This window comes from Dendrobium catenatum, unplaced genomic scaffold (genome assembly GCF_001605985.2).
Source record: "Dendrobium catenatum unplaced genomic scaffold, ASM160598v2 fragScaff_scaffold_1066, whole genome shotgun sequence".
In the NCBI taxonomy this organism is placed as follows: domain Eukaryota; kingdom Viridiplantae; phylum Streptophyta; class Magnoliopsida; order Asparagales; family Orchidaceae; genus Dendrobium; species Dendrobium catenatum.
Genome location: NW_021319528.1, coordinates 567637 through 639725, shown reverse-complemented (window position 1 = coordinate 639725; position 72089 = coordinate 567637). Strand labels below are relative to the sequence as shown.

The 72089-nt window shown below is 35.1% G+C and overlaps 3 protein-coding genes across 3 annotated transcripts in view; all 3 read right to left on the bottom strand.

The window, feature by feature from the left end:
• Positions 1–5099, bottom strand: part of LOC110096635 (aldehyde dehydrogenase family 7 member B4) — a 22751-nt gene extending 17652 nt beyond the window's left edge. Inside the window, exons 1-4 of the mRNA XM_020822674.2 lie at positions 4790–5099; positions 4573–4659; positions 3466–3597; positions 52–124 (exon numbers count right to left, since the gene is read on the bottom strand). Coding sequence (XP_020678333.2) covers positions 52–124; positions 3466–3597; positions 4573–4659; positions 4790–4924 — 427 coding nt within the window. The 5' untranslated portion in view covers positions 4925–5099. The remainder of the gene's footprint in view (positions 1–51; positions 125–3465; positions 3598–4572; positions 4660–4789) is intronic.
• A 10684-nt stretch (positions 5100–15783) lies between these two features.
• On the bottom strand, positions 15784–22382 carry LOC110096634 (C2 domain-containing protein At1g53590). The gene is made up of 13 exons (XM_020822672.2): positions 22335–22382; positions 22085–22259; positions 21784–21858; positions 21506–21649; positions 21030–21125; positions 20813–20944; positions 19059–19211; positions 18923–18964; positions 18640–18688; positions 17425–17517; positions 17045–17228; positions 16839–16956; positions 15784–16480 (listed from the first exon to the last, which is right to left on the bottom strand). The coding sequence occupies exons 2-13, from the start codon at positions 22208–22210 to the stop codon at positions 15878–15880; spliced, it is 1815 nt and encodes a 604-aa protein (XP_020678331.1). The 5' UTR covers positions 22211–22259; positions 22335–22382; the 3' UTR covers positions 15784–15877.
• Positions 22383–36562: 14180 nt separating this feature from the next.
• LOC110096632 (ferredoxin-thioredoxin reductase catalytic chain, chloroplastic) lies at positions 36563–68770 on the bottom strand. Its single transcript, XM_020822668.2, has 7 exons — positions 68532–68770; positions 63984–64096; positions 62496–62545; positions 62336–62407; positions 50492–50646; positions 50361–50421; positions 36563–37008 (listed from the first exon to the last, which is right to left on the bottom strand). The coding sequence occupies exons 1-7, from the start codon at positions 68623–68625 to the stop codon at positions 37002–37004; spliced, it is 552 nt and encodes a 183-aa protein (XP_020678327.1). The 5' UTR covers positions 68626–68770; the 3' UTR covers positions 36563–37001.
• Between the last annotated feature and the right edge of the window lie 3319 nt (positions 68771–72089).

The window sequence follows — 72089 nt, the reverse complement described above, 5'->3', positions numbered from 1 at the left end:
AATTAAGAATTGTGATACAAAGAACATGAGAAATTATGGGGATGATCTCACGTTCTGAAGGTATCACCGATCCATTTAGTTGCCGACTCAACCCAACTGCAAAATCACACATATCAATAATTTCCTGCATAAAATGATTACAAAAGAGTTAACATAGTGCTTGTATAGTTGAGAGAAAAATAGACAAGTTCATGGCTTTTGAAATTCCTCTTTTTTTTTTCGGTCTACATCAAAAATTCATTAACACCAATTATAGTTCCACAATCTACAATCCTAAAAAGAGGTCGATGTTTATGCACAAAGAAGTGGTTCTACGACAAGTCACCAAATGCACCAAAAACCTCTTTGTCATCAAAAAGATCACAATTCAGGTTTCCAAGTGAAGTACAAAAACCTATGTTTTTTGGGTATATATCCCATGTGTAGCATCACACATGTCTGCATATTCTATAACCCAAAATAAAAAATGATGACCAGTGGCCAAAAAATTCATTGTCCACGTATTAGTCCACATCACCCAGTAATTCTACAATTTCTAGGAAGTCGGTGGTTAACTAACTGAAGAGGGATGGGGCAAAATGCCTTTTAGAACTTACAAACTATCCTGAGGAAGGTGAAGTGGTGCTAAAAAAATGTGATTTACACCTAGTTGAATCATCCATTATATTGAGTTAGCGCACTATATTCTCACATATTCCTATTGATACTATTAACCAAAATCTTGCGAGAGTATTCATTTGGCTTCCATATAAAGCAAGGGTCAACAAGTCCACCAATCCACGCCTTTAGGGACGAGTAGTGGTGAGGTCCTCTTATATTAATTCTATTAATTTTTATTTGCAACTAAAATCTAACGAGATCCATGCAATAGGGGTATGAATATTAGATTTCACATGACAACCCAACTAGAACCCAACACAAAAAGTTATAGTTTCAAGTCAACCCATATAGAATTTGGGTCGGGGTCATCCTTGTAGGACTCAAAAAAATTAGATCATATTCAGGCCAACTAGAAACACAAACTAAACCAATTGACATGTGAATTTTTCTTTTTTTCAACTACAACAAAACTCATAAAAAGTATTTTTTTAGTTTTTATATACAAAATGAACCATTTTGTAAAGTTCATGTTGTGTTGCTAACACTAATACTACATGACTACTCCTGTCAAGGCAACTCAAGTTTGGCTTAACAAGTCATATTTAAGTTACAATTATCAACTTGCTTAATTAACATTTTATATTCAGGCTGACTTTGTTCATGTTGGTCATTTTCAGGTTGAACCCAAACTTAACCTATAAACCTAAATTGACACTCTTATTATACACACCTTTGGGAGCATGGTAGAAATCCTCCCAAAGGCTCACACATGCCTTTCGTGCCATAGTGGATAGCCTCTCCACATTTTATTATTGTTATATTGTTTTTAACTATCCACTACAATAGATTCCCAAAGTTCGATAGGCACATTTGGGTGGTGATGAGGTTTCGTTCTATCGAACAACTTCATGCACCAACTAGCCAAGCTTTTAATACGGCTGGAGCCTCCTTTTCAATCTTAACATTTTATGCACCACACAATATACAATTTTAGAGTCATGTTGGATTGGCCCAATACTCTTCTAGCACCCTCTTCTCAAGTGAGGCACAAAAAAAATTTCCTAAATTTTTGGTTACTTCCATGATAGAATAAATAGCTATCCCCACGCCATAAAGGCATTACATAAACTATTATGGACAATAAAATTCACTTGAGTCCAACCTTAAGACTCTCAATTGACCTAAGCTTTTGAGGTTTTTCATGCATACTCTTAAATTAAAAGGTCAATCCAAATTTTTAAGGCATGTAAGATATGCTTGAATGCTTAAGTCCAGCCCTAAGTTTCTAAACTATCCTAAACTTTTATGACATTAAAACCATGCCCAATCATTGTAAGGTCGATACAAGCTTTTAAGGTGCATAACTTATGCTTGAATACTTAATTCTAACCCTAAATCTCCGAACCAACCTATGCTTTTGAGGCCTTTTGGTAATGCTTGATCATTATAAGGCTGATCCAAGTGTTTAAAGCATGTTGGTCATGCGTGAATGCCAAGACTCTAAACTTTTTTTTTCAAGACTGTAAACTAATTTGACCTTTTCAGGCATTTCAACTATGCTCAATCTTTTAAGGTTGATCCAAACTTTCAAGACAGATAAATTTTTCTTGCATGATATGGTCGTAAGATTATAAATCGACCTGAGTTTTAAGGACATAAAGCATGCTTGGTCATTATGAGATCAATTCGATATTTTAAGGCATGCAAGCTATACTTGGGCACCTAAGTCTGGCTCAAGCTTTGTGACTTACCGACTTCGCTCATCTAATGTTTCTTTGTGGATCAATTAGGGGGCAAAAGTAAATGCTCTTAACTTAATCACTAAAAAAGATAAATAATTATTTATCAAATTAATCTCAATCAAGTGATATGAAACAAAAATCCAATGGTAATGTATTCAAAAAATTTAAACGTTATAGAGTTAATAAATGAGTCTTTCTTTTATCAAAAAAATAATGATGACTATGTGGTGACTCAATTTAAATAAAAATTTGCATCAATTTAGACCAGGCATCGATGGTCTATTCCAAGTTTCCAACTCTAACCTTGCATGATTCTTCTTTCTCATCGTTCATCATTGGCAACAGCATTGCACCAATCAGGTTAGTGTTTCAGATGAAGAGTATAGAAAATGTTTTAGGATAAGTAAAATTTAGATTAACAACAACTTTGGGAAACACACGAGAAAGAGGTGTTATTAATCTTGAGCGTGCATCATCACCCCTTTAAAACCTTGAACCAAGAATATGAAGTCTTCGAATAAAGGCAATATCTCTTAGTAGTTCTTTCCCTCTACTTTATCTAACACCCAAAAATATACTGCTTCGATTTGCAAAAAATTGGAGTTACGACCCCATATAACTCTTTTCCATTAAGATAACTAAATTGAAGGATAGAGTGACAACTTTGGGAAAAAAAACTACAAAAATATGATGGGATTTCACATAAATGTGAGAAAGTTTGCATACTGATATAATTACTGCAATGCTTTCAGTGATAAGATGATGTACCATTATATTCTTATGCAAGGAAAACTGATGCGAGACTCTTTATTTAGTAGATGCTAGTACATAGTTTGGCATTTATTTGCATTAAGCAGAATGGACAAATATGAGTCACTTTAAAGGAATCTCTTAGAACATATAATAAAAGTATATGCATAAATGGCTGCTTCAAACATTGTAATAACATTTAACTCACCAAAGGTTGGACCTTGGTGCATATTCAATCATAAAGTCCCTAATTTAGGCTTATGATAATATTAAAAAGCAAAAAAGAAAATAGCAAGACAAGACGGTACTACTCATAACATAACATACAGAAATTCTCAATAAATGAGATCACTAAGGGCATGATGATTCTCACTTGAACTTCACCAATCCCTTCAGGTAATATTTTTCCCATCTCAAGTGAGACAAGCCTACCAAGGTGCTGGAGTCTAGCTCTCAATGCATCTCCAATCTGCCTAACAATGTCGCCCCTCTTTGGAGCTGGTAACTGATGAAAACAATAGAGCTGATTAGCAATCAAACCACTAGACTATTCTAATGAATTCAGCATTTGCATTAAGTACATGTAATATATTTTCTTCCAGAAAAGTGCACGATCTTGCAAAAGCCCACACAAAGCTAAAAAGTTTAGCAAGGTGACAAACTCAAAAATGAGTCAAGGATAGAGCTATACAGCGAATTCTCTCTAGTATATCTTAACTGCCATATTGAAGTTCATGCCATACCAAAAAGTGAATAGATCAAAAGGAATAGAAGATTATAAAAATCTGTAATTTAAGTTGTACAATATGGCTGTGAACAAGTAACTAGATACAGATTTATGCCTTCATTATAGTCGCTACATAAAGATTGGTCACTGATGCCTTGTATGATCTCTAATAAGCATGCTAAAAATTGCAGAATGGATAATCAGTGCCAACTTTTCACAGGAGAACCTCAAATAGAACACATATCTGATTTCAAAATGATTTCAAAAAAGCTCACGACTACAAATTAGGGAGTGGTCATTGTGTGAAACGTGAACAATTTTTCGCCAGACCGACCATACCATATGAGAAGCTAACGGTACTTGCCGAGCAATCTTTAGCAATGGTCAGCAACCAATGAGTTCTCGGATGGGATCTCTAAACAGGGAAGCATAAGACCAAACAAAGTTCTCCTATGCATGTGAAAATAAATCGAAATTAACGATATCAATAAATGCATAATTTGGCATTCCAGGAAAAGATCAAACCCACCGCAGAATCTGCTTTATCGAAGCCTACATAAACCTAGGACAAGTATCAGGAGAATTATTCTCATGGCACTAGTAACAATAACAAAACAACACATTTACATTACTTCCAATCCCCAGTCTTTAATAAATGACCAAGAAAACTTGCTACAAAAACCTCCACTAGACAAAAAACCAGCATATCAGGTAGAAATAGAATGGTTCACCCGTGAAAGCAAACAGTGGTACCTGCATCCATATCTTAGAAGCATCAAAACAGGCCTTCATCCCTTCCTCGTAGTCATCCATTGAGGCCTCCATCACTTCGGCAATAACCTAAACAAAGCGTGCAGAGCCAAAACTCGTCAAGAATAATCGAAAATCAAGAGACATCACAAACCCAATCACCAAATACTACACTAATCATGAAATTACAAAACGACGAGAAAGAGCTTCGAGATCACGCCTCGTTATTAGCGGGATTCAACGAGGCGACCAAGGGTCCGCTCCCTCTCCATGAGCCGTTCAGATAGCAGCCGGGATTCCGTGGGCCGAGGCCAATCTCCGAGAGGAACTGGTACTCCTTCCTCAGAAACCCCATCCCTAACACTCTTTCGATGGTGCAAACAATGGCTGGAAGGGGAGGTTGGAGAAATCACAGGACTGCGCGCACTACTGAGGAGGAGAATATTAAAACGTAAGCGTGGAAATGATGAATGGATAGACGACAGTGAATGATTTGGTCGTGAGTCAGGTGGGGCCGGCCTGGTCGCAGCGCTTCAGGCCGCGGCCGCCCGATAACGTAAAGAACAGAGTTTTATCTTCTGATATTCATAATATTTAGTATTATCATCCTGATTTTAGTGATGAGTCAATGAGTGTAAAGGATAATTTGATGTAGAATAATTAGAATTTAGTAATTATATTATATATTTTGGTGTTTTTATCGATAAATATTATTTGCACTACCAGTATTATATTTTGTTTAAGGATTTCTAATCATGTTAAATTTTTTACCATTTATATGAAATAAAAATATATATTTTTGGCATATTAAATATAGATTATTTGTACATATATTTAACTTTTTATAATAATATAGAGAAATTTGATTTCCCTTTTTTTATTTTGTTTAATAGTTGGAATTTTTATGCTTATGTTCAAGTATTCTTGTGAAATATGTACTATAATATTTTTGTGGGTAAAAGCATTTTGGTACTTATTAGATTTTTTTGTGTTCTATGTTTAAAAAGTAGGTTATTTTTTGTCACTTTTTTCCCGGTTGGTCTTTATCCTAAAAGTTAGTCAAAAAATCATAAATGAAACTGATTTCAATCATTTGGTCACAATTTTTTTTTTAGCACTTGAGAGCATCGAACAAGGAACATGCAGGGCGAAACTTTTTCATCAACCAACGAGAAAAAAACCATCACTTATAATATAAGAAAAAGCCACTCTTACTATTAATCATCCTTTATTGCTAACCACAATGTTTATTGCTAATCCATCATAATCTTAATTTCTAATAATGCAAATATCAAGATTTTGTTTGAGAGAATTTTCTTATTGCTTCCTAAAGTTACTTTTACCACAAAATTTTTTAGTTATGTAATTTTTGTATTATAAAGTTGCTTTAGTTATATTTGAGCTATTAATAAAATTTCAATATTATTAATGAAGAATATATTTTATGAGTGGAACATATAAACCACAGAACTATTAAAGCCCCAATTATTTACTTATTTTTCAAGTAGGTGGCCCATAACTTTAAGAAACTCAGGCCTCGTTTGATTCCTATCCACCTTTTTCATAAGGAGGTCGTCAAGCAGTTACTAAAGAAACGACGTTCTAAAAAAATGTATTTCCTAAACGTGATATCAGTTTGGTTACATTTTTCTTAATGCTGCCTCAATAATAAAACCTCTACTACTCTAACCACAAAAGACAAATTTGCCCTCTAATTACCCAGACCATCGTCCATTCTTTAATGGCGATCACTTTGACAATGAAATTTATAGTTTTTCAAATAACATATTTTATTTTAGAATAAATATTTTATCAGAGAATTAAATTCTAAAATCAACAATCCAGTGTCCATGTTAACATCTTAACATCAACTTATGTTTCCACAAATTAAATTACTTTTTTTTTAAGCCAAAATATATGAACGTTACTTAGAACGCATTAATATGTTATAAATTATGATTCTTGAGCAGCATAGATTCTTTAAATTATATATTCAAGTAAACCATAATAAACCACTACTCCTAAATAGTTATTAACATATAAATTTGAATAAATTATATGTAAATTGTCTTCATTATCTTCATATATACAAAGTAAACATAGCATAGAAGCATGCTCATAAGAATGAATCAATATCCGCTTTACTAATTTCTCCTTTAACCTTCTTCTTCTTCTTCTTCCTCGCTATTATTCTTTTTATGTTTCATTTCTACTGTCTGTTTCTGCTTGAAAACAGCTCAACCAAATTAAAAAAAAAAACTTATGAAGAAAGCCCTTATTTCCTTCTCCTTATTATTCTTACATTAACAGAAAATTTTTGTCTCAAAATGTCTTCATAGTGTGTCCGAGTTGGAGTACAATTGCTCAAACAATATGACATAGTGTTGAAAGAAGATGAAATTTGATTAAACTACAATCATAAGTTTAATATTACCAAACACCATCTACTAATTCATTAACACAAACATAACTTCTTTATTCAACTAAATTTATTTCAATGACAAGAATATAAACAAAAAAAAATATAACAATCAATTGACATCTGCATATTCATTCATTCTCTACATTCTCAGCATCACATCTCATATGCACACCTGAAATATAAAAATATAAATTAAGACTCATTACCTACTTCATCAATAATAACATAAACAAACATAAAACATGATTCCTCCATAATATTTAAAAATAACTAACATTTATTAGACAATTGTAATACCTACTAAAGTTGTACAACTGTATTACAATATTATCTCGAAGTTCAGTCATTTCAGTTGCACCTTCACCATCAAACGAACACACATCATTATCAACATAGATTTCTTTCAACTTGTTCTGCATCTCCATTTGGAGTAGAATGACAATAATCAAAATTATCATCCATTTCATACTCATCAAAATCTGAATCGATCCTTGACTTATGTCTTCTTATAAAATTATACAATGCCGTTGTAGCTACAACTATGAGACGTTGTTTCTTAAATGAATAATCTGGCATATCATTTAGAATTCTCCATTTCTTTTTCCACACACCAAATGCACGCTCAATAATACTTCATAATGATGATTGTCTTTTATTAAAAACTTCCTTGTGATCCCTTACATGTTGACTTCCTTTAATAAAATATGCTAAATGATATCTTTTTTTTTTTTTAATCTGCTAAATGATATATTGTTTCTAGGTAAGGCTTTAAATAGCCTCTTTGTAAAGGATAAGCTGCATCAACTAAATAATATTTACATGTTCACACATGTAAAAAAAATTAATTGATACAACATAATATATTAAAACAATATGGTACATAATTATTTTGTTTTTAAAACTTACATGTTGGTGGTGTAGGAAAATTAAATATAGGATCTTTCATAGCATGTTTAAAAATACGAGCATCATGTGCTGAACCTTTTCAGCCATTACACTTATTGCATCGAACATATATTATTTTGCCTCCTCATTACCATGTGCTTCTGTGCTAATTTGATATGCAAATCAATAAATATAATTTTTAAATATCATGTTACTAAATCTCTCATGTGATTGGCATGCATTCTTTCCTATACATGTTATTTTCTATCCAGCATATAGATCTCTATGAGCTCTGGCTGACTATCTTGGCAGAAAATATTTTTCATGAATATTAACAATATATATATATATGCCTCAGAACTCTCATGCAATGAGAATATAATAAACTCATCATCTTAAACTTCGCACAGTTGCATCGTATGGTTCCTTGGGAAGAATTAAATTGAACAATCCACTCTTATAACTCAAAAGAGTTGTTTATATTCTTCACGGAAAACATCGATGAGTCCGAGGAAAAATGATCGATGCACAGTCCACCTACATCATGTAAGAACTCATCTTCAAAAAATGAGCACAACTCTAAAAAAAAAGGGCAGCTTGCTTTAATATTGAGCTACTTTTAATATAAAATTGTATCTCTGTTTGACTACATCTAAAATTTTCATATTGTTCATTCATACGCCAAGTTTTCATCACATTTTCCAACCCCATGAAACAATCAGTGATAGAATTGGTTGGCTTCGAAATGCCATGACATGTATGATTGGTGGACTCACTATGTTATGTATATAAAATGCTAAGGTTAAAATAATTTTTGTTGAATGTTGTTGACCACTTTTGCCTAATTTTATATAGATCTTTCAACCATTGATGGCTATGGAGGTTCCCTTCTATGATCATTTCATTTCATGTTCTCTCAAACTCATCCTTAGAATCACACTTGATGAAACAAGTATAAAATATGTCTTTCACTTTATTCTTACTATTAAAGTACCATACTTTGGAAGGAATCTTCTTGTAGATATGCCATTGGCATAATCTATGTCGTGTATTAGGTAATGCAGTCTCTATTGCCCTAATTATTGCATAATCCTGATCGATAAAAAAAGTTATAGAATATTTATTATTCATAATTCTTAAAAATATTATAAATAATCAGGAACGAATTTAATCGTACGAATTGAATTTAAAATTGACATCAATTTTAAATGTCGAGTCTAATTTAAATCAATTCGGATCAATTCGAGTTGGAATTTGGCTCGATGAGGTCTAATTGAATCAATCGAAGGTCGTCGAGCATATTCGAGCCAAAATTGAGGTCAACATCAGCCATATGTTGGAATACTCACAACCTACCCTTGATCTTCTCTATATTTACTAGTCATACCACTCCATAAAATAATAAATAGTCCCTCATTCTTCACATGAGAGTAAGAGTAGAAAATGAGAGAACTTGAGAGCTCTCTTGCTCCCTCCATCTATCATGACCATCGTTGGAGTTCTTGTCAAATACGGTCCCTCTGACCACCGTCGCCCACCAATTATGGTCCATCCAATTAACGCTGTATGCCGACTATGATCCTTTCGACTAATATCGCCCATCGATTACGGTCCCTCCGACCACTATCGCCTTCCAACTACAATACATCCGATCGCTCTTGCCTGCTGACTACGATCCCTCTGACAACCATAGCCTGCCAACTTTATATCTCTATACTATTGCGAATATTCCATGATGCAACATGAATGATTTTTTTTTTTCAAGATAAACTAAATTAGCACACACTCAATTAAATATTAACATTATGATCCACTCTTTATTTATGTTTATGAGAGTAAATGAACCAAGTTTAGGGTTAAGCCTAACTCATATTGTACTCATAAAACATATTTAATGAGCTCACAAATAAACTTCAAGTCATAAATGTCATTAACTATGAGTTGAGCAGTTCTCTGGTGCTGCTCTATGAATTTTTTGCGAAACCTTGTCGCCACTAGTCCTCCCTTGGGGAGGACTCCTCCTAGGATGTCATCTTCACTATTTCTTCCCTTTTCTTCCTCCTTCAACTCCCCTTCCTCCTCCAGTGAGTCTCCTTTGAACTGGAAGCATCTCCTTGCTTCTTAGTCTATAGTATCTAACAACTTTATGTCTTCCCTCTCTCATGTCCCGACCGAAAATGCCACTGCACACTTCACTAGGGCGCAGTTTGATGATGGTTCTCCGGAGTGGTCGTTATCTTTGGTTGGTTACTCCATAGGTCGCAGACCCTTCTACGAAGCTCTCCTTTCCACCATCACAAATTCTCGTGTGATGGATTCTTCCTTCTTAAATTCACAGCAGCAGAGGACTATAAAATGGTGTGGACTGGCGGACTATGATTTTTCTTTGGCAAACCTTTCATCCTGCAGAAGTGGACTATAGACTACGTTTCCTAGCGCGAAGAATTCCCCTTCATTCCTTTATGGATTAAGATAAAAAACCTACCCATTTCATGTTGGACGCCTGAAGGGATATCTAAAATTGCCAGCTGCGTCGGGGTTCCTCTTGCTGTGGATGCCCTAACTGTGGGAAAAACCAAACTTACATTTACGAGAGTTTGTGTCCAGGTGAGCAGCTCCTCTCCTTTACCTGATGAAATCTACATATATGTTGATGGGGAGATTTCCCTTCTTGATATCCTCTACGATTGGAAACCTAACCCCTGTACTCACTACGACTCTATTTTCCACCCCCCCAACTAGCTGTCCTAAAAACCCCACCCGTCCCTCTATGCTCCTAGCGCGTCCACGAGGTAGAAGTACCAGTTACAAACCCCGCAACAACCCATCACCCGGTCTTATTATCCCTAAACCTCCCTACCTCCAACATCACAACCTGCTATAACCTAAATATCCTCTTCCCAAATCCCAAGCTCCTCCACCCCATCCTCTAATCCAACTTGCATCTCAAACCTCAACTCCCCCCAACCTCCTCTGAGCCCAACCCTGGCACCAATTTTTTCCTTGATTGTCTCCCCCCCCCCATCAGTCCCCCTTTCTTACCACCAATAAAAAAATATCTACTCTCTCTGAGCAGCAGGAAATTCATACCCCCTCTTGCTCCAATTACCCTGACCCAAGTGCAAATCAAAACAGGGATTCTGGCGCACCAACCGAACAAGCAATGCCACCACAGAACACCAAACCCAAATCAGCACTGTCATGATACTATTACGACCTCACAATCAAAATCAGAATCGCTTGGCACCAAGCCCATAAGAACCAAAATGCCAAAAAAAGCATCCACCCCCACCTCCAAATCTCAATGTCCCTTCCCCTAATGGGCGGATGGAACGTTCATGGGTTTAATAGCCCGGACAAGGTTATGTGTTGCAAGCAATTAGTTAATAGATATAATTTGGATCTTCTTTTTATTTTGGAAGCTAAAATCTCAGGTCAATCTGCCTCTGACCACTGGTTCATCTCCTCTAATATCATCTTTAGTAAGAAAGGTTCCTATGACAATTTTACCTTTTCCAGCCATGGCAGAATTTGGATTCAATGTAATGCTCTCAATGTTAATTCTAGGCCTTATTTCACTTCCAGGCAATTAATTCATGGTATTATTTATAATGGTCCCGCTGCATCTTGTTGTGTTTTGGTGGTTCATGCTGCCAATTCTATTAAGGACATGCCAATACTTTGGAAAGATATTTCAGCACTAGCCGATAATATCACCATGCCCTAAATTATTTTGGGCGACTTCAACTGTTATAGGTTTCCCCACGAAAAGTCTGGTGGCTTGACACTTTCTAACAGCAGCTTGCTGATTTCAACAATCTTATCTTCAACATTGGTCCTCTATTGGGCACTACTTCACATGGTTCAACCATAGAACTGACTGTCTTATTCACATCAAACTTGATTATGTTCTGGTTAATGATGCTTGGCTTGAAAATATCCCAACTCTTACTATAATGTTGGTGAACCATAAATATCTGATCATACTCCCATTAACATCATCTCAGAAGTCCCTCCCCTCAAAAACTTTATATTCCCTTACAAAAAAATTTTGGCCAAAATTCCTGAATTTTGGGATTGTCTCATAGACACCTCTCAGAATCGTCACAGTAGCCCAATTTACTCTTTCTGCCATAAGTTAAAAATTAGATGCATCAAATCAAAACTCTGGGCCAACTCTAACCTGCTCAAACATGATATGGAGGATCTCTCTAGCTCTCAAAACTATTATTTGGTCCAAATCCAAAGTAAGCCTACATACCATGTTTTAAATGATACTTTAAAAACCATCAATCTCATGCTCTTTGATTGCAACTCTGCTTGGTCTAGTTGGATTTCTCAAAGAGCCAAAGCCAAATGGATGTCTTATAGAGAGGATGATTTAAAGTTTATATACTCTAGAATCAATGCCAGACACAAGTCTAACTTGATTAAAGCTATATCTACTTTTGATGGGGTTTTTACTCAACCTTAAGACATTAGTAATGCCATTGTTTAGCACTTCAGGAATATTTTTAATACCCCCATGTAGCGTTCATCTAATAGTATTCCCCTCCCCACTGATTTAGTTGCTCCAATTACTGTGGATGAGATAAAAGAAATTATTTTTTCCTCCCCATCTTCTTCTGTCCTTGGTTTCGATGGTTACACTTTTGATTTCTATGAGGCCACTTAGAACATTATTGGCAAATAGCTTCGTAATGATGTGCTATCGTATTTCTCCTCTAGCATTCTTCCAAAACAAGCTAAGGAAACTGTCATTTCCTTAATCCCAAAAAGACCTCATTCTACGAACATCTCTGATTATAAACCTATTTCTCTTTGTAACACCTTCTATAAGATTATTGCTATGATCCTTGCTAATAGGATGAAAGGGGTCATGCCATTCATCATCCATCCTAGCCAAACAGGGTTTATTAAAAACAAGATTATATCGGAAAACATTCTATTGGAAGCTGAACTTCTAAGGGACGTTAACTTGAAGGCTAGCAACAATTATTTCTTTGTAAAATTCGATATCCATAAACCCTTCGATACGATGTATAGGGATTTTCTTCTAGACCGTATGCTTGCCAAAAATTTTCCCACATCATCCCTTACTTGGATTAAAGGATGTATTATTGATGTGCATTTTTCAATTGCAATTAATGGAGCTCTAAATGGCTTCTTCTATTCTTCTTCTGATCTCAGACAAGGTTTCCCCCTCTCAACTTATCTCTTTAGCATTGCTATGGACAAAATTTCCTACTGCTTTGAGGGGGCCACTTCTAACTGTTTATTTCAGGGTCTTAACATAGGTAACTCTTATGTTTCCCATCTCCTTTATGCTGGCGAGTTGCTTGTGTTTGGTAAGGCAACTCTTCAAAATGCCAATGCCCTTAAAGATTTGCTTTTTCAGATTGGTGCACCTTCTGGACTCCATGTTAATGGTGAGAAAAGCAACATTATCTTTTAAAATAATGTGGCTAAAGGCTCCTACTTCAATAGCATTCTTAACATTCTCATCTCTCACTCACCCATCAAGTATCTTGGCCTTTCCATCTTCACTAGGAGGCTATGCATCTCTGATTTTCATCCTTTGATGCGGAAAATTTACTTTTACTTGGACGATTGAAAAGCCAAAACTTTATTTTTTACGGGGAGAATTCAATACCTTAAATTCACTATATGCAACACTTTGGCTTACTAGATTATGGGGGCTATCATACCTAAAGGGTGTTGTAAAGCTATTAACAAAATTTGCTCTATGTTTCTATTTTTTGGTGATATTGGTAAGAAGAAACTTCACATGATTGCCTGGAAGGAAACATGCAAGCCAAAAAAATTTTGGGGGTGCATTGGCATCCCTAACATTGACTCCCTCTATCACGCCTTTGGTTTCTCCTTGATATGGAGTTTTTCAATGCTGACAATATTTTATTACAATGGTGGAGGGCTAAATATATTTCCCTATGGAATAACAACAACACATACTTCTATTTACTGGAATTTTCTATGTGGTGTGACAAAGAAAATTCAGCATTGTTTAAGCTTCAAGGTCACTAGCAACTACATTTTTTCTTTGCTTTCTTGAATGATGTATATTTGGAGATTTCCCATCTTAATGTCTCTAATTTACAGGTTAAATCTTTAATCATCAATGATAGCTGGAATCTCCCTCCTCTCCCACTGCCACTTGCTGTTGCTATTACTTATGTGCCGATTTATGAGGCGAGCAATGTCTGTCTGTGGCTCAACTCTGATAACCCAACTCTTGACAATTTCAAATTGCACTTTTATTCTGACTCATCTATTGTCAGCAGCTCTAAATTTATTTGGCATAAATGCTATGCTTTGTGCTTCTCTGCTTTTGTCTGGCTTGCTTTCAAACACAAGTTAAAAGCTGTGGATGCTCTTATTCTGAGAGGTGTATCAACTAATCCGAACTGCATTCTTTGTTTTTCTGCTAGAGAAAATCATTCTCACCTTTTTCTTTGAGTGCGACTTCACTTTTGGCATCATTAAGAAATTAATTCCCCTATTGGACCTCTAACTTTTACGTCCCAATTTATACCAAACTTTCTGGATTATTGAAGAAGTGGATTGCAAACACACGAGAAGCTTTTACTACCTATTGACGTGTGCAATCATATATTTCATCTGGAGAGCTCGTAATGATAGACTATTTGGTAAATCTTTTGAATGCCACACTACGATTTGTAGCAAGAATCAGGAGGACAATTATTTACAAAACCACAAAATGGAAGAGCTTTCACTTATTTCAACACTTGCTCCACTAATCTACCAATTCTTCTGTGATGGGCTTTTGAGTTCTTTTCTCTTTGTTTGTTCTTTCTCTGACTATAGCTCTTTGGCGATGTCTTTGGTTCCTGGGCATTATTTTTTTGAGGTCTTTTGGAAGGTCTATTCTAGCAACCAAGGCCTACACGCTGATCTGCCTTGTCGATGATTTTTTTTTGGGTGGACAATGATGAATGTTGGTGTTGACCAACTGCCCTTAGGACGGTCACTCTTGGCAACCAGGGGATTATTGAGCTGAATCTCCTTGCTGGATGCTGAATTTTGGTTTTGGCATTCTAAGTCTTTGATTGTTTGCTCTAGCTGTTTTTAGCTTTTTATTTTTCTATTTTATTTCTTCCCACTGCTGACTATTTTGTGTTCAGCTTTCTGGGTTTTATTTTAGCTTCATTTTCTTTACTTGTATTTTTACTCTTTCATGAATAAAATGGGCTTCGGCACCAAAAAAAAAAAAGTCATAAATGCATGTCAAATGATGCTATAAAGTATCTCCTGCTCACATTTCAGGGCTTATCAAGCTATTTGTTGGTGAGCTTAAGTGGGAGTTTGAACTGACGAAACCAAATAATTAAAATGAGATGCATAAGCTTATTGAATACTGAGACATTGAATTTTTGTAAATTGGTGTGGGTTGCATGTTAGATCGACCGGGGTTTACACTGGCCTAAGAACAGTGCTTCCTCGTAAAAGAAAAAAAGAGACATTGAACTTTTGTCCATTTTCACACTGAAAAGAAGCCATACCTTTTGTCTGATTGCTAAGACAGCATGTGGCAGTTGGCCCTATCCTTTTATGAATTAGCAGATGGTAGGCTACAGTTTACAGCTTTATCGTGCAATATCGCAGAAAATGCAGACAAATTGGGTCACGATATTCTTGCTAAATAATTCTCCATATGTTTCAAATTTTTTTAATTTTTAGAAGATTAATATTATATATAAATCATCAATTAGTTTTTATGTTACATTCATTTTTAAATAATTTTAATTTTTTTAATTAATCCCAATCAACTTCATCACCTGACCAATTTTTTTTTTAAAAAATTTGAATTATTAACTGCATGGTCGAATGCTCCATAGCTATGATTATGAGAAATAAAGAACAGAAAATGATTATGAAGAATTTTTTTTATAGCAAGCAATCTGACTACTATTCTATTATACCAAATTTAAAAATCGAAATCAACTCTGCAATTAGTAAGGCTCATGAGTGAATATGTTCATCCTTAACACTACCTTTGATAGGGTCTATAGATGAATTGGATCTCAATGAAACATCAGACCAGTTGCTTTCTGATTCATCTTCTTCTCTCAATTTCTTATGAAGCTTTCTTTTAAGCGCATTCTTCAACTTATGCGCAGACATCCCTGCATGCTTCATTATATCTATAGTTTTCTCCTTAATATGAACTTTCATGGAGTTTTCTTCTTCTCGAGAGTCATTATTAGGACCCTTATGGCGAGGGTGAATCTCTATTCCAACCTTGTGAAAGCCTCTATGGATCTTCCCATGAGTATGACCTTTTGTTTTATCAGGAGTTTCAATGGTGATTGTGGCCTCATTGTAAGATGATTCTGATGATTTGGGGCTTTTATTTTCCCATGATACAGGAGCTTCATCGCCAGGATGATGAAGCCAAAATTCAATATCTTTAGGCTCAAAATTATCTACAAAGAGCTTCTTACCAACCTCATAGGATGAGTCTTGAATCATTGGATTTGATCCTATGCTTGTTGTTTCAGATACTATTGAAGAAGACTCATCATCAACATCATCACCATCATCATCACTTTGATTGTCTGAATTCTGTGAGGCATAGAATTAAAAAATTAAAAATTAAAAAAAAAAATCTCTGAATTCTGTGAGGCATAGAATTAAAAAATTAAAAATTAAAAAAAAAATCTCATATTTCATATATAACATTCAAATTTTGATTATTTACTACACTAACATACTATTTTCTTCATTTTTTAATTATCAATCATATATTAAAACCGTCTATTTTATTTTTATTAAATTCTCAATAATTTAGCCGCAGCACATGCAAATACATGAATTCTAAAGTTAAATAATAATACTAATAATTTGAGTATTAGTTTCATAAATAAGAAAAGTTTTTATTATGTGCTCAAGTATTTAAAAAAAAAAATTGTTGTTATTGTACCTTATCCAATTCAACCTCAATTATGGTGATTGCTAGGCGCAACCTTCCAGTTTTAAGTGTTAGCCACTTCTCATGCCTATACCCACTTTTGAGATCAGTGATATTTATGGACCAACTTCTGCAAAAGGGTAAAAAAACGAAAGAGTTGAGAAAATGGGCAGGCATAAGTTAGAACTTCGTCACAACATTTGATAATAGTAACAAACCCTAGCATGTTATCAAAGATGTGATCCTTGTCATGAACTTCAATGGTCAACTTTTTACATGCCTCCCATGAAGTAATAGGAACTTTAAATTCTTCAAGCCATTTAGGGGACGCAGTTTTCCTTTGAATCTTAGTCTGGAATCTGTAAGGACCAAGGTGACCCTTCACATATGGATCTGCTAAGCCTGCAAGATTATGAGGTGTAATTTCTTTGCCTAGTCATGATAGGAAAAAATTATGAGGTGCTTATGAGAAAGATTTCAAAAGTGCACACAGTCAACCAAATTCTAACACGTGGCATCTTGCACAAAGCTGTACAAGCTACTGATTGATTGACTAAGTGGACCTACCGCACTTTCCTCATCAAAAGAAAAAACCTACCATTACTATCTGATGGCTGCATTTCAACTGCTTCGATGACCTCCACTTTGGCAAAAGCAATAGGACTTTTCACATCAACAGTGAACCAACTTTCTGTAAAATTCAACAACGATAAACTGTATTGTTTTCTGAAACTTGTAAACAGAATGATATTTTTCTTCTCCAATGGTATTTTGTACTAGCAATTAAAAAAATTATTATTATTATTATTATTATCATTCCATTCGAATGCAATTTCTATATTTTCGTGAGAGATACAAGGTCATACTGCTGAATTTAGACTGGCAGAATTGTTCTACAGAATTGAACACCATAAACACGAGAAAGTTCTTTTTGTGTTTGGGGGAAAATACAAATGATAGACAAAACCAATAAATTCAGAAGAAGGGACTACTTAGGGCTAGTTTGTTTTGAGGCAAGTGATTGGAAGTGGTTGAAACTCGTTTATGAAATTAAATCCATGCATTTGTTTGGTAAAATTAATTTCTTTATATTTTCTGCATCTCATAATAAATACTTAATGGTGAGAAAGATAGTCTCAAACTTCAAATCTATTCATTTTTCAACAATCATGCTTCATAAAACCAAAGTAGGAAGCTAGGGGAGTAAGAATCATTTCCAAAAAGAGAACATAAATGATGGATTTACTCTTTTACCATGACATAGATAGTTAAATAAGATGGAAAGTATTGTTTGATTATTTTTCCTCTATTAATTAATTATTAGATATTATTTTCCTTCTCATGAATCACTGAATAAGGATGAATGGATAATGAAAATTTTTGAAGTTGTCCCCCAAATAGTTGAATTAGGAGGACACTTATCTTTCCATCTATTAATTGATTATTACGAATTATCTTCCTCTTCATGCAGCACTTAGGAATCACGAATGGAGAATAATTCCCATAACTGACCCCAAAGAGTTGAGATAAGAAAGGGTAACAGAACTACGGCATGCATTTCTTTTTTAAATTAATTTTAAAAATGATAATACTGAATACTTACAGACCAAGAAAGAAACTTTATGGTGAGAAAAAAAATTCTAATAAAAATCTTAAGGTGGCATGAAATTTTAGTTTGTCTTTTTCTCACTAGTGAAAGAAAGGTAAATGTGGTGGTGTCAATATAAAGGTTAACAATAAAATCAAACATAGAGTGGATTAATCCTCAATAGAATCAAATCCAAACAAGCTTTCATAATTAAATATAAGTTACCTGAGTCCATTGATGCGAATTTCTCTGTATCAATAACCAGCATGTTTGGCTGAGAGAGAAATGTGTGTATATTAGAAACCAGCTATATACCATAAAAAAGTGTATCAGAAAAAGAAAAGCTTCATGTTTATAATTATGGGAATTTATGAAAAGTAGATCGCACCATCTTTGTTCCAAGGCATCTTAACAATAATATAACAAATGTAAAACCACAAACAAGATATTCAATTCCCATATTAACAAGAGGAACTTATTTGGTTGAAGAATCAAATATACAACTCACCTCAACCAAAGTTTGCTCAAATGCAACATCAATAATTTTATCCTACAGAATCAGAATAAACATTGGAAATCTATTTTCAGGTTTCCGAATTGGCAGTGGAGGACAAACCAGTTCTTGTCATTTTAAAAAATCTTACCAGCCAGCTTGCAATTCCTGGAAGATCAGTAACATCAATGCCATGATGGAAAATTGGTTTGACAGTTATCTGAATGTAAGGTGGCTCAATAAAGCAAACTCGAACACGTCCTATAAATGGCCATCGTTGAATAAACTTCACTCCAACCAAGACCTACACAGAAAAAAAACCTTTGGATGAAATTACTCAAGAGTTTGACGGAGGGTCAGGTTTAATCTCTCTTTAAGTAATTAACATCACGTTTATGGAGAAGAAAATATACTTATCTTTTTTTTTTTTTCAATTATGAAGAGATACAATAAAAATCCTGTCACCACAAATAAAACATAAAACTGCCAGAGGACTACCAGAGTTTCAAATAATGCAGCTCTTTAAGAAAAAGAGGCAATTTTAACATGTGTGCTCTTAACTCTCAGCAATAACCTTAATGAGGAATGATAGCAAAAGGAGATATGATGAAATAACCATGTTCAAAATAATATTGAACAAGGCTAGATAAGCAAACGAGAGGCATATCCATTATATACACATTTAAAGTTATGAATGGTGTGCTTGATTAACCATTCCACTCAATAAAGCGTTTAACCCCCATGGTCGAGAATTTACATTATGTTTTGAAGGCATAAGAAAAATGTAGGTTGATTTGGGAATATGGATAAAAGTGCATGGCCATGGGTTTGTTACCCCTCAAGTAAATAAGAGATCTTTTTTGATAGCTTAATGACATCAAATAAAAATTTTAAAGTAATGTCTACTATCCAAAGGGGTGATTTTATTAGATCTTTCTCTTTATTTTAAAATATTTATTTGTTTATTACATTGTTACTTTTAAAACTATAATAATGGGCTTTATACAATGAATTCAATCAATGCAATCCAATTGGAGTTCCTCTTAAAAAACTCTCTTCCTTATCAATTGTCATGTTTTTTTTTTTATTTTAATTTATTTTATTAATTTTAAACAATCAATTAGAGTTTTTGTAACTTGAATTGAATCAATGAAATCCTATAGGAAATCCTCCTAAATATAACATTGTTTTCTCCATTAATTTACTTGAGAACTCCCAAATAGGCACTCTAGTTCTTATTTCATGCAAGCACTGATTTGTCATTGTAAAGTAAATACTATTGAAGCAATGTTTACATTGCCTCTATGGAACCTAGGTTTTTTCCGTGAAAACGACCGCCTTGCAAATGCAATGGTAAGGTTGCCTCAGCAACTCTTAGGCCCTAGATAAGTGGAGTTCCATGTGTTTGATATGCCATTTAGAATAACACTTGGACCTAGAGAACACTAAGGAAACTTCATCCATCTAATGGAGAAAGCTTGGAGCATGAATGGAACATCATATACCTCTTATACATTCCATCCACCAAAACCTTAATCCTTGCTCATCCAAGAACATGTGCCAAAGCTCTCTCCTCTCTCCAACCAACATTATACTCCAGCAAAATCCATTAACCATCACAACACCTATATATAAAAAGGTTGGCTAAGAAAAACCTTAGGCCTACATACTGAATCATGGATCATTAACTATAAATATAAGACCTCTATCATGGGTTGTATAACTTTGCAAGCTCTGCTAAAAAACTGAATGTCCAGAGAATTAACTTTATGTAAAATAAATGGATTTCTCCAAAATTTCAATGATATGAAAAAATTCAGAATGCTCCTACTCTAGATGCTGACCTATAATTTGTACAAAAACAAATATCAGCTAACAAAACTTTTCTAAAAAACTAGAACTTACCTTTCCTTCAATACGCATCCCTTTCACATGCATTTTTGCCCATATTCCAAAACCCAACCTCTTCCTCAACTTAACAGCAATAATCGCACTCATATCATCTGCGGCCAAAAAATTTAATCCCAGCTCCAGGAGCTGACCAAGTCAGTTTCTTAAAATTTGAACATTTATGCCAAAAATTAAACAAGAGTAGAACAAAAAAATTAAAAGAAATGCATACCAAATGATCATCACCAGTTGATTCACGAAGAACCCGTACCTCCGTAAACATGGGTGGATTCCTACCCAAGTATAGGTGCTGAACAACTGCTTTTTTCTGGAAATCATTTGGAGTTAATGTATGTGTATCCAACCAAAGACTTTTAAGCACGAAGTATACATACTATGGATCATGGAGTGCAATAAAATGGGTTATTTGCTAGCAGGATTCTCCCAGAAAACTTCAAACACGAAGGTGACAATCATGATGTTTTTCAAGTAAACATGAACTAAAAAATGTTTGAACTATAACATTTTCTGAAGCTTGAGTTATGTTACATGAAAAAACATAAATCTGTTGCTTATAGCATAACGGGAATCATGAGAATTTTGCAAGAAAAAAAGGTAAATTTTGCCCCAAAAAGAATTCCTATACAATCCCATGCTACTAAATTTAGTCCGTATGGATGTTAAATTAGCTACGAAAGGAGAGAATACCGCAGTCCAAGGCTTGAATTTGTCTAAGAACCACGGTATGATGGGTAAAAGGAACTGTTGTGATGCAATTTGCTCCATACATATTGGCCAAACCTTCTCAACTGTATGATTCAACCATCTCACGGATTCTGAATCTGACAAAAGCTGGAATCGAAAAGGAATAAACAAAAAACAGAATAATCGTGGTACTAGCAATAATTCAAGAGAAAAAAGACAAATAAAGGCATAAAACGATTAAAAACAATAATGTACAAGTAAAAGAAGGTGAAATTTCATACCCTTTGTCTATTGGCATGTTTTCTTTCCTCGTTCTGAAGCCGCCTCCAAAGTCTTACTGAACATCGTTGATTGACCTAAAAGTATAATTAAATATCATATATGTTCTCAGAAAAGCCGTCTTATCATGGTTTACACAGACTCCGCAATTTAAATTTTGATGAATGAATCGCTAGCCCACAACTAATGTTTAAATCACTTGAATCTGTCAAATCTGCAGGCTAATGCCTGAAGAGCAAATTTCACTACCTCACTCAAGTTAGCACAGGAAAAATTACTTGAAACAAGCGGAGAACGCTGTACCTTGTAGAGATAGAGGAAGGAGAAGAAGAAAACGAAAGGGTGGTCTAGGTCGAAGTGGTTAAGGATGAAGAGGAGGAACAGAACCAGGGCGACGTGATACATAACGGAAGTCTCAGCAACGGCCATCGTCGCCGGCGTAAACAATTGAGAAACGATACGAATGAAAAATCCAGATCTGAGTAGTTATAAATGAAGAGTAAGTTTGGTAATCACTCGCCAAGTTTAAAAAATAGGAACAAAGCGCGCTCACTTTTGACTGGAAGAGATCGGAGAAGCAGTCGCTGCTGACGGGCTGAAGAACTTAGGGCATCTCCAACCGAAAACTTCATTTTTCACCAAAACTCCAAAATGGCGTGGTGATGCTACAATCGAACGCCATTTTAGGTGTTTTTGAGAAGGTAACGATCGCCCTCCCTTTCGCGCGTTTTTCCGGTTAATATCTAATAATTTCATTATAATTATAATAAATGAGATTCTTATAATATACATTATAACAAATTAAAAATTTTAATATAATATATAACTTTATAATATTAAATTTAGGGTTTATGTGTAATAAGAATAATATTTAATATAATATATAAATTTATATTATTAATTCATATAATATACATTATAAAAAATAATATACATTTAAAATCATACATACGATCTAAATTTTGTACTGTACTATAGGTCAGTTTCCTTTAAATAGAAGAGTCTTTGCAAAAATTTTTCATTCACTTTCATATTCATTTCAAAATCTCTAGAGCTCATATCTTAGGAATGGCTGGTTCAAGAAAACTACCCCACACTTCAAAGTGATCTTCTTCTAAGACTATTGATGATAACTTCTTATCCAAATAGAATGAGAATGTCTTCTTTAGGTATTTTGCGGCTAAATTCACCCCTTCCCGACTTCTCATACAGAGTGATATTTATTTTTCAATCATGCCCTTATTTGCTTCTACTCAACTTTCATTTATCTTTACTCTCATATATGCCAACCACAAAAAGACTTTCCAATACTTTTTGGCCAACATGCGAGTAAATCAAGATCACTCTGGGATTACTTCCTATATTCAGAAACAACGAGTAAAAATTATAAAGAAAGATTTAGGCAACTTTCTTCACTTGAGAACCCAAGGGATTATAGCCCATACACTAATCTCTAGAGTCGACTATGATTAGTCTGAAATTAATCAAACTCTTAGAGGTATCGCCCAAGTGAGTCATTTATCTCTTGTTTACACACTCAATCAGAATGCCTAGATCATCCAGAACATTTTGAGAACTTTGATTATTCCAAAAGCTGGTGATCGCATAAATATGACTTCACTTTTGTCCACAGTCACTTATATGATTATGACTAAAAAGCCTTTTGATGAAGTCTAACTCATTGTGGATTATATTTATAATATTTCTGAAATTGGACTTCCACATCATAAGAGAAAAAAAATGTGGCTTTAGGACATCTAGTTGTCTATATCTTATAAAAGAAGTATAATATTAACCATCTTGATCCTCCATTAAACTCCCTATCTACTTCACTGGTGCATCTTTTCAGGCACTTTTTAGGAGAGATTAGAGATTTGAGAGTGATGATTCAGAGGGAGAAGGGGGAGCTCCTACACCTACACCTACACCTACTCCTAGACCTGATTAGCATTTCTATTAAGAAATGGTCCAGCACTTTGATAGAGTGGAAATTCATTTTGATCAACGCTTTGATCAAATTGAGAATCACTTAAATCAACAGGACACAAGATATTATGAAGACATGGGTTAGATTTGTGATCAATTTGATACGGTGAACACCAATGTAGCCATGATGAATAATTATTTTTCAATGTTCAACCCACCACCTCCTCCAGAACAAGGATCCTATGATTTCTAGATATACTTCTTGTCATTATTACTTATGAGTTTTTGTGTTTGCTTTTTTGATATTTCTTCTATGAGTTTAGTATTTTAATATGTTGTTTTAAATCTCCGTGATGATGTTGTTGATGTTGTTATGTGGAATGAAATGAGAAATGTGATTGTATGTGCTCCTTGATATCATTGGAATGTCACTTGCATTGAATTACATTTCTTGAAATGTTTATGTTTTTAATAATAAAAAAAAACTTTAGTAGTTGATTAATGAAATGGTTTATCAATTACTTTGCTCTACAAATTAATTTTCTTACAAAATTTAATTTTTCAAAAATTTAAATTAAAATTATAACTAGATTTACATAAGAAAATCAATTTCATGTTCTTATAGACAAACATATCTAAGCTATAATTGTTGCAAGATTGATGTCTTATTATTATTTTTTCTTTTTCAATATTTTTATTTTTTGTTATTAGTGGTATTTGAATTTAGATTACTAATATTGAAAAGACCTGAAAAGTAAAAAAATAAATAAAAGATGCACAAAGCATGTACAAATAAAAAAGATGCGCAATAGTTCGCAAAGTAAAAAAAAAAGCACACAATTAGCACAAATAGAAAAGATGAACAAAGTGTGTAATAAATATTTGAAAAAATACACAATGTTGTCAGTTGAAAACATTATATTTTCTTTCCTTTATCATTCAATCTCTAATCCCAATCCATCTAATTAACAATCATATTCTATATTGAATTCGAAATTAACTAATCTTTATTTCGTCATTTTTGCAATTATTATTTTTATTTAATTTATCTAACATGAATAATAAACCTAGTTGACTTTTCTTATCATTGTTATTCTTTGATTTAACATTTTAAAAATTTTCTTTTTAGTATTACAAAATTAATATTGTACTTGTAATTAATTTAAAATTATTTTCTTCTTCAACTCTTTTGGTTTATCTATAGAAACCTTTCATTTTAAGAACTACTTCCCTTTTTATTGTTATCAAAAGGGGGAGTTATATTATTATTTGATGATTGATGTATGTGTGCATTTTTTGTATTTTTATAATATTGTTTAATGATTGATGCATGTGTGTTGCATGTGTGCATGTGTTATATTGTGTTTGTGTGCGTTGTTTATGCATGTATTCTTTTTTTTTTTTTGTCTTTATTTTTTGGTGTTCGTAGTTAGTTTTTATTTCTTTTTAATTTTTAGGGTTGTTATTTTTAATCTTCATGGGAATCTCTTATTTTTCTTTAATGGGTCATTCATTTAGGGGATCTAAGGAGAAAATTTATTTGAATGTTAACTCAAATAATAATTGTTTTGCCACCATAAAAAAGGAGAAGATTGTTGCAACATAGTTTTCATAACTATGTTTTTATATCATGTGTGTTTTTTATGATTCCAAAATATTATTGTATTGATTACTGTTTCTCCTAACATATATTAAAAATATTGCTTTTGTTGTTTGTGTGTACAAATATTTCAGAAAAATCATACTCCATACTGTTGAAGACTTCAAGACAGATTAGATTAGGGTTTATTGTATTTGAAGTCTGTACTTTTTATATTTTCTCTTAAGTTAGAGATAAAGTGATTGTAATTAGGTAACCGTGCACACACATACTGTGGGAGTGTAAAAATTTATAATTTTTAAACTAATCGTACTATACAATTTTGGATCATACGGAATGATTTGACCTGATCATTCCTTCAAAAGTAGTTTAATCAAATCGGGTTTGAAAATTTTTTCTAAGTAATGTTCGTACTATACAAAGTTTCCTTCGTACAGACGACATTCATAGTACGAAATTGGTGCGTATCTTTTCATCCATACAAACAAGTAAATTTTTTGAATTGTTCGTACAATACAAGCATGGGTTTGTACAGATGACATCCATATTACGAAATTGGTGTGTATCATTTCATGAACATGTAAATTTTTTGTACTGTTCGTATATATGAACTTGGGTTTATACAAATGACTTCCAGAATACGAAAAGGACTCGTCCATTTTCATACTGAACTAAATATGATTTGATTAAAATAGTTCGTACTATATGATATCGGGTTCATACAAATGACTTCTAGTGTACGAAATCAGTTCGTATAGAATCGTATCAAATGATTTGTTTCAATTTTGAACTGATCATATTATACGATGTCAATTCATACAGACGCCAATCAGAGCACAAAATTGGTTTATACAGGATCGTACAAGCAAATTTTGTACTGATCGTATATATGATGTACAATTATGCTACACGATCATGGACGGTCAAATTGAAATTTTCAATTTTTTGGATGGTTTTTCATGCCTTTCATATATAAAGTCCAAAAAACGGACTGTGGATGAATCCTTCTTCATATTTTCTTTGAGAGCAAGTGTAAGAGTGCTTTGGGAGAGTGTTTGAGAGAGATCTTACAGGTGGAATTTGTGAAGGGTTCACAAAGTTATCCAAAGGTGAGAATCTCTTTGTAAGTTTGTCAAATCTCTTCCTTACTTCTTTAAAGACGCTCGAGAGAAGATCTTTGGAGAATATATGGTACTCTACCGACACCAAGAGGGTGTGGAAGGATGTTGGTTCTCTGCCGACACCGAGAAGGTGTGAAAGGACATCGATTCTCTGCTGACACCAAGAGTATGTGAAAGGACGCCGATTCTCTATCAATACTTGGAGGGTGTGAAAGGATGATGGTACTTTGCCGATTCTTAGAGGGTGTAAAAGGATGACGGTACTCTGACCCATCGAGGATTGGCGGAAGAGAGGGTAATTATAAATGCTTCTCCACCTTGCTGTGGGAGCAAAATGAGAGTCACTTTGATAATAATGCAATACCTGAAGATGGAGTCTTTAGGAAGTGAATGTAGGTCTAGTTGGACTGAACCACTACAAATTTCTATGTTTTTATTTTACCGTATTTTTAATTTCTATAATTTTAATTTTGTGGTTAAAAAGATTTTATTTTGTTAAAACTTTTATTGTGCATAAAATTATTAAAAAATAGTTTTCTGTAAAAATTTATAAGAGTTTTTTAAATAATCAATTCACCCCCCCCCCCCCCTCTTGGTTAGCATTGAGATAATTATAATAGGTCTAACAACCAATATAGACTTTCATGAAGAAAACTCAAAGGTGGCTAAGGATGGCGATGTCGTAAGTACCATAAATGATAACTTCTTAATCATTTTCAGGAAGAATTTTTACTTCCCTAATGATCATGTAATGAAGGTGCCTGCAAATCCAAATAATGCTTGCTCTCCTCCTCTAGGTTTTTTGATGGTGTATGAGTTCAGTTTGCGAGCAGGGTTACGATTTCCCCCTCACCCATAGTTGATTGACATTTCATCAACATATGGAGTGATTTTGTCCTAGTTTTATTATAGATTCGTATCTATCATAATGATCCATGTTGATTATAATAAGATTGATCATATTTTTAGAGATCGTGAGGTGGTATTATCTCCAATGTGCCTTTCTCGAATGAGTCATCTTATTAGTGATACGCAAGGTCGTATCTCTTTCAGATCCATATGGTTCGATATTCGCACTTGAGATTTATCAAAGAACTAGGTTAGTGATTTCTTCTTTGTGTATAATGACTAAAATCTTTTAGAAAATGGGGAAAGCTGAACGATTTTTCCATTCCTCTACATATTGGAGCATAGGATTTACTAAAGATGATTAACCTTCCTTATGTAGACACCCTTCATTATGAGGTCCATTATTTGAGTAGATATATAGATGAGGAGTATTTATTTAAAGAGGGACTATCTACCCATGCAGGGAGATATCATGCGCATATATTAAAGAAGTCTGCCAAAGTCCTGGAGGTAGCTATCCACATTTCGAAGGTTCCTCCTAAATGATCAGGGAATGAAGGTGATCTGAAGGCATCTAAGAAGAAAAATGTGGAGGAGATTTTGACAAAAAAAGGAAAAAGTCACCCTTCTTCTCCATCAAAGTCACATATTCCAAAAGATGTTTTAAAGTACCAATGTGTTGGCCATTGACGAGCTAAGGAATTAAAAAGTTCCCTTTTTCTTTTTTTGCTTTTTATATTTACACTTTTATAAGGATATGTCCCTTTTAAATTTTTTTCTTATTGTTTTAGCTGGTGCAACATATAATTCTTGAAATTGAAATGATCAAGACCTTGAAAGATTAGAATAATGAGTTTATGAAGGTCAAATATCTTCAGGAAGAGTACAAGAAGAAATATGATGGCAAGATCAGGTAGATGAAGTTTATGGAGGAGTAGCTAGTAGAATGCAGAGCAAAATTAGCTACTATGGTGACTTCAACCTCTTTACATAATTAATAGATTGATTGTCTTCATATTGAGCTGGTGGATGCACAGGTGACGATCAATCAATATGTAAAAGATCGAAAAATCCTTGAGGAGTAGATAGCAGCTATTAAAAATAAGAACAAAAAGCTCCAGTGTTTACTATCTGAGAAGAAAACCCAGTCCAAATTAGAACATCAGCCTTCCAGAGTCATAGAAGAATTCAAGAAGTCTATTTCCTTCAAGATGATTGTCAAGGATCAGGTTCAGAAAGCTCGTGATCATATATATATGATGTGGAGGTGAATGCCTTGAAAGTGGAGTGCATGGAGGAAGGCTTTATCAGAGATTTTCTAAAAGGTGTCTGTCTAGTGCATCGTAAAACTTGAGTGGAGGTTGAGGGGTTGACACCTAGCCAGACATCTGGTGACACTTCTTTAGATTCAGATAGTGATGAGATCAAAAGTGATTTGAAGAATACCTTTGCTCTTGAGGATGATGCTGATGTTGAGATTCTATAGTATTTTTTTGTTATTGGTTCTACCACTTTATATGTTTTAGTGATTATTATTACATGTACTTAGTGGTGATATTTTCATATGATGTATATAATATGTTCAGTGATATAACAATAAGTTGTTAATGTTCTTTTCTTTTCTTTCTCATATGCATATGAAATTTACTTAGTTTTATTTCAATTTCAATGATGAGAAATATTTTAATTGGCTATTTTGACTTGAGTGAATGTGAGAGACATCCTCTTTAGATGTTTAACCTATCCGAGGTTATTAGTCAAAGAATTTGCTTGATGACATTAACGTGTTTGAAAGATGTCATATCAAATCCGCCTTGGGTTGTTAGTCAAAGCATTTGCTTGAAGACATTAACTTGTATGGCAGAGATTAGATCAAATCTCCCTGGGATTAATCATCTAGTGATTTAAATACAATATACATTATGTATTTCTCGATTCATAGATAATGAATAAAATTCGTTCTTCGTTTATCCTTTTTAAAGAAGGAGATAATATCAGAATAAAGTGAACATCACATTATTATATTATATAAGACAGTGCAACAATTCTCTAGTATAATCTTAGAGAAATAAGAGCTAGAAGAGTTTTACCACACTCAACATAGAGAAGAGACATATGGGGACTACACAAAAACTTGGGAGAAAATACATAACACAAGACAAGCAATGCATTCAACATCTGCTGATAATACTTACGAAGATTTCCAATGTTCTAGGTTCAAGTGAGCATCTTCCCATTAGCATCCTTTAGTTTGAAAGTGTAAGGCTTGACCATAACTGCCACCAACTAAGTACCCTCCTAGAGGGGAGAGAGTTTATTGCACTGAGTGTCTTTTTCCAGCTACTTCAATGCAGTGCAGAACTAGATTTCCAATGGAGATATGTCAAGGTTTCACCCTCTAATTGTACTGACAGGAAACACTTTAGTGATATGCAGTGGTCCTGGTTGAAGCTACATATCTTTCTTCTAGGAGAAGATCCAAGTTGTTTCTGAGATTCTCCTCATTGTTATTAAAGTCAAAAGTTTTAACTCTATGACTTGGGACTTCAATATAAACTGATATGAATGCTTATATTCCAAAGCAGAGGTTGTATGTAGGAGTTATAGCGATGATTCAATAAGCCCAGATGATAATTGGGAGTTCTTCAGCCCAATGCTCCCTAGCATTCCCTAGGTGTGTCTTCAGCCCTTTCAGAATTGTTTGATTTGTAACCTCCGTTTGCCCATTTTTCTAAGGATGGATGACATTTGTGTGGAATAGCTTAACATGAAAATCCTTACAAAAATATATAAAGATTTTTGTAGTAAATTGAGTCCCATTGTTGGTGATGACTCTTGCAGGAATACCAAAATGATAAATTATGCTCTTTCATAGGAATTATTTGGCATTGGCTTAAGTAATCTTTGTTAGAGGTTCTGCCTCCACTCATTTGGTGAAGAAATCTGTAGCAACAATGATGAAGTTTTGTTGTCCAATGGCTATAAAAAAGGGTCTCATTATATCTATCACCCATTGGGCGAAAGGCTATGGGCTCTGAAGTGATGCAAGCTCTAAAGTAGGTGTGTGGGTGAGATTGGATTGCAATTGGCAAATTTTATACTTTTGAGTGAATTCAAGTGTGTCATTTTTCATTATAGGTTAATATAATATCGGCCTCATGATTTTGTATGATAATGCTCTTCCTCCCAGATATTCACCGCTTACCTTTAAATGAACTTCTTGGAGTGTATATTCAGCTTCTAAATGTGGGAGATATTTGAGGTATGGTCAAGTGAAGGCTCGTTTATACAACTCGCCCCAATAATAGTGAAGTTTGTCACTTGTCTTCAAAGTCATGCTACAACTACGAGGCCTTCAGGTAGCACTCCATCTTGCAAGCAGGACAAGATGGGATCGATCCAAAAAGTCTCTCTTGGTTCATCGATTGATTGTATGACACACAGATCTTCTAGACATCTCTAGATGTTGATGTAGCAAGTTTAGAAAGAGCATATGCTTGTATATTTTACTCTCGGAGAATATGAATGATCCGATGCTCTTTTATGGGCTAAGAGTAATTTTACAATATTACAGTGCTGGGCCACTTGCGGATTATTAATGTCAAACTCCCCCTCCAACTGAGAGGAAACCAATTACAAATTAGTGTGGACCACCAAGTTTTACACTTTATAATAGATTGCCAGCTTTAATCTGGTAATAAAGGCCTTATACTCTATTATGTTATTTATTGCAGAAAACTTAAATCGGAGCCCATACTCAAGGGTAACTTACTATGGAAAGATCAATAGAATTCCTACCCCACTACTAGAACTTTCAGAAGCTCCATCAATATATAATAGCTAGTATTGGGGAGAAGGTGAAGCACTCAGTTGATTGTAGGATACAAGGATGATGCATTCTACTACAAAATCTACAAGTACCTGAGATTTAATATTGAGTCTATGCAAGTAGTGGATATCAAACTCTCTCAGTTCCACATACCACTTGATTAGTCTGTTAGTTGCTTTTGGCTTTTGCAGGATATTTCTTAACAGTAGATTTGTATATACTATAATTATATGGGCTTAAAAGTAAGGGCGTAATTTTTTAGTAGAGTAAAATAAGGTTAATGTTATTTTATTAGTAAGTGGATAATGTCCCTCTATTTTATACAATATTTTATTGACGTAATAGATGGGATGTTACACAACATTTTCCTCTCGCACTAAGACCAAGTTGATAGCCTGGGCAGAAATAGTCAGATACAAATACAACTCCAGTGTTTATTTGGAAAGTAGTGGCGCTGATGCCAAATATTTTTATAGCTGCTCGAAAGCTTCTTGGTATGTATCAGTCCATTAGAATCCTGAGCTACGAGCACCTCTGAGTATCTTGAAGGAGTGCAAATATTTATCTCCTAAGTGGGCTAGAAAATGAGATAGCACTGTAATCCTTCCATTTCATCTCTGGACTTCCTTGATATTCTTTAGGGGCACCATATTCCTTAGTGCCTTAATATTCTTAGAATTGGCTTCAATCCCTCGATAGGTTACTATGAACCCTAAAAATTTTTTGGAGGCGACTCTAAATTAAGACTTGGTAGGGTTGAGTCACATGTTGTAGCATCATAGCAGGTGGAAGTACTATTCTAAGTTAGATATATGTTAAGATTTTTTGAGACTTTTCAGTAACATATCATCAACAAATACCTCCATAGTGTGCCCAATAAGGTCTTTAAAACCTTATCCATAAGACGATGATATGTTGCTATTGTATTTTTAAGCCCAAATGACAAGACCAGATAACAGTATAATCCCTTATATATTTGAAAAGTTGTTGCCTCCTCCTCCATAGGATCCATTTTTATTTGATTGTAGCTAGAGTATGCATTTATAAATCTTAGCATATGATGTCTAGTGGTGGTATCGACCAACTGGTCAATACAAGGAAGCGGAAAACTATCATTGGGATAAGCTTTATTAAGATATGTATAATCCACACACATTCTCCAAGCTCTACTAACCTTCCGCACCATGATGATGTTTGCAAGCTAAGTGGGATAGTACACTTCCCATATAAATCCAACCTCTAAAAGCTTATCAACTTCATGTTCGATTGCTTATTGGAAATTTGGTGTAAAGTTTCATTTCTTCCGGATCACTGGTTTGCACTTCGGGCTGACTTTGAGTGAGTGCACGATCACTTCAGTGTCGATTCCTGACATATTTGCTGGACTCCATGAAAAAACATCTTGATTTCTATATAGAAAATCTACATATTTTTTTATTCTCTTCATTTGAGAGAAGAGATCTAATCTTCAAGTATAACTAGGAGGTTGATTGTCCCTTCCACTCGTACGGGTCGATTATCAAACACATATAGTGGGCCTACGGAGGGTTGAAGCTTCTTTGTGTTGAGACCCATATTGAGAAAAATATAGTAGAATAAGACTTCCACGGAGCTCCAATTATCTACCAAAATTATTTTGGCATTGTAACACGGGTCACCTATCCTTGCATTAATCACTAGCAGATATTGATGAGAAGTTTTTACTCCCTCCAAATTAGAATCATCAAAGGTAATATAATAATTAATTCAATACTTCTTTGGTGTTGGGTTTTCATCTACATCCAATAAGTCTTGATTAGGCAATAAGGGGTCTCTTACAATGGTTTCAACCTCCCCAAATGTTTGATGATTATTCAACAGTTGTATTTATTGTTGATGATTTTTTCCCCCAGTGGGACGAGTCTCATCTCGAGCAGGTGGATCTTGAATAAATCGTCAAAGGTAGCCTTATCTGATGAGTCTCTCAATTTCCTCCTTGAGCTACTTACAAGTTTCAGTGGTGCGTCCATGACTATTATGGAAATGACAATATTGATTCTGATTTCCTGTATTTGGTTTTAAAGGATTGGGGCACTTAATATTTTCTAGATCTCGGATGATCATCAACACATTTACTCGAAACCCATTGAGTTGTGTATACTCCTCTTGTTGTCGAGGCTCCTGTCATGGTAAAGGGGGTCTAGGAGGCAAATTATTCATCCTTTATTTCTTTCATTGTGAGAACGAATTATCCACTCTTGGTGCACTTTTATGCTTTTCATTTATTTGCTCAAACTACTTTCTGTGAGCATTAATGGCTCCATATGTAGAGATTTTTGACTCCATACGATGGATCAAGTTGACGTATGAATAAACTGTGTCTCGCATGAGTGCTGAGTAAAATGGACTAGGACAGAGGCCTCAAAAAAAAAACTCATCTCAGTAATTCAAGATTTACTCCTGAAATTTGCTGAGCCTTGGTGAAAAATTATTAAAAAAACTCCTTTAGTGATTCTCATTCATTTTGGCGGATCCTAGAGAGGTGAGAAGAATCTTTAGTAATTCTTCGATTGGTGACTAATTATTTAACAAATACTTTGGCTAATTTGACGAACGTGAGAATGGTTCTGGTTGGAAGCGAATAGAATAATGTTCGGGTTGCCCCTTCAGGGTGGCAGGAATAAACTGACAAAGAAGTGCGTCTGAGGCTCACTGGATATGCATGATGGTTCTATAATGATCAATATACTTGCATGGGTTGGAAGTCTCGTTGTAAGAATCGATGCTCGGTAGTTTGAATCCAGCCGGAATTGGGTGTTGAAGGATGGCTTCAATCAAGGGTGACGAATCTTGGAAGTCCCACTAACGAAGAGATTATCTTACACCTCCCATGGGGAACTCTTCTCGAACCAATTTTCATAGTTCATTCCATAGGGCATTGTAAGGGGCTCAATAATGTGCGATCGGGCTTTGTCCTTGGGGACGTCCAGAGGAATGAGAGGTTGCCAACCTGTGCGTGAAGAATGTTTAGAGTTTGCTATGTCATTAAGTTCGTTGTCTTGATGTGATGAAGGATGCCTCCTTGGCGGAGGAAGAGGAATATCTTCATGATGATGTTCGGGTTGAACATCTTTAGCCAGTGGTGGATCTCGAGGGAGAAGAATCTCTTCATGTGGTGCTAGTGCCAGTTGCCGAGTCTCTCGCATGAGTTGAAGCATCTCATTCTGATATTCCTTCATCTTCTAGACGTGATCTTCCAAGGATGATCATGATGCCCCTTCCCCGGCATGGTTTTCACACACCGGGGTGAAAAGAGGCCGATGCTAGGCATTCCAAATTCATGGACTGATTCCTAGATTGGTGTGTGTTGGAGCGGGAGGCACCCAATATGCGATTGCTACGCCTGTTAGCCATCACAGTTGTACTTAGGATAGTGAGATTGGATTTCCCACAGACAGCGTCAAATTGTTACAGGCTAGAATATACGCTACGATAAACTTATAATATTTTGTCTTAGCATTGTATGAATATCCAACACACAAATAGAAAAAAAAATAACACCAGTTTTTTTATGTGGAAAACCCAAGAAAAGGAAAAATCCACGAGGCCACTCCTAGTTGAAATAATTTCACTAGCCTTTAAATAGATTACAAGTTTCAGACTTGCTTTAAAGTTGAGGACGATCAACTTACAATTGTCATTTGTCAAGTTGAAGTCCATCTTTTAGCTGGCGGCCGGGCAGAAGTTTGGCGTCAGTCGGCTGTCGGGAATAAGTCGGCGCCGGGCAAAAATCTGACTTCGCGTGAAAATCTGGCATCAGTCGATGGTCGAGTACAAATCCGATGTCGGGTGGCGGCCGGTTGGATGTCTGACGGTGGTAAAGGAAGAGTATGGTGGCAAGAGAACTCAAGTTTCTCTTCTTCCTTCTCTCTTCTTCTCTTCTTGCTTGGGTCACCTTTCATGAGAAATGAGAGACCTATTTATAATTTTATAAGAGTAACATGACCAGTAAATAGGAGAAAGATCAAAGATGAATTGGGAGTGGTTTGAATGGACTGCCGATGTTGAATCCCTTGATCATAGATTATTTTTTAGGCATTTGAATGTCTTAATGATATCAAAGTTTGGCGATCTTGGGCTCGTTGGATTCATCTCATCGAGCCGCTCGATTCTACTATAAGCACATCATGTTTTAAAAACAATTTGGTAATCCAAATTATGATTTGAAGCTTTCAAATGTGCTTGGGTCTTCGATTTGAACTCATCTTGGCTCGAATTGAGTTGAATTTGATGTCGTTGGGTTCATATTTTTGAGATGTTCAATTCAACTATAAGTTTGCTGAACTTGGAGTTCATATGATCTCGAATTTAATTTTTGAAACTTCTAACTTGATTTTGCCTCAAGATTCATGCCCAATCAAGATATTTTTTTTTATGATATATCAATAATATTATTTGGAGGAGGCAATTGTAATCTAACAAAAATTGAATGTTATCATAAATGCAACATCAAGGCCGGATAGATTATCTGATGAAGTGGAAAAACTTCGCTTCTAGTTCATCGTCCATTAGAAGATAAATAAAGCAAGAAAAATAGCTTAAGTTAAGAGAATATAAGAGATTTTTGTGAGGAGCGGAAAGGGAGAATGAAAAAAACATGTAGGTAGAATACTCTATGTAGCTTTAGATGATAAAGATAAATGAAAAATACACTATGCTCAATTTATTTTCATCTTTCTCTGTATAACGTAATGCTTTGATGTGAAACGTGAGCTCAAAGGATTCTTGAAAATACTTCTTTAAAACTAATCGTAATGTTAAAAAACCCTAAATACCATAAAGGTTTTAGCTTTCGTGTTTTTCTTTTCCCTTCTGTTTCACAAATATGACTACCTATCTAACCAGTTGCATAGTTACTTGAAAAGCTGCATTAATTCAACTTCAAATTAAAAGCTTACATTTCTTGGTTTTTTATTTAATTTCAATGATAAAAAAATGAAACCGTCTTCTCAAGCCCATTAGGTATTTGTTGAGCAAGTGGCGTATACCAATACCAAAACATCAACTATGTTATACTTATTGATGGTTGTCACTATTATGGCCATCTACAAAAACAGCAAAAATTAAAATTAATCAGCTGAAAAAGAAGTTTTTTTGTTGAAAAATAAACATGAAATTCTATCTGATAGTTTCTTTAAATTGTTTACTTTTATCAAAGTATAATGAATTATATTAGTTCATACTCCAAAAATTGCTTTAAAAAATAAAAAAAATGAGTTCACTGAAGAAAATCACTGATAAGGTATGTTAATCTTTGTTTATTCATTAGCTCAACTGAATCCCACCTCCTATGGGAAGCTAGACCACCCTATAAATATTAGAGTTCTTTTCAAAGTTCTAAATAACCGACATTCCTATTTGTGGTTTGCAGCTCATTCAAATTGAACATAATAATTTCAAATTCTGGAATCGAAAAGTGCAATAAAAACAACACATTAATTGCTATCTTTCCAAAGCTTGTAATTATAACTGCATATGCCTATATTTACCACCCCCCTAGGCATCATTTCTCGATAAACTGTCAGAAAATTTATTTACATTTCAAGATTAAAAGCTAAGCACAGGTGGCAAATAAATGCTATTGAAACTACAGGCCGGGATCAGATCAAAGCCAACACTTTTCTTAGTAGATATACATTTGCTGAGGACTTGCTCACATGGTCATTGGCAAATAACAGCTACTTGGACTCGATTCAGTCCATCAGCCTGAACAGAGGAGGCCATATAGTAATTTAACTCATATCGGAAGTTTATATCATTTGCTTTGAAATCTATGCAACATTGCAAGTTTAAAAGTATGCAAACTATGAAACTTTAGTTAAAGATTTGATGTTGACACTTTTATCTCGTCCAATGTTATGCTCTGCAAAATAAGAAAACGTGTGAAGGGTTATTAGGAGGCTGGATGGAAGAAAATAATGATTTTATCACAGTACAAAGTTCAAGCCTATAAAACACTGTATATGCAGATCCTTGCACTAAGATTAAATTTGGATGCAATAGTAAATTTCTATGCTTTTCTAACATATCCGCTTTTTGATATAATCATTTAAATAATAATAATAATAATTTTTTAATAATTCAATTGATTTATTTAAAAATGTATTGAAAAATAGCAAGATCATTTAGTTTAATTATTTTTGGCTCACTTTCACTATGTTTTTAATGATCCGAAGTTCCGAATTAATTTAAATGGCCTATAACATATTTTATGAATTCAAATATAAATTTTAATTAATTTACGGTGTCAAATAATTTTTTTTACATGACCTTAAATAATTCATTAATTTACTTTATGTAAAACGTGTCCAAATGACATAAATGCACGTTACACAGGTAGAGAAAGCAGCTCGCTTCACCTCACTTTCTATTCCAACAATGAATGAAACCAATTATGAATGTGATGGAATGGTATGATAATTTATATGCTAACATCAAGAATATTTCATCTCACTATTTTACATGCAACAGTTATAACTATGTTTGACAGATCAAGTATTATATGATAGCATAACTTATATTTGACTGTATGGGCTCTGAAAATTCCACCTGTCCCGGCCTCTCCACACCATCTCTTTTCTTGTTTGCGACGGCGGAGAGTTTTAATGAGCTTAGATTCCGGATGAATTTTCATAAGGTATATTGGGTTTTATTAGATAAAAACTACCTAGAGATTTCGTCCTCATTTTGTGAGGACTTTATGAACTGAGTTTTGGTTTCCTATACCCCTATAATTAATTACCCCTCCCGATAATGAGAGAGAGCTTTCGATTAATGCTAGTTGTTAAAGAGGTCGCATAGGTCACAAATCCAGTGTAAAATAACAACAATTTTAGGTTTTGAATTTGGGATATGAATTTTAAAGTTTATGACTTTAAATTTGTCACAATAAACTTAAAATTAATGATGGGGAAATGAAGATGATGGGAAAATGAAGATGATAGGGAAATGAAGACGAGCCCGATCAAGATCCCATGGTTTTGTCGTCTCGGGCTATCATGGTCCCTAGTCTACTTAGAGGAGATAGTCGACCCAACCTGAGAAAAGGTACCTTATCGGCAGCCATGGGTTGTGTTTGTCTAAGGGGATAGATCTAAATCCACCTTACCTAACATAGGGATTTATGGCTATCGAATATATCTTATGATTTATTACTCAAGATGTTGACGCCATTAGGGAACATACGGGCTTTGACAGTGATCGTAATATAATGGTGTCATTTTGCAGCAAAACCACCCGATCAGAGGGCACATGCCACGTCTATGCTGGCAAAAGACAATTTGAGAATGAATCTTAGTAATACACCCGACACGACATTAACTCTTTGTGAGCTAAGGTTAATTTCAAATTTATCACCCCTAACAAACAATTGCGGGAGGTGAATGAGTTTTAGTTTAAAATTTTTAAATTGAAAGATTTCATTTTTAATGAATTCGTGATGTTTCTTGCAGTGAAATATTTTAGCGAATCACAGTAGAGTCCTGACTTCAGTACATTTGCACACAATCAAATGGGTCATAGCCTCATTATATTTATAAATTTCTTAAATCAACAAGTGATCATCAAACTCCAAGCCATCATGGCATAACTTTTGACTTTTTAGGTTAACAAGCTCTTTGCTTTTGAAGCAGTATTGTTTCCATCATTGATTATTGATGAAAATGAATTTATAAGTGTTATATAACTCTCCAATAACTGAATGGAAGAAATTCGACCATCTCTCCTCTCATAAGAATTAGCTTATTTGTCTCTATGCCATATTCATAACAGGTACTAAGATAAGGATTATGAATTTCTTATTTCACAATCGCAACAATTTTCAAGGGAAACAATAGGTAAAAGCATGCATGATCGAGTGTCAAGGTGGGATATTGATCCTTCCCAAGGTTCATAATCTTGTTGTACAAGTGGCAAAACAAATCCCAAGGTTCATAATCTTGTGTACAAGTGTTTGGTTAACTCTATAAGAATCTCAAAGAAAGAAATAACATACAAACGCCTTTCATCTATTGCGTTTTCATGGTTATACCAAAATAGATCCAACAAGCGATCTATCATTTTCCAAACAATGTTTATAAGCGGGGCCACTCAATCCAAGATCAACTAGTATACCAAGAAATCTACGTTAATTTGATTTATATTCATCATCCAATACTTCATATACATTTACAAATAATTTAGCCTAAACACACTTCATTAATATCAAGGACTATAAGGTAGATTTGTGAACTTCAATCAACTACAGTCTTTCCAAAATGTTGTTAAATATCTCAAATATGTTGAGATAAATATGTGAAAGTTTTATTCTTTTTATTAGTCATCATTTCTCAACCACTTTTAACATTATAAATATACTAGATCTATAAAGTCGTACACGATCCCCCCTTTTTATTTTAATTGAAATTGCACAAATTATATATATATATATATATATATATATTAAAATAAAATGTTTTGTTTTGAAATTAATTGTAGGGGTTCTTTGTGTCATATGAAATTTCGACAGTCTCCCGACTTCCCCTCCCCGAGAAGGGATGTTAGGGAGAGAACTTGCCCTTTTGATCGACTTAGTTGGATCAAATCATCAAATCAACAGCGAGGACTTCGGGGGAGCGAATCGACCCCGGAATTGATCTTCAAATCTTCTAATTGTGCGCAACCTTTTAATTGAGTGACTTAATTATATTTAAAACTAATTTATCCCCCACAAAAATCTGACAAACTTCCAGTGCCCCTCCCCGCGAGGTGGGGTTAGGGGGGCACTTGCCCTTTCCAGTCCGCTCAACCAGAAAGATAATCAAGGGCTGAGGTCTTCGGGACGTTGTCAGGTCCCGGAATTGGTCTTCGATGATCCTTGTTGCACGCGATCAATTATTTAAGTGAATTAATTCTATTTTTAAAAATATTTTTATTCCCTTTGAAAATTGTAGCAGCCTTCCGTCGCCTCCTCCCCACGAGGGGAGGTTAGGGAGGGCGCTTACCTTTCCAATCCACCCAGCAGGAAAAATAATTGATGGCCGAGGGCTTCGAGGAAGCGAATCAACCCCGAAAATAGTCTTCAAGTCTTCGATTCACTCAGCCTGATCAGATCGACGACCGTGGGCTTCGAGGGACCAAATCAAACCCGACACTCCTTCAATTCTTCAACTATTTTGGTACCTGTTTGAAAATCCCTTCTCCCTTTTATTATTATTATCATCATTATATATATATATATATATATATATCATATATCATATATCATATATCATATATCAAATATACATATTAAAATAGAGAGAGGGAGAGAGGGCAGACGAATGCGGCTAGGGAACGGGTCAGAGGAAGACTCGGCGGCGGCGGGAGTCAAGGCAACTGGTTAAGATGGAGTTGGGCACGACAGTAGGAGGTCGGGTCAAAGGCGACAAGACGACAAAGGTTCGACCTTCTAGGGTAAGGTGATGGGAGATAGAGGCGAAGGTCGGGTCAGCTTCGATTATGGGGTCGTCGAGTGCAAAGGAGGAAGCGGCGTCGAAGGCGGTAATTTGGTCGTTTAAGGCAAAGTGGCGGGAGTAAGGTATGGACGAACTTCCACTTGTTGTCTCAGTTGTCCGGCAGAGAGAAATCAAGAGACGAGAGACCCTTGCTTGCGATTTCTTGCGGTTTTCTGAGTGCGTGAAAGTGAATGAGAGAGGTTTCCTTGTTTTATGTCGTGAGGGGAGCATCGTGCATAGCTATCGTGGGTGGTTGAGGCGAGCCAATCGGGAGCGTGGGTCATGTGTGGATTACAGTTACAGGTCAATAGACTCATGATGATTTCTTGGAATATGATCAATTATTTAATTTATATATGTTCTATAATAAAGCTGCATGGAACAAGTACAAGCTAATACCTACTGTTTTACTTGTGTAAGAGAATTTTATACCAGATTTTTTCTTTTTTATTTTTCGCTTTATGCTCATCACTGTATAAATTTACATGTGCTGCTTTTACATAAGGGTAAAACTATCACTAAAAAGTAGACTTGTAGATTAACTTGATCTCATTAAGGTCTAGATATTGAAATATATTTTGATTTTGCTATTAAAATATTGAAATGAGAGATATGCATAATGAGATAATATTAGAGTTGTATATATATTAAGGTGGTGTTATATAAGCATTTCTTAAAGGATGTTTGTGGCTTTGTGAACGTATTATATGATGCAGGTTCATGATGTAAAATTATTAATGGCAATGGGAATATTTAGAAAGTTTCTTTTATTTTTTTAAGTTTTGACATAGATTTGATCTTGTAATTGATTATGTGATGTTGGAAAATTTTTTCACTATGGCGTATGTTATGCATTAGAGCAAATCATGATAAAAAATCATTTCAGAGCAATGTTTTAGATGATTGGGGAGAAGGATAGATTCTATTATCATAGAGCTTTAGGTTGATCTCTTACATAAGTGATTAAGGGCAAGTGAGAGATTAACCAAAGTTTAACTATTCATATTTGTTGCGTGACAGAATATTTGTGACGGTAGAAAGATAAAGAGCTTAACATCTATGCTTTGAAAAAAAATCCAACATACATACTATAAGATAAATAGAGAGGAGTGCAAGAATCAGATGAGACACTAGAATTTTTACGTGAAAATCCCTAAAAATGGGAAAAATCACGAGGTTGTGCCTAGTTAAAATGATTCCACTAATGTTTGTCGTTTATTAAAAATAATATCCTCCCTCTGAATAAGGCGTTTGCAAAATGTACCAAATATACATCGTATAGAGTACATTACATGTTGAAGTTTGAAAGAATCCTATATCATGAGAGTTAATATTTCGAGAACGTAGGCCTATTCATTTGGTCGATAGGATCATAGTCGACCAACGAAGGTCAATAACCGTAGTTGGGAGACAAAGGACAGGGACCGTAGTTGGATGACTAAGGTCGAAGGGACTGTAATAGGAAAACGATGAAAGTCAGAGGGATCGTAGTTGGATGACTGAGGCTTAAAGAGATCGTAGTCACCAGGTGATGGAGGTCAGAGGGACTGTAATCAGCTGGCAACTGAGGTTGGACGGACCGTAGTGGGGCGAAAAAACTATAGTCGGGCAAACGGGGGAAAAGGGACCTTTATTGAGTGTCGAAGGTCAAAGGGCCCGTTGTCGACCGCCGGAGTTCGGAGGGACCGTAGTCGGCTGCCAAAGGAGATCAGAGAGACAATAGTCGATGGAAGACATAGTTAAATGGCTGCAGTTAAGCAACAGAGGTCAGAGCGACCGTAGTTGACGGGCAACGGAGGTCGGCGGGATCGTAGTCGTCGGGCGATGGAAATCGTAGGAATGGTAGTTGGGCGTATGACGTCGAAGGGATCACAATCGACAGACAATGGAGCTCAGAGGGACCGTTGTAATGCGATGATGGAAGGAGTGACCGTAGTCAGTGGGCAATGATGGTCGGAGGGACCATAATTGGGTGACGGAAGTCAGAGGGATCGTAGTCGGCGAGCAATAGAAGTCAGAAGGAGTTAATAATGCTTATATTCAAATCATTAAAGATATGTATGCATGAGCTATTACTTGTGTTCAAACACAAGGTGGTTTGACCAAGTATTTCCCTATTTCGATTGGGTTACATGAAGGATCAGCCTTAAGCCCATATCTTTTTGCTTTAGTCATGGGTGTTCTCACTATACATATGCAAGAGGATGTACCTTGGTGCATGCTTTTTGCTGATGATATTCTTCTTGTTGATAAGACTAGAGAGGGAGTTGAAAGTAAAATTTAATTATGGAGGTCAACATTAGAGACTAAAGGTTCTCGCTTGAGTAGATCTAAAACGGAATATATTGAGTGTAATTTTAGTAGTAATAAACATAGTGAGGGGATTGTGACTTTGGGCGATCAAGTCATTAATAAGAGTACACATTTTAGATATCTTGGATCTATTGTTCAGAGTGATGGTGAAATAGATGGGGATATTATCAACAGAATTCAAGTTGGATGGTTGAAGTGGAATGCATCGGGCTTATTGTGTGATAGAAAAGTACCCTTCAAACTTAAGGGAAAATTATATAAGATGGTAGTGAGGCCTGCAATGCTTTATGGTGTTGAATGTTGGCCACTAAAAGAGAAGCATAATACTAAGTTAAGTGTGGCAGAGATGAGGATGCTCAGGTGGATGAGTGGCTTTACCCTTAGAGATGGGATACGAAATGAGCATATACGTGAAAAGGTTGGAGTAGCTCCAGTAGAAGATAAGATTAGAGAGAGCCGCCTTAGATGGTTTGGTCACATAAAACGGAGGCCTTCCAATGATCCGGTTAGGAGAGAAGAGGTATTAGATTTGACTTATGTTAAGAAAGGTAGAGACAGACCTAAAAAGACTTGGTTAGAAAATATTAGGAATGACCTTTCTTTATTAGATTTAAATGAGAATTTGACCTTTAATAGGACACAATGGAGAAAAAATGATTCATGTAGCCGACCCCACGTAGTGGGATAAAAGCTTGATGTTGTTGTATTCATTCCATGCATATGTATGAATTAATAATAATTTGATAAGAAATTTAACTATACAGAGTACAATGGATCCACCTGGCGTGCCAAATGAACAGAGTACAGTAGCCCTAGTGAATTTTGCCAACATGATGCAGTTTTTCAGTCTAATAGCACATCTAATGAGTGATATATAGAGAAGATAGATGGGGAGCAAAGAGAATGAAGAGGATAAACATTTACATATGTTCCACAAGTTGAATCCCTCATTTTTTTCAAGAGAACTGTAAAGCCAAAGGAAGCAGAAGATTTGTTACCGAGGATAGAGAAGATATTTGATAATTTGCAATGTCCAGAGAATAGAAAAGTACAACAAGCAGTGTTTTTATTTGAAGAAGCTGAGAGATAGTGGATTGGACAACAAAGAGAAATTCCAAGAAAAGATGAATCCAAATATTACCATGGCAAAATTTGTTGGTATCTTAAGATTGGATTGTGCATTTGTCAGCCCGATAGTAGATGGCGAAGGCTTTCATGAGATTACAACAGGGGAATAGAATAGTGATTTAGTATGAAGCTAGTTTACTGTACTGGATGGGTATGCACCTCAACTGGTTAGTACTATTTAGGAAAAATGCTATAGATTTCTGAGAGGATTAAAAGAAGAGTTGAGTATTCGCTTGTACAGCTAAGAATTCAAGAATTCTCAGAGTTAGTTGAGAGAACATGGCTCGTAGAAAATGATTTGGTTATTCCCTAATTTAGACATAACATGAGTAGGAAGGGAGCAAATGAAGAGGAGACTAGAGAAGAGAGCAGCGATAAGAGAAGTAAATTTATTGATGTTAGGAGAGGACCCATTATATCAGCTGGTAGTGTATAAAAGTGTTCCAGATATGAGGGGAGACATACAATATAGTGTTTTTTACTCAATAGATAGTACTTCCGATGTGGTCAGCACGAACACAATGTGATAGATCGATGTACAGAGGATTGGAGTCCTGGACGAATCATCTTAGACAGGTATATGGTCAAAAAATTGTAGAATCTAAAATGTCTTATCAAGATTCAGTGAGTGAGAAAAATGGAAGACAGATGGATGAAAGACAGATGCAACCCACTGTCAGCGATAACACCACCTTTAGTACAGCCGAGAGTAAATAGTTTGAGTCACAAGTGAGAGATAATCCAGAGAGGCCAACTGTATAAGTTTGTTACGGTTGGTCCAACATTAATTCCTCCCTTTTGGGGGCCCAGTAAGCCAATCATTCCTTATGCGAGGAGGAGGATTAAGGGAGTGATTAATGAGGGAATTTTAAATTCAAATTAGAAAGAAATTTAATTAAGGCAAGAGAAATATTTTAGGGCTGAATTGGAGGGGAAAAGAGGGAATATATAGGGATGTTATTTTTTGTATTAGGGTTATGTTTTTTTGAGTTTTATGTTGTAGTTTCTTTTGTGAGGGCATCCTAGTGGTGTCGAGGTTGATTGTGAGAGACGATCTACCTCTCTAATTATAGATCACTGGTGTCTTTTATTTCTTGTCAAGTTATTAATAGAAATCATACACTATTTCCTCATAATTCTATTATTTTATATTGTTTTCCTACTATTGTTCCCTGAAAATGACTCCAAGGCGTAACAAATTGGTATCAAAGCTGTCCTGCACCAAAAATCATCGTCTGCTCACTAAAATCTGCTATAGAATTCCTTCCCTTGGCTTTTTTTGCTTATTGAAGACCATTCATAGCTATTTTTTGCTGTTTTTAGTGGTTGAGAACCTAAATCCATGAATGAAAAGTATAGAAGATGGAGGCGCTAAAAGAAGAGATGGAACAACTCAAGGCCGGGATGGAGAAAAAATATTTTAGAATGGAAGGAAGGCTATCGTCCATGGAAATCCGAATGGAAAACTAATTTCAGAACAAGACCTAATGAGGAAATTAATCGAGATGCAGTCAAAGGCTTCATCAGCTAGTCCTAAGGCTGATCTGAAAGAAAAGAGACTTCAGGAAGACAACGATGATGTTGAGATGATTTTTCTTTAAGAACCATCCCGACAGGCTCCGATGGAAGGTGCATCAAGGTATTCCGAAGAAGGGTGAGCAAGGAGAGGGGAGGCCAAAGCCTTTTAGAGACAACCCAGGCAGGAGGGAAAGTGGGCCGGAGAGGGCAACGGTTGGGCCAAACCATGGGATCCAAATTCACCAAGGGAAGAAGTGTCACAAAACCACTACATAGGAGGAACTAATGGTGGAAGAAACAATTGGGGTATGGATACAAGATCGAGGAAGCTAAAGATGTTGGTCTTTGAATGGGCTGATGGAAGGGGAAAAACTTATGACGATAGGTCTATGTTTGGAAGGGAAAGCCCTAACATGGTTCTAATGGAGGGAGGCGAGGTATTCGATCTACTCATGACAAGAATTAAAGGTGTGCTTCTTAGAATGTTTATGAGTCATTTGAAAAGGAGACCCCCATGAGCAGTTCTATGCCCTAGCTTATGAGGGACAATTATGGAGTAATTGGAGAAGTTTGAGCTTCTATTAAGGATATTAGGGGAATCTCAGAGGAAAGGTTGGAGGGGAATTTCATGAAAGGGCTTAGGGAGGAAATATGAGCAGAGCCCAGGGTACTAACGCCTAGAGGGCTGAGAGAGATGATGGAGCTAGCATAAAGGGTGGAGGAGAAAATTAGAGGGAGAAAGCCAGTCGGAGCAATTCCATGGGCGGGGCTTGCAGGAAGACTTCCACTACCTTGGCACTAAGGAACCAGACGATGATATTTCAGAAAAAAGTACCTAAGGAGAAGAGCACTAGAGTTGATCCTGGAGGCAATTTCAAATGCCTCACAAAAGCAGACATGCAGGATCAGTGGGCAAAAAAGCTATGCTTCAGATGTTATAAGAGATTTACACTCGGGCATAGGTGCAAAAATCAAGCCCTTCAAGTCTAGATAGTCTATGAGAGGGTAGAGGAGAGCGGGTATTGAAGGAGACAGAGAATTTGCATTTGGGTATGGCGGATGTGTCCTTGAACTCTATGGTGGGATTTACTCCAAATCACACCATAAAAGTGAGAGGAAAGTGAGAGGGCAAATTGGAGAGCAATCGGTGATAGTTCTGGTGGATAGTGGAGCAACACATAGCTTCATCTCAAATTGGGTGGTGGACCGATTGAGATTCAAGTTAGCAAGAACGAAAGGATGCGGGGTGATGATGGGCACAGGCAAGATAGAGAGGAGCAGGGGGAGATGTAGAGGGGTGGTGATGACCTTGTAGGGTGTTCAGGTGGTGGAAGATTTCCTTCCTTTGGACTTGGGAAGTACATATATGATTCTAAGGATGAAGTAGTTACAAACTATGGGGGATATGAAGGAGAACTAGAAGTCCTTGACCATGGAGATACAGGTAGAGGGGAAGAAGGAAGAACTTCAAGAGGATGCCAGCCTATGCAAGACCATGGTCTCTTTAAAAATCATGCTCAAGACAATCCAAGATGCAGGCCTAGGGTATTTGGTAGAGTTGCAAAGCATAGAAGGGGTCCAAAAACAGGAGGCAAGGGATATTCAAGTAGGAACCCATTAGTTTTCACAATAATATCAAAATGTATTTCAACCACCGGTCGGGTTACTGTCGCCTCGAGAGCACGAGCATGACATCAACTCGAAAGAATGGACTACTCTTATCAGTGTCAGACCAAACTGTTACCCTAGTATCCATAAGGATAAGATAGAAAGGCTAATCAGAGAGATGATGGAAGCAAGGATCATCAGACCTAGTGTAAGTCCTTTCTCTAGCCCGGTACTATTAGTAAAGAAGAAGGATGATAACTGAAGGTTCTGTGTAGATTACAGGGATCTAAACAAGAAAACGATGTTAGATAAGATTTTAATCCCAGTGATAGATGAACTCTTAGATGAGTTATTTGGAGATATTTTATAAGATTGATACTATCAAATAAGGATGAAGACGGCAGATGTACACAAGACGACCTTCAGGACACATGAAAGGACACCACGAGTTCCTGATGAAGCCTTTCGGCCTCACCAACACCCTTGCCACCTTCAAATCACTTCTGAACAGAGTGTTCCAGCCAAACCTCTGAAGGTTTGTGCTAGTATTTTTTTATGACATTTTGATATACAGCAGGATCGAGGCAGAACATTGGGAGCACTTAAAACTGTCATGAAGACAATAAGGAGCATCAAGTATTTTCCAACAGGAAGAAATGCACATTTGGGCAATCACAAGTAAACAAGTGAAGTACATAGGACATGTGTTGTCTTGGTAGGGTTGTTTTAGCTGACTAGTCCAAGATTCAGTCCATGGTGGGTTTGGCCTCTTCCTAAAAACTGGACGAAAATGCAGGGATTCTTAGGGCTCACTAGTTACTACTGAAAGTTTGTTAAGGATATGATGTCAAACTGATGTGAAACATAATAGGAATTACATGAATTTAATAAAAATTGTTAAGCTTGCTAATTTTAAAATTAATGTTTCACAAGATTTGATTCTAGGATCACTTAGTTGTTGTTTTGCGCTGGCGTGTGGTTACAAACTAGGTTAGAAGGGTAATTTAAAATAACAACAAAATTATAGTAAAGCTAGATGCACAAATAAGAGAGATCCACCGATTAACAAATAGAAATTTCACCTTGAGTTTCCCTCACTCTCACTCTTGAGGGTTGTTTTAGCGGAAGAGTATTTTCAGCAAACTTAATGACGCCACTAAAAGACAGAGGACATCTGCAGTATTGCCCAACTAAACTTAGCCGGTGGAGGTTAAAAAACATGCCACTGTCAGGAGGTTTGATGCTCGTCGATGACTGTCATCAAAGTAAAGAGGATCAAGTCGACGTAGTCATCAACAGTCTGGTTAATCTCCAAGTTGAGATCGAAGAAAGGTGATCTCGATTCTCGACACATCTACTCTTCCTTGATAATCGTATATGAATCCATGGTCTCTTTCAGGATCGGCCATTATGGGGAATAAGCCGGGGTTGTGCAACTTCTCCCTTGGGAGTGTATGAAATAAGGGAGAAGATAAGAAGAGGAAGAGGGAGAGGTTGGAGTGGTCGACCAAGGTTAGGAGAATAGGCCTCTTTAATTTAAGCTTTTGGTTTATGTGGGTGAAGGGGCAATAAATTAAAATCTAAATTTTAATTTCCGATTTTATAAGGGAAAGGAGGGTATAATTTTAAAATTTGAATCTCCTTTAATGGGGGAATAAGGGGGGTGGCCCAACTTGAAGAAAGGGTGTTGATTGATAGCCTTAATAGGAAGAATTAATTAAAAGAGAGGGAATAGGGGGCCCGACCAAAGTAGGGAGGGAAAGGGTGTTCACATTCGATGTATGTGGATCCTTGCATTAATTGTTGATTGGGGAATTAAATTTGAATTAATTTCAGATTTGTTGTAATTGGGAAACTTCCTAAAATATGAAATATTAATTAGGAATGAATTCGAAATTCAAATTTCTTTGAATTCGAATTAGAATACTTTCCAAATCAATAGTTGGTTCATTTAGGAAAGTAATGATACAATGATTGATAACTAAGTTGAGCAAGATGAAAATGAGTTGGTTTAGATGGATATATAGTAAAACTAGAAAGGATAATTAAGATGATTATATTAAAGGGATGATTATAGTATCTTTTGATTAATAAGATAGTTGAAAATAAACTAAGATGGTTTCGACATGTATAATAAAGGGTAGGAATCGAATCAATTATATAAGTAGATAAAATTAGTGATGGAGAATTAGGAAGAACAAGTGGTAGATCTAAGATAACATAAATATAAGTTATTTATGATAAATAAGTCAACATGTACAACACTCAACACTAAAAAGTCAACTTTCAAATAGTTAGGGTAAGGTTGATGTTGATGATAATAACAAAACCTAAGAAATCCAAGTTTAAATCAATAAACATTACTTCTAATATTTTCAATTATTAAATTATATCTAGTGACATATTAGTTAATCTTAATGACTTGCAATACGTTGCAATTGGTTAGTTGCATATGCATGTGGTTAGTTATGGGGGGAGCATGAGCGTAGTGGGGCGATGGATTGGAGCATTGCATTTATATTTATAGGAAAAAATGTGAGGTAATGAAAGAGGGAACTTTGATATTCACACCAAGGAATGTTATTTTGGCTCACCCCCTTCTTAACTACTGCAACCAGCATATTCTAATCACACATGTTTATATTTACATTTTTTATTTATATTATAAATAAAAATTAACATTTAGATCCCCATGAGAGAGGTGGACTGTAGGCTGAAATTTGGAGAAATGGTGGATCAATAGGGCAGCTCTCATTCGTATTAAATTTCATTTCACAATCAACCATCATTGGATCCATAATAATATCTGAAGAAATTCAAGCTAACATAAAGAACTGCTAAATCTACTATATTATGTGAGATAATGCAATGTTATAAGAAATTGTTGGGAAAAATGCACAAATCTTGGAAATAACACAATTATATGATAACTCACCTAAAAGAGCTACTTCATTACAAAAATAAAAATAAACTAAATTTTGAAGCAACATGGAATAGAGTGCATCTTTGAGAGGACAATATTCAATTATTTTATGGCGAGGATCGTTTTTCATACATGTCTCATATCTATGCTGAGGTGACATCAAAATACATCAGCTTAAGATAATGATGGCCATTTAATAACCTAAGCAATTGAACAGAGAAAAATATATTTAAAAAGTAAAGTAGAACATGCCTGTTCCCTCCCAGCAAAATCATTATCAGGTGTAAGAAAGAGCATACAGTGGCACTCCTTCCTGCCATGAGAAATTGAAGATAGTGAATTAATAAAATTTTGTAGAATTACCAACAAGTTCAAGAAAATACCAAGAATCTTCTCATGACCCCAGACAATCTCTTTTAAAACCACCATATTTTTCTCTAACCAACTCCAGCACCACGACCCAACTAAACTAAAGAGCCTCTCATATTTGAGGATAGTTGTCTGCTGGCCTCTTGAAAGGTCCCCTCCGCATCTATCACTAAGGGTCACCCGATAGAAATGTTTAGATTATCTTAATTGTGATTTGGAAGTGGACTGATGGTAACTTGGCAATGCTTGCAAGAAAATTACACAATTTTTTTCATTTACTTTAGCAATCGTTAGAGGTGAACGAAGAATGACAGCTTATAAGGGTGACCCCCAAATAGCTGCGATAAGGCTAATAATGATGATGATCATTATGATGAATCGTGACCTGTAGCTCAACGATTCAAACCAAAAAGTACAAGATTATGTACATCATCCTCTTCCAAATCAGGCATTGTCAAGAGTCTCATACACCCTCTCTATCTTTTGTGGAGGTTAGTGATACATGACCTCCCAAAATTTCTTTGATTGATTCACAGGTAATATCTACATTTTCTTCTCTCTCTATCTCCCTCACTCAACCTCCTTAAAAATGAAGATTTGGCAATTCAAGAACTTTTTGGCAATTCCCCCTTGCAAACAAATCATTCAAAAACAGGAAAATGAAATTCAAAAGAAAATAAAATTATAAATATAATACACCAGCTAGAACTAATTTTTTTAAAAAAAATGATATTAAGGCTTTTAGTAAGGGGGGCTTTCATGCATAAATACTTCTCGAGTAAGGCTAATAATTCATAACCTGAATAAATTACAGGTAACAAAAATATATTCAGAGGGGACAACTCACTCCACAGCTCCATAAATAACATTTTCTATGCAGGTTATCACTTACTGTAAATCATGAACAAGATAAAATTAGTTTACAGCCTATTTACAATAGTTTATTGGACTGTCTATGGCTTCGAAGCTCCCAAAAGAAATGATAGCCAAAACTGAATTAGAAATAAACGAAACCAATTCACAAATGGTAAATTGCATGAAGTATTTTTTAGTTTGTTCGCCATGACCCATTTGACATGATATAATTAGATATCTCATCTCTGTGGTGAGGTAAAATCACAATTTCACCAGGCCATTATGTCCTAGTAATTGCTTAATCTGAACAATCCTTCTCAATGAAGTTCATAGAATTTACTTATGACTTCACAAATGAATCTAAAAATGGAGCCAGTTAGTAGTAAAATCATTACTGAGACTTATCTAAAATGGAAATTTAAAACGGAATATCAAACGTTCTCCTCATTATTATAAAAAGGAATGAATATCATAAAAGATAATAAGTGAGTGGTTTTCTCAATTAAATTTTAGTCTAACAAGGTAACTATAATTATATTCCTAAAGAACAAATATTTACACTTATACTAACAAGTTTGCAGCCATAATCAACAGACAGATACATATGGTATAATATTAAGGCATATACAGATGATAGCTCCCATCAAATTGATGTTGGTTTTTCAAGGAGGATCAATTTGCTCACAAGAAACCGATGTTATTATCATGTCATGAACTTCATAGATATGTCCTGAATTTGAAGATTTGTGAATATGTGAGGAAGAGAAATAATATGACATTCAGAGGCTCCCAAACTGAGTGATAGTCAACTTCAATGTATTGTGCGCTCATGATAAATAAAATTGACAACAATTTGAATGGCACTAGTATTGTCCGTATGGAGAAGAGCGGGCTTACTCTAAGAAAAAACAAAATTATATATAACTCCAAACAAAATAATCTATATACATGCGACAAATATAGCACAATATTCAGACTTAGAAGATTTAGACACATGATGTTGTTTTTTACTCATCCATGAGATTAAAGAGTTATCAAGAAACATACACAAGCCTATGACTAACCGTAAGGTATCAGGGCACCCAACTCAATTATCATCATTATATGACACAAGATGAATAGAAGAACCAATTGGAAAAAAAAAACAGAAACTTGATGCGCAATAAGGTGCGGAATCATTTGTCTAATAGTAGCTGACTGTAAATGATAAGGACATCACATAAATGTTGACCTGTAAGAAATGAACCAGACCCAACCTATACACTCGACCGACACCTCATCCGGCTTACACGACACAACTGCTCATCCCACGATCCCATGTTTCGGCAACTGCTCCCCACGACCTCCTCTCACGGCACAAAACACCCGCCTCCTCTCATTCGGTTCTCACTCACGCTCTCAAACACACAAAGGAATACAGAGAAGGAGAAACCGAAGCCCATACCTGTGCTCTCGTTCGTCTTCTCCGTTTGAGTCGACTCCCTCTGCGAATTCAAATCGAAGCCGTACATTTCTTCAAACCAACTTGACGTTTGGCCTCCTTCCTTCACTGCCGATCCTAGCCTCCCACCATCGTCGACCTCCTGCAATAGTCGTGAACACCGCCGACGAAGCCTGCTCCTACCAAGTCGACGCCGCCTTCACCGTCGCCGAGACCTCCCGTGCGTGACTCTCGCCGCTCTGCCCTAGCACGATCGGGCTTTGCTTCTCCCGATCCCTCTCTCTGTTTTGATAATAATATATATATTATATAATATATATAATATGTATATTATATAATAATATATGATATATATTATATTATAATAGATATCATATCATATATGTATATATATAATATTATATTATATATTATATAATATATTATAATATATAAAATAAAACTGAGCCGAGCCGAGTATGTGAGTGTTCATTTAATATCAGCTTGTTCATGTTTGGTTCATGTTTGTTCGAGCTTTAGCATTTGTGTTCATGTTTGGTTCGTTTAAATTAAGGAGTGTTCATGTTCGGTTCATGTTCAGTTCATGTTCGTTCGTTTAGTGTTTATCGAGCTTGTTTGCGAACATATTTAACGAATTTTTTTAACTATCAAGCAAACACGTTCATGGACATATCTATGAACAAAAACATTTATAATAAAAGTAATTGCTTATGTAACAAAGGTAATGATTATTTATATTTATTAATTCTTTAGTCAAATATTAATTATTTTTATCGAACTTATTCACGAGTTCAAAATCGAACACGAATCGAGCTTAATGTCGAGCTTGTTCACGAACTTCAAATGATGTTGTTCGCGAACATAAATGAGCCGAACGCATTAGTGTTCAAGTTTGTTTATTTAAGAATCGAGTATTTAAAATATTGTTCAAGTTTGTTTGTTTAGTTAATTAAACGATCGCAAACGAGCTTTAATCGAACCGAACAACGAGTAGCTCGTCGAACGTTTGGTTCGCTTGCAGTCCTAACAACCAATCATCTACAACTGGCGATCATCAAAGCTTCTGAAGACCAAATCTCCTTGCCTTCGATTTGATCCGGCCGAGTCGAGCACTCTCTTACCTCCCGGCATCGAGGAGGGGACGCCGGGAGGCTGTCAAAATTTTCTTAAAAATTCGGGACATAGAATAATATTTTGGACTTATAAAAAAATTTTGGAACAAAATGAAGAACACTTCATATAATTAATTTCAATAAAAAAAGGGGGGGAAGGAGACTTGGAATTTCAAGTGGCATTACACAATACACCCTTATATATATTATTGAAATTTATTATACATAAGTCTAAATAAATAATATCAAAAGTTAATAAGATCCATAACTTGGTGTGACTCAAATGTATAGTGAGGACTTAAAACACATGAAAATGATTTAATAACACCTCATTATATTTAACATCACTCACTATTTATAAATATCAAATAAAATAGTGTGGTCTAGTTACATAAAATATAGTCCAATATAATGATGATTATTATGGATACAATGCTCCACATCAAAATTTTCTTTCTTCAAGTAATTTTGTTGCTCTCACAAATTGATCATATTTAAATATTTTAAAACACCCCTTAAATATTAAATATGATCCATTGAACTAAATACATCCCTGCATGTGCTCCAACATAACTATTAAAGTTACAAACTCAAATCGTCGAGAATGCTGCGCAGGATTAAATACTCAACCCGCATGTGTCCAATCGTCACATCTAAGTCCCAAATCCGATGATTCGAGAATGTTGCACGGGTCTAATATTCAAGTTTCATCCTCCTCTTCAAAAGGACTGGAGTCGACATGACTTGAAATATAAAATGCCTCCCAAAACCCATACAAAAATAAAAGTGACCTCAATATCACCCCGATGATAGCCGTGTTGATCGAATATCTCAACCGGAGGGGTCAAATCTCAAATCCATTAAATGTTTAAATATCTGAAATGAAATCAATCATCTAAAAACTTAAAACTAAAAATCATCCACCTCCCGCAACCTTTTATCGGGGGTGATAAATTTGAAATTAATCTCAGCTCACAAAGAGCGAATGCATGTTGGGTGTATCACTACGATTCATCCTCAAATAGTCTATTGCCAACAGGGACGTGGCACGTGCCCTCTGATCGGGTGGTTTTGCCGCAAAATGGCACCATTATATTACGATCACGGCCAAAGCCCGTATGTTCCCTAAAGGCGTCAAACCCTTGAGCGATGAATCATAGGGTATATTCGATAGGCATCCTTTGTCAGCTAAGGTGGATTCAGATATATCCCCTTAGACAAACACCAACCCAGGTCTACAAGGTATTCTTGGACGAAGCAACCCATGGCTGCCGACAAGGTACCTTCTGTCAGGTTGGGTCAACTACCTCCTCTGACTAAGTAGACCAGGGATCATGACAACCCGGGACGACGGAACCATGGGATCTTGATCGGTCTCATCTTCATTCCCCCACCATCAGTTTTAAGTTTGTGGTGATAAATTCCAAATTTCAAACTTTCAAATTCAAAATTTAAACCTTAGAATTATTGCTATTATACAATAGGTTTATAACCTATTCGACCCTTTTAACGACTAGCTTTAATCGAAAGTTCTCTCCTATTATCAGGAGGGGTAATTAACTATAGGGGCTTGCGCCTATAGGAAACCAGAACTCAGATCAAAAAAGTCCTCATAAAATGAGGGCGAAATCTCTGGGTATTATCTAATCTAAAATCCAATCTACCTTCTGAAAATTCCCCCGGAACCTAATCTCGTTAAAACTCTCTATCGTCATCGTCACACAAACATTTTAAAAGAAAAATAGATGGATGGTGTGGAGAGGCCGGGACACAAAATGGAATTTTTCGGAGCCCACAATAAATTGACAGACTTGCTGAATAGCAAAGCGAATATTAAGTCAAGTTTTTGTAATTGTCAAAATAGAATGGGATGAGTGAGATGATCACCTTCCTCACTATAATACTTCGTGTTGACCTTTAATGGGAGTATTTGTAGAGGAAGCGCCTTGGAGTCCAACCAAAGTAGATCATCTTTGTAGTTATTATGTTGGTTTAGAAAAATACCCAAGGTATTAGTATGAACTTCTAAACCTAAAAAGTCGAGTACGAAGATTCTTCATATGTAACTTGAAGATATTACAAAAGGCTAATTAAATCCAAATATATTATATCCTAGTAATAATGAGGTCATCAACATAAATCAGGTGAAAAACAATGCCACAAGATCTCTTACACATAAATCAAGATAAGTCATATTTGCTCTATTCAAAGGAGAAACAAAGCAGGATTGACCAAAATTAATCAAACCATGCATTAGGCGCTTGTTTCAAACCATATACAGACCACATCATTTTGCATACATTAAAAGGAGAAGATATGAAAATGCTAGGCGGAATAAACATGTAAATCTTCTCCTTGAGATCAGCATTAAAAACAAAAATCTTTAACATCTACTTGGTGGTGTGGCTATCGCTTTGATGTAGCACTCAAAATAATTATTTATAATGTAATTATTTTAGCTACAGGAGCAAAATTTGCTGCATAATCAACCACATATTTTAGTGTGTTACTAAGGACAACTTAATGTGCCTTATAGAGAGTACCATCAAAGCAAAGATTGAGTAAACCTATTTTTCAACAAATGGCATTAACATTTGGAGGATAATGAACAATCTCCAAGGTCTGGCTATCCTCGAAAGCTTTAAGTTATTTAACCATAACTTCCTTCCAACAATTATGTTTACTTGCCTTTAAATGGCAAAAAAGGAGGAATCGAGGCCAATGTAGTTTGAAAGTCATGCCAATTTGAAGGATAAGATATTCTAGAAGATCATCGAGGAGAAATAATCAAATTCAACTAGCAAGCTCAGATAGCTGATCACTTTGCATACTTAGATATCAGATTTAGCTCGAGAAGTGGCAAAGTTGGAAGTTTTCTTTTGTACTCAATTCCAACAAATAAAATAAATCAAGGTATACTTATTATAAACGCCAATGAATATTACAAAGTATTTACAATTTATATGCAATATAACAGTAGTAATACCCAACATATAACTACAAATCAAGTCAAAAATCAGAATGACTATCCTAAGATGTAAAAGGAAGATCTTTGATTTTTCCAATTTTGTATGTTGAGAATCTAACAAAAGATGAGAGAATTTTTATCTTTATTATCCAGCAAATCAAACTTCATTAGACGAGATAGAAAAGAAGAATTCAAATAACATTATCGTTTCTGGCATAGTAATCATTTTGATTCACTGTAGTACAAAATAATGAGATAACCTCAAAAATAGAAGTATTTAAGGAAATAGTCATCCAACTTTATGCCCACATGAGTATTTCATATCACATGGTCCTACATAATACATGTGATAGATTACCAAAAAATTATCTTGATTGGGCACCAAGCTCGAGGCAAAAATCAAGTTGTAAGCTTCAAAAATTAAATTCGGGACCATCTAAACTCCGATTTCAGCAAACTTACAGTTGGACTGAACATCTCAGAAATACGAACCCAACAACACAAAATTCAACTCAATCCAAGCCCAAATGAGTCCAAATCAAAGACCCAAAGCACATTTGGAAGGTTCAATCCATAATTTGGATTACCAAACAGTTTCAAAATATGGCGTGCTTATAGTCGAATCGAGCGGCTCGACGAGGTGAATCCAACGAGCCCAAGATCGTTGAATTCTGATATCATTAGGGCCTTCAAATGCACAATAAATGGTCCAAGATCAAGGGATTCAACATCGGCCGTCCATTCAAATCACTCCCAACTTACCCCTAATATTCCTCCTATTTACTGATCAAGCTACTCTCAGAAAACAATAAATAGCCCCTCATTTCTCTTAAGAGGGAATCCCAAGCAAGAAGAGAAGAAGGGAAGAGAATGAAGAATAGAAGGAAGAAGCTCCTTATCGACAATCGCCGGACTTTCACCTGGCAGCCGACCGACGTCGGAATTAAGCAAGTAAGCAAGAAGAGAAGAGAGGGAAGAAAAGGAAGAGAAGGAAGAAGCTCCTCCTCGACCACCACTGGACTTTCACCCGGCAGCCAACCGACGGCGGAATTAAGAAGGAAGCAAGAAGAGAAGGAAGAAACTCCTCCTCGACCACCGCCGAAGTTCCACCCGAGCTCCAAGTGACGCCGGAAATCTGCCCGACCTTCAAGTGATGCCAGAGTTCCATCCGACCTCCAAGTGACGCTAGAACTCTATCCGACAACCGACTGACGCCAGTTTTCTATCTGATCGTCAACTGACGTTGGCTTTTCGATATCCGTTTATAACTGAATTTCAACCCGAGAGTTGATTATTGTAATCTAGTCGTCCTAAATTTTAGGGACGAGTCAACCTTTTGGTAACCTAAGCAAATACTAGTGGAATTCTTTCAAATGGGCGTGGCCCCGTGGTTTTTCTGTTTCCAGGGGTTTCCACGTAGAAATTCTGGTGTTCTTTCATCTTTTGTTTGTGTTAGATATCCGTACAACGCTGAGATGAAAATATTCTAACTCTATCTTTTGATATATTTTAGCCCGCAACAACACGTATCACAAGAAAATTGAACATACAGTTATAATCCATCAATTTTTCTACAGGCGTAAGATTAGTAGAAAATATAGAGCATATTAGGACAATTTTCAGAAAAGAATTAATATCCCCAATAGCTTCAATAGTTATCAAGCGGGATAGATAATGATCCACGATAAGATATGAGGTACTAATAATGCAATTGAATACAATGGAATCCACAAGTCAAAATGAAGGACATAGAGCATTCATACCTTGTTTCCCTAAGGATGCATAATACCCAAAATTTAAAAAAATGTAAGCATAATTTTTGGCTCAAAATTTACCCCATTTTATCACACCTCCCTAAAACATCAAGCCTATTTCCATTCTATTTTTAATTCCAATCCATGTGATGAGAAGTATATCTAAAATATCAATGTAATAGTATATATGCATAGGCATTCATTAAATAGATGTTTAATATTTAATTAACAGTTAATTAAAGCAAATTAAGTTTAGTGTGGCAAGCATGATTAATGAACATTTAATTGAATGTCATACTGTAGCAGAAATTTTTTTAAATCAGCCTTTTCCACTTACCTTTGCATGTCACGGCCAGATGCAATCAACGGCTGAGAGTGTATTGGAAAGACAGTAGTAGGAAAAGCATTAGAGATATTATATTATTATATAATTATGTGAAGTCAGCATTAGCCTATTAAGCCTTTCCTTCCCATGCCATTTTCGCCACCCGATTCTGTTTGGATCTGAAGTAGTCGTGAGCAAGCAGTGAAGCAAAAGACAAAAGTGTTGCGGCTGCTAGGAGGGTTCGGCTGTTGGGAGAGGAAAATTTCAAAAAAATAGTAAGGTAATAAAGGAAAAAGAGAAGGAAAGGAAGTAGGGGAAAGAGCTTAGGAGAGAAATGGAGGTTAAATTGAATGTCAAATTTATTTGAGGTAAAATTTTAGTCTTTTGGTATTCTAGCCTATTTTATTCTACTGGAATGCAATTTTTGAAAGGGAAAAATGTATGCTTTAGGGTGTTTACAAGAGAAAAAGAGGTGATATTGTAGGAGAACAATTCATAACTAGATGAGATATCCAATCTGTAGTATAGGAAATGAGAGCATTTTATATATTTATGGTAATTATGGTAGCCAAGTATTTCATAATAAGCATGTTCAGTGTTTACTGGTTAGTTAAGTATCAAATTGAGTTATTTGATAAACACTGCACGTTGAATGTGATACCACAGAATGATACTGCAGATATTGGTTATGAACATCTGAATGTAAAATAAAAGGGAAAATGAGAAAATCACATTATGTGGGATAGCCCCGCACAATTACAAGGCGAAAGACCTGGCGAGGTAAGCCTTAGAAATCATACAAAAGGTACCCAACTCTCTCACTTCTAAAAATTGAAAATTCAAATCCAACCTTGAATGAAAGAGATACACTCTTACTTCTAAAAGTTTGGAATTTAGACCCAACATTGAATGAGAGCTGTAAATGTGCAAAAGCCTATAGTTATCATATGATTTGTCTAAAGTATTAGAAAGTAAATAGAACAGGAAATATAAAAAGCTAAATATGCATTGATTTCTTATACAGCTTATAATTCTTATAAAAATCTCAATATTATTTACAATTGACTACAAATTTTATGTTTATTATTTCTTACACTATGATTGTGTATTTCATTAAGCTTTAGCTCATTAGCAGTGGTTGTGTTGCTGGAAAGGGGAAGGAGCAAGTGGAACTCTAGGCAGGAGGTTGATTGCACTTTTCTATGTACATGAGCAGTCAAACTTTTTGGTATGTAAATTTTATTCGACAAGTATAGTAGCCCTGTATTTTATTTGATGAGTTTGAATATGCTTCCAAATATGAACTGAGTAGATAAATTATTAAAATTGAAAAATGTACTGTGTTAAGATAGTCTAAATAGATCATTTCCTACCCATATGATAGAAGTAATTCATGATGGGTGTTAGTAAGAAATATGTCTATTTAGATTCTCCTTATCTGTTATACTCCAAGTTAACTGAAGGGGATCAAAATGGGGTATGAAAGGATGATGGGGCCTAAATGATCATTTATCAAACCATTTCAATTCTAAAACCCAAGTTGTCCAAAATTGTTAAACCAATGGTACAATTAGCAACAATTGCTTATTTTGAGTTCGACTGTTGATTTTAAGAATGAATATGATATTTCTTAATATTGTGCCTAGGCTTTTTACAGAAAAGCAAATTTTCTCTGCACTATTGAAAGAAAAATGTTTGTAGCCCTTATAACCTGAGAGTTATAAATGTTGCATATTTTTCCTTTGCTTTTCACATGGTTTGAGATGTAATTGCATTCTTATTCATTTAATGTAGCTAAAAGATGTTCTGTGGCGCAATATATTGCTCTTTGCGAAATAATTCACTGAAGTATAAATCCAAGAAGGATAAGGATCATGATTTATTAGATTGGAAGAATGACCTATAATTCAGGATGAAATTTCATCAAAAATTGATTCACCTTTGTTTTGTTTGTGAACCTAATGAACAACATAGAGTGATTTGGTAGATAATATCGCATAAATCATGTCAATCAATTCAGTCAAAATACAGAGAAATAATCTTGGATGAAAAGATTTCCTTACGTATAACTAGAAATCTTATACTCTAATTGAAAATATATGGTTACATTATCTTAATTATGATTTTTTTGTAAATACACTTGTACATCTTTAGTTGATTTATATGTACTTAAATTGGGGATGGAAAGAATCCTAAGATCCGTGTCATATTCTTAAATCTTTATTTTTCCATTGAGCTATTTTAGAAAATCCAATAAAATCATTCTGATTAATGTGTCCCTATAATTTTTTTCCCATAATGAATATTCAAATTTAAAATTTTCAAGCAGGGTATGTTTTACTTGTGAGGCATACACCAAAAATGTTCAAATTATTGGTGATAAGGTTTGCATGAAGTTTTATGAATTCAATTAACAAATCCCGAGAGATGGCTATTAAGAAAGATAAGCCAATGCCATCAAACTAGTCCACTTTAGCGAGTTTCAAGCCAAGAGATAGAGGTGCACAAAGGTTCATTAAGTGAAAACAAAAAAGACAAGGAGGGGGCTTTTGGTGGAGATAAGGCGTATTGAGTTAGCATTGTATGATATATAGCAACATTATATAGTGTAAGATTTCAGCGAACAATGTAGGTGAGAAGAGGACCATAAAAGCCAAGGATCATGAATATGCCATTGGCATAGGCAAGAGGAGGGATCGTCAATAGTCTTTCTCATAAGAAGTTACACCAAGAGACACGAGGGGACAGGGATCCACATGAGAAACGAGAATTGAGATGAATGAGAGGGGACAAGGATCCACATGAGAAATGAGAATTGAGATGAATGAGAGATACGGAAGAGTTTGAAATTACAACATGAGAAGACGCAAACTTATATTTGGCAAACAAGAGGGCTCTAATACTATACCAAAAGATTTCTTGCACAAATTGCTTGCCCTCACCTAGAGAATTCTAGCTACATAAAAAACAATAGGTATTATACAAGATAATGATTAAGTGGCTTTTTAATTAGATCTAGCCTAACAAGGAATATATAATTATTTTCCTAATGAACAAATATTTACATTTAAACTAACAGATTTGCATCCATAATTAATGAATGGATATTTATGCTATAATTTAAGGCATATATGGTTGATAAGGAACCTTAAATCCAAAAAGGAAAATTTTAATTAGATTATTGTCCAATTAATTTAATGTCACCGCACATTTAAGGAAAAAAGCTAGAGGATAAAAGATGCTTCTAGATCATTCTCATTTACCTTCTACATACCATATATCTTAACTTTTTAAATCTACTGTATAAAGTCATACCATCGTCAATTAAAAAATTAATAATCAAGATAAACTATAACAATCTCAGCATAGTATATCATAAATAAATGGACATAAAATACTCCACCTCTCACGCATAGGTACACATGGACAATTCCAAAATCCTTGTGCCGCCTCAGCAGCTTTGTCATCATAATGCCTAAAGAAGTTACAAGTATGTTAAAAGGATTGATTGCTACTGAAAATCATGTGAAACAGGATAATTAGCCTGTAATAAAATCATTAACCTGCAAGGACATAGGGGTGCCCCAAGAGTCTCTTTGTGATCAGCAAGCCCCTGCACAAGAAAAATCTCATAGAATAATTCAAGAGGGTTTTTCTCCAATAATGAGATGGAGGAAATTTCAAAAACTATAAAATTTAAAGACTTCATGTCTCAATACCTAAAACATAAAGGAGTTGGATCTTATGTAATCAAACATTCCTGAGAGGAATAATTCTTGCTATAGCAACTGGGAGGAAACTATACAAGACACACACACATAACCAAAATAGATACAACCCGGCTTTTATTAGGTCCTAGCATATGGCTCATCTCCTAACTGCAATATGTTTTCATGAAACAAAAGTGTTTTTTAAGTGTTGAATGGTCCAAAATTATTTGCATAATCATGTGCCATTCCATGCTAAAATGCATGCTATTTTCAAAGTAACATTTTCAGGATTATGGATTAACTTAAACATTTTTATATTTTCAATCATTTGAAGTTGTCCAATATAAAAATGAAGATAATACAACAGAATTTTCATCCTTGACTTAGCCCAAATAAATAAAAATCCAAAAATAAGCTCACAACTACAGAAGAGGGAAAAGGACATCATAAATTCAAAGTAGTCATTTACATTAAAAAAATAGTAAACCTAATGGAAATCAAAATTGAAGGCATGATATGTAAAACAAAGTTCAATAAATAACAATATGACAAATAAAATATTGATCATGTTCTGGTGCGACAAGTAAATACTAGTTACAATAGCTGCAATTGTTTGAATGGCCATGATACAGTAAATTTTATTAGCGTGACTCAAGTTGGCCTGATGCAAGAAAAAAAGTTAATAAAATCCATGAGAAATCTTAACATTGCAACAAAGCTTGCACGTTTATAGGATTAGCCAAATAAATAAAAAATGAAGTTTAACTAGATACCATTAGCATAATTATTAATTAGCCATGCTAAATGATAGGAAAAGTTAGTGAAGTGATGTCCCATTGCATGGTAAAGGCTAATATGCTAAGTTCGTAGAAACAGTAACAAGCTTGGAGTTTCTTAAATTTGGATGAATTAAGAATCATTGACCGCAAGTTTCCCATAACTTTTTGGAGGCAAGAAAGTGGTCAAATATGAACACTAATTAGCACAACACTATAATCCTGATATTGATATGTGCATGATCTATAAAATGTGAATTAGGGTGCAGCCTACTGCCCATCTTTTTCAGTGAATTATCCCATGAAGCTATAAGTAGTACAAAAACTCTTACTGTCAAGGTAAAAGTTGTGTAAAAAGAAGACCGGACACTCTTGAATAAAGGAATGTAAAGTACTGAGGATGAATCAAAGATGTTATTAGAAGGGGGAAGAAAGAATATGCTCGGGAAGACGAACTTTTGTCTTTGGAAAGTCATCACATATAAAATAATTATTACAACAATACAATCGAAGGAAATTCAGTCGTTTATTAGTTCTGAAGCTAAAGGTACTGTATTGGATGTACCTTGATGACAACAGACGTCACTCCTTTGTCAACACAAAAGTATGTCTCAGAACGCCGAGCATACTGCTCTGAGAATTTTCTCATAATCTCAACTGTCTTCTCAGAAGGTTCTACTGCAAACATTTTAAATATCAAAACATGGCATAGAGAATCAACATATTTGAAGTAGGGTGCTTTAGGATACAGATTGCCAACACATATCTAATATCCAATGAAGATATAGATGTAACCAAACAATGGAAAAAATTTAAATTTTCATACAAAACATATCTAATATGCAATGTAAATATAGATGTAACCAAACAATGCAAAAAGCATCAAATTTTCACACAAACTATCAATCTTAATTAACCTTTGACCCTCTTTGATGAAAGCCATAAAATGTTAAAATCAAATTCAGGAGAAAAAAATTTTTTTCCATACAAGAAATTTATGAAAAGAAAGTTAGGATAACATAAGCCAAACATACACTTGAAATCTTAAACAAAAGAAAGAATTCTAGATTATCATAAATATGACAAAATCCAATCATATTATCAACCAATAAGAAAGAATATGACTAGAAGGAGGTGAAGAAAGAAAGAAATAGGAAAAAAGTCACAGAGAAAGCAAGTCTCACACTTGTACCAAAAAATAGTCCCTCCAAAAATTTCAACTCTCATACTTAAACAAAGAATTGAATTCAAGAAACAGAAGGATTTGCAAATTCAAAACAAAATTTTATATGGCCAAATATATGTTTTTTACATGCCTTTAATACCAGTATTCAAAAGCTCAATAGAAAATTACAAAGGAAAAAGAAACTCGCTCAAGGAAGTCATTGCTAAAGGATCAAAATATAGAAAGCTACAACCAACCGGTTATTGCTACAACCCAAAAAAAGAGTTGAACCAACCACAAGAATCGCAACAGGAGCCACCAATAAAAATATCACAGGAATCACAAGACCCGCCAATAGAAACAATAATATCGACCCCAAACATAAACTTTAAAAGAAGTAATAATCAACCACAAAAAATAGGAAATCTATTCTACAAAAACAATAAATTGTGGACATGCAGAACACATTTAAACTAATAGTTTTGGGGCATTATAGAAAAATTGATTTCTTCATAAGTTGGATATAGAAAATCTATTTTTGGGACAAAATGAACAGTGTTTTTTTCTCCTAGTGCTCTCACTTCACTTGTAAACAATCTTGCCAATCCTCAAAAAAAACTTGATAAAGATTAGAAATAGCAACACTAATAAGTTTCTTATGGACAATAACCCTTGCATCACACCAATAAGAGTTTTGCACCTTATTTGAGCAGTTAGGATTGATTAATTTCAATAAAATTTAATTTAAATCACTATAAAAAGATGAATTTGATCTAGGTGCTCAATTTGGGATCTTAGCCATCTTATGCCACCAAAAAAATCATATAAAGACATGTATTTTGCTTAAGCTCACCAGAAATAATACACCAAATTGGAAGTTAATAAAGAAAAAAAAAGATCAATTTGAGTTCAAAGCCTAGAGAGCTAACTTACTAAAATTTTCAGAAGATTTCCAATAACAACTGTAACCTCAAATCTACATGCATGCTCGGTACTTTAACAAGAACATGAAGTTCTTGATATCTAGGAGCATGTGCTTAAGTTCTACCATAGTCCCATGCATTTGCACAATTTCATCGATTTCACATTCCGTTCTTCTCTTCACTGCACCCGATTGGCCTTTTATCCTCAAAATTAAAATATCAGATAACTACGACTTGATCTGAAGCATTAAAATCAGCCAAGAATAAGAAGGATAAGGTTATTACAAGTGATTACAAACCTCTCTATCATAGTTCTAGTCATCCAAAGGATAAGGTTATTACAAGTGATTACAAACCTCTCTATCATAGTTCTAGTCATCCAACTGGGACTAAACAAAACCTTTCAATCTAGGAAAGAAATTGTCCATATTTCGTTCGCCTGCAAAACTCTTAAACCTTAACAAAAAGAATTACAGACATAAATCTCAATCTACGGTCATAAAGTTCCAAAAAGCAATTCCACCAACTCCAAAAATAAGCAAAGCCCCCAGCACTCAAAATAGGGGCAAATTATTGGGTCAGGTGACCGAAGCCATCTCTCCATTCGGTCGCCAATAAAAATGCGCCATCTGTTAGGATTTTTTTTAATTTAATATTAACGCTTTATGTCTTTTCAGAGTTAGCGACCCGACCCGATAACGCTTTTTATTTGAATTTCGGCAAATAAAGAATGGAAACGCCGCGCGACATCTTCACTGTTACTCCAGCTCCAGCTCTGGTAAGCGCTCTCGAATTCCTCCATTTCCTTCGGTTCTGCATTAGCTTGTTTTAATATTGAGCTGTTCTTTATCACGGGAACAATTTCAGATTGACTACATTTGTAATCCTCATCTTGCTCATTTCGCCGCCAATTCATCAGTACCTTCTCCAAGCCAAGAAAACAGTCAGTTAATGAACTTGTTGGCTTCGAAATGCCATGACACACATTATTAGTACATTCACTACGCTGCGTTGATAAAATGCCCATGCAAAAGGAATCCTTGTTGAAAGCAGTTGACCACTTTCTCCTAATCTTATAAAGATCCTGCAACCATTCATGGTTATGAAGATTCCCTTCCTTGATCATTTCATCCCACGCTTCCTCAAACACTTCCTCAGAATCACACCACCTCATACACTTATGGAAGAGTCCTCTAACTTTATTATTGCTATTGTAGATGGAAACTTTTGATGGAACCTTTTTAAAGATGTGCCATTGGCATAATCTATGACGAGTATGAGGTAATGCAACTTCTATGGCCCTGGCCATAGCTTGGTCCTGATCAGTGAATATTGTTGTTGGATATTTATTACCCATTATTCGTACAAATGTTTTAAACAACCATGTAAAACTTTCAATTGTCTCTTCTGACAAAAAAGCAAGCCCAAACAAAATATTCTGCCAATGATTGTTAACACCAACAAATGGCGCACAAACTAAATTATACTTGTTCAGCCTGTAACTAGTATCAAAAATCAACACATCCCCAAAACATTCATAATCAATCCTGCTTCTGCCATCAACCCAGAAAAAATTTACCAATCTATCCTCATCATCATATTGAACATCCCATGCGAACATGTGGTCCTCCACTTGTCGATCTTTAAATAATTGAATCAAAGAATTAGTGTCACCAATTTCAATCCTTGCTCTTTTCTCCTTCTGAATAAAATTATATGCATCCCTCTTAGAGAATCCGACATTCTCACATCCACCAACTTCCTCTGCAAGGTAGGCATATGCATCAACGGTTCTAATCCCTGCATCTGTCATCGATTTCAGGACTGAAGCTCTTTCCTCAATAATATTCCTACATGATCTTAAAAGGTGTCGGTCGGCTGGGCTAGCTAATTCATGGTTGTGGGATTCAATAAATCTTTTGACATGCCAGTAACCATCTTCATCTGTGACAAACCTCACCATGGCTGGACAACCAGTTCTGACAACTGGTCTAGTGAATCTCTTTCTCTTACCTGAATTATGATCGTCACTTTTTTTGAAACCAGCTTTTGAACAAACAAAGTCCTTCGATTTTATCTTACTTAAAATCAATAATGAAAGCTAAGAAACAACAACATTATATTTTCTTTTTTTTTTTACTTTTTCGACAAAAGAAATTTATTAAAAATCGCAAAATCAAAGATCTTAAGACTAATGAGCTGAAACCTACGTCTTCTTTCTGCGGCGATAATATTAAAACTGACTGTTTAGAACTTTCTAACTTACCGAAATGTTGAAACCAGAGGAATTTCCGGCTACGTTAGGTTCCGATTCCGATTCATGCATTACCCCTTGCGATTCATGCATCCTTTCCGATTCATGCATCCTATACGATTCATGCACTCCCTCTTCCATTCCCTCTTCGACCTCCCTCTTCGCTGAGCAGTCCATTTATTCTCTGCAATTTTCTGGCTCATTTTTTCTTCTACAGCAGTCTTTATTTGAGTCTTTCGCGGCTTTCAAAATGAAAAAATAGGGCGGCAAATGCTTAAAAGTTCAAATGAAAAGCGTTATCGGGTCGGGTCGCTAACTCTGAAAAGACATAAAGCGTTAATATTAAATTAAAAAAATCCTAACAGATGGCGCATTTTTATTGGCGACCGAACGGAGAGATGGCTTCGGTCACCTGACCCAATAATTTGCCCAAAATAGGACCTAGAGTACAATAAAATAAATTACCCTCTTGATACCACCCCAAAAGCTAAATCCTTCTTAAAACACCCTTCCATGAAAACCAAAACTCTAGCCTTCTAAAGCCGCACAGTGCACAACAGAAAACAGGGACAAACGATGTGTGAAATCCTACTAATTATGCAATGGTTATAATGATATATTTGTTCCCATAGTTTGTCTAGCAAACCTAGAGCTAGAAGCAGTCGAACAATCTAAGGAACCTTCCATCTTTACCATCGATACAACTCCTAACAATCCCCAAATCAGCCAAATCCGGTAATACGCAGAATAAACAACTTCGTTTTTTCTCACCTTTAGCTCGAATTAAACTGACGGAGCGACGTAGGGGCACCACGGCAACTGGGAGCGGAAGAGCGACGCCGGCGAAGGAGGATTGGATGCTCATGGCGACGAAGCGGCAAAGGAGCCTTTGTGCAGAGAGTTTTATGTCCCGTGTTGCGCCACTCGTCACTGGTGTCAGAAGATAAAGAGAGTGTAAACAGAAGTTACGAGCAGCCAGAATAATCGGTGGATTTCTTTGATGGCGATTAGAAGCTTTTTGGGGATATATATACTTTTGTTTTTGTTTTTTTTTTTTTAATTAGAGGCAATCATGTCAATTCCATTAAAAATAAAAGATTTACAAAAGAATAATAACATTTGTAAGAAAAATAAAGCAAAAACATACAAAAGTGTAAAAAAAAGTCTTATTAAGGCAAATAAAAGGAAAAAAAATAATTACAATCCTAATAAAATAACAAGAGAATGAAAAATTCTCTAGCATATCCAAAATCCTCCCACAAAGAGCTAAAGGCAAACCAATTGAAAACCAACAGCATCTCCAGCATTCAAGGCAACTGCACAGAAATAATCCAATCACCAGCAAACTAGCAAAACCCAAAAACTCCTTATAGAGAGCAGAGTTGCAAGACCAAACCTTCCTTCGATAGAGCAAATAACAGACAAACTGAGACCCAAAAATAAAAACTTGAAATGCTCAAATACCCATACAAAGAGTTAAAAGCATACCAACTGAAAAACCAACAGCACCTCCATAATTCAAGAAAAATGCGTAGAAATAATCCAAACACCAGCACACTAGCAAAACCTAGAAACTCCCCATAAAAATAGGACAACAAATAAACCAAAAACCAGCTCCTTGCATGATCCGACCATCTTCCAAATGAGAAAACAGCAGACAAATTGAGACCCAATAGTAAATACTCTAAATATCCAAGAAACCAACACCAAAAAACAAGCCAGCTTCAATACAAGAGACAACAAAATTCCAACACTTGAACCTCAAAGAGTCAGCTACAGAGAACCAGAAGAAAAAAAGAACACAATGAAAAAATCACAATAAAAAAAAATTTCCACCAATCCTAAGCCAAAAAGAAATTAAAAAATAAAAAAAAAATCAAATGATCCAGAAATGCAAGGACCCAAACCACCACCACACTCAGAATGGGAAACAAAACCTTCTTAAAAACACCTCAATCGAAGGTTAGTAAATCTATCCTCGGTTATATAGATTGATCATCCAAGGTGAGGAACCTGGTTGTCGAAACAAACCTTCCAAGAAAAGATCGAAGGTCCCAATCATCATAGCTCAAAAAGCCCACAGAATCGAAAAACTAGCACACCTAAAAACCAATAATATTTAACACAAACATTCTATCAAAACAAACAATGCTTAATGCAATGAAAGGAATTCCAACATAAAATATTAGCTAACAAAGCCTTTTTAATTAAATAGCTCACCAAATCTGCACTAAGAAACTTATTTTCAAATCTCCTTACATTCTTTTCTTTCCAAATGAAATAAATAGAACAAAAAAAAAATTAACATTAGAAACAAAATGAAGAGAAGAAATATAATCTAGTAATCAAATCAAATTAGTCCTAAGCATAAAAAAATGAATATCTGGCAAAAATTTAGAGATAATTCTAAATGAAAAATCACATTCAAAAAATAAATGATTGTGACTCTCTTTAGCATTTAAATAAAGGATACAAGAATATAAACATTCAAATTTCTTTTAGCTAGGATATCAGTTGTTTTAAGACCCTTCAAGTTAGCCATCCAAGCATAATAAGAAAATCTTATATAGCATATCTTTTATGGCATATATAATAACACCATTCCACTTTAGTGAAGTTATCATAAAAATCATTATGAAAAAATTTTAAAGAAGGGAGAATAACCCCATTCCAAGAAATATTTGAAGCTTGTGGATCAATAATAGAACGATAAAAAATAGTCAAGCAAATAGAAGGATACAAAAAATTTGAAAATTTCCAGCAACCTTGAGAAATCCAAACTCCCTACATGCTTTTACATAAAGAGGAATCCAAATTAATTATAGCAATCTCAACAATCTCATAGAAAGATTTCCCCTTACACCAAGGATTCCAATAAAGAGAAAGTGAGCTATTAAGAAAAATATTAAATAAAACCTTACTTTTAATGTCTCTAGCAATATAGGTAATATTCTTCCAAAAGATAAAAATAGGTTAGTGTTGAAATCTTATTGATTCTAGAATAGGTTGTTAAACCTAAACTAATGTCCCAAGGCTAACTAAGAGGGGAGGGGGGGGGGGGGGAATTGGTAATTTTAAAAATTAACCCTTCTTGGATTTTTAAAAGTATGAAACCGATTAATAAATTGAGCAAGTTAATTTAGATTTTTCAAAAACAATATTTCAACCAAAGAAAAATAAACTTGCAGTAAGTAAATAAGCAGTGAAAATAAAAAAACACAAAGGTTTATAGTGGTTCGGTCAAACACGACCTACATCCACTTCCTGAAGTCTCCCACTTCAGATATTGCGCTATTACCAAAGTGACTCTCATTTTTCCCCCACAACAAGGCGAAGAAGCATTTACAAAACTCTCTTCCACCAATCCTTAGTGTAGAAGAGAATTGTCGTCCTTTTATACCTTCTAAGTGTTGGCAGAAAACCTTCGTCCTTTCACACCCTTCAAGTGTAGGCAGAAAACCTTCAGTTGTTCATACTCTCTAAGTGTAAGCAGAGAACTTCATCCTTTCACACCCTCCAAATGTAGGCAGAAAATCTTCGGCTGTTCACACTCTCCAAGAATAGACAGAGAATATTTAGCTATTCACACTCTCCAAGTGTACGCAGAGAACCTTCGGCTGTTCACACTCTCCAAGTGTAGGCAGAGAACCTTTGTCCTTTCACACTCTCCAAGTGTAGGCAGAGAACCTTCTGCTTTTCACACTCTCCAAGTGTAGGCAGAGAACCTTCGGATGTTCACACTCTCCAAGTATAGGCAGAGAACCTTCAGCTGTTCACACTTTCCAAGTGTCGGCAGAGAATCATCGACTGTTCACACTATCCAAGTATCAGCAGAGAACCAGATATTCTTGAAAGATCTTCACATAAGCAATCTAGAAGTACAAGAGAAAGAGTGAAGAAATCATAAATCACACATAGAGATCCTTAACCATGAGTAAACTTGTGAACCCTTTACGCTCCACTAGGAAGAAATATCTCTCAAACACTCTCTACTTCAATTGCCCTTTATTAATCATGAAAACCAAATGACAAAAAGATTAAAAAGTAGTTTTTAGTGAACCTTTTATAGAAAAGACAAAAAACCATCCAAAAAACTAAATTTGTCAAATTTGACTGTCAATGATTGTAACATACCCGTCTATTCGTATGCATGAATAGTTTAAATGCTGTTACATATAAACTTTTTGTGAATTGGTACGAACTCACTTTCGTGCATGATCATCATCCGGTATGAACTGTGTTCGTCCGGTATAAACAGAAGAAATGTCAAAGTGTGTACGTACCAATTGGTACGAATAAATGAATGAAAGCAAACCATAGGCCATCATC

What these genes read in the sequence shown, in the direction of transcription:
- LOC110096632 (XM_020822668.2), bottom strand. Translation starts at nt 68,625, where the DNA reads ATGAGCATCCAATCCTCCTTCGCCGGCGTCGCTCTTCCGCTCCCAGTT. An exon ending in CAGTTTAATTCGAGCTAAAG is followed by an intron (nt 64,097 to 68,531) that starts GTGAGAAAAAAC and finishes AAATGTTTGCAG; the next exon opens with TAGAACCTTCTGAGAAGACA. An exon ending in TGTGTACCTATGCGTGAGAG is followed by an intron (nt 50,647 to 62,335) that starts GTGGAGTATTTT and finishes GGTGACCCTTAG; the next exon opens with TGATAGATGCGGAGGGGACC.
- LOC110096634 (XM_020822672.2), bottom strand. Translation starts at nt 22,210, where the DNA reads ATGGCCGTTGCTGAGACTTCCGTTATGTATCACGTCGCCCTGGTTCTG. An exon ending in TTGAGCAAACTTTGGTTGAG is followed by an intron (nt 18,689 to 18,922) that starts GTGAGTTGTATA and finishes TTTCTCTCTCAG; the next exon opens with CCAAACATGCTGGTTATTGA. An exon ending in TTGAGGTTGAATTGGATAAG is followed by an intron (nt 16,481 to 16,838) that starts GTACAATAACAA and finishes TATGCCTCACAG; the next exon opens with AATTCAGACAATCAAAGTGA.